This window comes from Dipteris shenzhenensis, chromosome 8, assembly GCF_047967505.1.
Source record: "Dipteris shenzhenensis isolate YYH24624 ecotype China chromosome 8, Dip_SZ_1.0, whole genome shotgun sequence".
Lineage (NCBI taxonomy): Eukaryota > Viridiplantae > Streptophyta > Polypodiopsida > Gleicheniales > Dipteridaceae > Dipteris > Dipteris shenzhenensis.
In genome coordinates, this window is record NC_141603.1 from 5,200,276 (window position 1) to 5,272,364 (window position 72,089).

The following is a 72,089-nucleotide window of genomic DNA, read 5'->3' on the forward strand; positions in this document are numbered from 1 at the left end:
ATTTTCTTGGCCCATCCACAAGGTAAATTGGAATACCCACTCTATTAAACAAGAAGACTTATAATAACTGAGAATGAGTTCAATTATAGTATCATTGAATGAGAAGAACTTGGCATGGTTTATAGTGTGTAGGAATTTTAACACTATCTGCTTGGTAGTAAATTTATCTTTTATGTTGCTTGGTTTGATGGATGCCTCTATTACAAGACTTCAATTAAAATTGCTCACAAACCCAGGAAAACCCATGCAGGAGTAGATTGTTTGTCTCGGTTACCTACTTTGAAAGAAATGCAAGGTGCTTCAATCAGATTACTGGATGCACAATTGTTCACTATTAGCTTTGTAGATACTGAGTATGATGAATTGATGCAATATCTTTCTCAAGGGACCTTTCTTGAATACGTGACCAAGGACAAGCATAGGAACTTGGCTCTAAAATCTTGGCATTATACTATAATTGGTGGTCATTTCTATCACTGAGGAGCTAATGGTGTATTGCATAGATGGGTTTTACCACATGAATGGGAAGTGGTCCTCATTAGGGATCACATCAAGCCTGCTAGTGGTGATTTTGAAGGAGGTTCAATAGCTGGAAAGGTACTCCAATTAGGTTGGAGTATGGTGGGAAAACTTATTTAAATATGCTTATGCTCAATGTGCTAGGTGTGACGTATGCCAATGAATAGGCTAAATGCTTCCTAAGGATCATATGCCTCTTCAACCAAGTTATTTTTATTGGGAATCTTTTCAAAAATGAAGATTGGATTTCATGGGTCCATATGAGGCTGCTCAATACATGTAGAAAAAAAATGTCTATCTTGGCAGCCACAGATTATGCCACCAAGTTGGTTGAGCCCAAAGAAATGAGAGATAACTCAACCCAAAGGATGGACAAGTTCTTGTTTGAAAATATCATATTTAAATTTGGATGTCCAATTGAATCTATCAATGACCAAGGAAGTCACTTCATGAATGAAGTATTTGAATCCCTGACCAAAGAATTCTTGGTAATGCACGGGTTGTTACAACTTATGACCCACATGGCAACGGCCAAGACAAGTCTTCCAATAAACTTATTAAGCTTATTATCACCAAGAAAGGAAGCACTCAATGGTGAGATTGGGATAATTGGATCTGCTTGCATGCGATTATTTTTGGGGCAAAATAGTTCTCGTTATTTTGAGATTAAATAGCAACTCATGATTTGATAATTGGATAGGCTTGCATGCTGGCAATTATTTTGGGGCAAAACAAGACATATAGTCCCAGTCACCGTAGTGCCTCACCTTTAATGAAAAGGCCAAATTTCACTATTTTGAAAGGCCTTCTAATCTTCGAAGGTTTACATGGCAAAGAATGTCTGCAAAATATAGCACTGCGTGGGTGGCTAGGCATGTGATTAATTTTTGGCCCAAATTTTGATTAATTGAAGTTGGCCTATGATTATTTGGATGGCATAATTTGGCTCAAATTTTGATTAATGTAAAGTGGCTTATTAAGATTTCTCATGATTATTTGGATGGCACCATTAGGCTCTAGTCATCGTAGTGGCTTGAATTTTGATATATTTAAGGTGGATCATTAATATTAGAGTGCCACTGTTACTATCTAACCGTGGTCCCAAACATGGAGAATGTTATTTGGCTACTTTTCTCTCATTTGCACTTGCTTTGCTACTTTGTTCCATGCTCCTTCCTCCAGCTCTCAGTTGGCGAGTCTCACTTGAAATGCCTGCTCTTGTGGAATGTCTTTGTAATCTCCACCAATACTCGCCACATCTCCATGTTGCCACCTTGGATGGCGCATGCATGTAGTTGGCCTCTTTATGCTTGTGCTCTATGGATTCCCTAGAGATGTTAATGAAGGGATAAGGATTCTTGGGGAATTTTTTTCTCATGTTGTTGTTAGGGGGTCAGATTTTGAGTCCTGTATTTGTGCACGATCTTAAGCCTCTCCATCGTTTCCTCCATTGGCTCCCTAAAAATTCAAATGTAGCAAGATGGGTTGGCCTCTATGAATATGATAATGTATAGTGGTCTATCAGCAATTGACAATAATGAGTTGTACAAATATTATCTTTGCACAATGAGCCTCATAACCATTCAATAATGGCTATGTGTTATCCTCACCAAGCTTAATCTCTTGGGCTCTAAGGCTCTTAGCAATTTCTAAGTTATTATAAATGGAATCTCTTTTGTTTGATTTTTCACCCATGAGGATCTTAGCATATATTGAAAGCCCCTTGATGCAAAATATATGAAAATTTGTGGGACTCTAATAATTATCGTTCTTTGGTTTAATGATGATTAGCTACAACCACCTCCAAGAACCAGCGCGATGGTCACACTAAACCAACACCTTCTATAGGCTAAATTGTGTAAACATTAAAAAATAGTGTGAAAGAGAATTGATAATGCTACCAAAAACTATATGGGATAGCACATGGCTATCTAGATAAAGAAGGAAAAATTATAGGAGATATGACACGGATCAAGAGGAGGGATAAATAGATCAAGGTAGATCAAGGAATTATTGTCTACATAAGATAGTAGGTGCAACAATGAATTCAGACCCTCCATGTGTGATGGGCTTGTTGCACTCCATGGATTTTGTTACTTTCCCAGACTACTTACTTTTTTAAAACCAAAACTTTGATCTGATACAAGAAGATTGCCTTGTCAATCATTTTTTATGCAAAGTGTCTCTTTGTTCAAGGAGAGACCTCATCTTTGATGCAAGGAAAAGCAAAGCCCTAGTCGGGAATTTAAGGGTACGTTTGATTTTTTGGAGATTTGATTATAGAGATCGATTAGTGATGGACCTCTTGCCCTTACAGATGAGGCGTATCTCTCCTCATGGAGTATTTTGGAGTCATACCTGATAAATGCTACATTGGATGTGATCAATAGAGATCGCAACAATTCATGTCTTGGAGATGATGTTAGAATCTAAGATTTTTAGAGCAGACCTTTGACATGGCTAAGACCCAGGACATTGCTCAAAGGCTACGTGTGGTGTTTTGGCATACACTTTGTTGTTAGTTTATGGAGATTCATCAAGTGGTAATCAGAGGACCTCCTTATCATGCATGTTCTAGGTCTACACACTAAGGCCCTGTTCCCACCATCCACCTGCCCAAGGTGGAGTGGAAAAACAATGACAATGTCTGTGGAGTGGTTGGCTCACACCACCTGGTGGACAAGATATAGATATAGACTTCCCAATTCTTGCAAGAAATTTCAATTGGCTTGGAGGTTAACATAGATATTTCCACTGCACGGGTTCAATACCCAATAGGAACATTTGTGCTCTTTTTTTGCAGCCTCTTACTCCATGGGCAGCCTTCATATGGTGGACAAGATTTTTTTTAAATCATCATCTGGGCCCCTCCTTCCTATTGGACCATGTAGGACATGTGCCCTTCACTTTTCCTTTTGCCCATGTCTAGGTGGGTGGTGTGAACAGTGTCTAAATTGATTGTTGATAGCCTATCCTTGATGAAAATTAGTATGTAGGTGGCTCTTAAGCCCATTGATATTCAAACATGAACCATTATTTTATCTTTCTTTACATGAAATTTGTCTTTGGCCTATTTTACAGATGCCCTACCCTCTTTTTTTTTTGGCAAAGAATGTTTGATTATATTATAATCATATGATTCCTACAATGATGTCCATGCTAAACAAATTACTCTCCACTGAGGAAGATCTAGACTGAAGACAAAACTTCTACTGTTTAGAGAAAGAAAACAAAATTTTAGATTCTATGATCTGATCAGTAGTGCTTTGATAATATGCTCTACCCCTTTTGTTAGTAGGAAGAGTTTCTTGCATCATCTGGATAGAGAAAAAAACACTCAATATATTGCAGTCATCCTTCTTGTTCTTCTTTGGCTGGAAAGAGAGAAGGGATGATCTGAGTTTCTAGGTCTTGTTGGCTGGAGTTGGTGCAGCTTCCCACAACTCTGATGATCTTCTAATTCCACCTATAACTGAGAATTTTGGTCATTAAAATTATGGATGTCTTGGTCCAACAAGAATTTAGCCTGGTCCATAGAAGATGAGAGTCAGTTAGCAATGCATTCTTTCCATACCAACTTATGAATAACTGTTTAGCACTTAAGTTCTCATCATTAAACTGAAAGGAATTACTGGCAATCCAAATGAGCCAAAGTGTATGTGCTCTGATGATGACCCATGTGGCATAAGGTGCATCTCCCAGTAAAAGTGACTTCCAATTGAGTGGTTCACCTAGAAAAACTAGATCATCTTCCAGACCTTCCTAGCTCTGGGGCAAGTAATGAACAGGTGAACAATATCTTCTTTTATCCCATGACAAGCTTTGCAAGTTCCATCTCCTTTACCAATACTCAGGCTCTTGAAATTGGTCCATACAGCTCTATGGAGGATCAATTGTGGACATTTTTTTTGGAATCTTTTTTTCCCATATAAAGAGAACCTGACATCCAACTTCCTCTCATTATCAGAGAGCTTCCATCTGGAGTTGAGAGTGGACACCACCTCTTCAATGCCTTCAAATGGAGTGGGTATGGGTAAAAAAGAAGAGCTTCCAACCCAACTAAATTCTCTGGTGTAAATTAACACTTTCCCCCCTTTCCAAGTAATATCACCCTCCCACGGTTGAATTCTATTCATAACCAATTCTTGATCAGCATTATTTAACCTGAATTGCCTTTTGATATCCAACCAAGACTTCCATTTAAAGTTGTTCTTGTCCCATAGATCCCAGTAATTGTTCAAGCCTTTCTTTGATAATTGCCATGCTCTTAGGAAATCCTCATCACATAATTGATGCTTTGTGAAAAATACTGACACCTAGATTGAATCCAAAGCCATGAAGCTTCCTTTGCCAAAAAGGACTAAGTGGCTCTTGATCTGCTTAAAAGCACCCCACAATGTTTTCCAAAGTTGACTTCACTTAGTCATACAAGGCTCAGGATTTCCAATAGCATAGAGAAGAGGCAAATTCTTCCACTTAGGGGCCCTATAAGGTCTAACATATTTAAAATTTCTAAGAAGAAGGTTGACCCGATCACTTTTTGGAGAAGTGATAGCTTTTACAATCCAAGTGGCAACAAGCTTGTAGGCAGCAAGTTGAATATTGACCACTCCCAATCCCCCTTAATTTCTTGGTTTGGTACAAAAAAACCATCTGACCTTTGAAATTGTCCTTTTTTTGTCACTTCCCCCCAAAGAAAAGACTTGCAAAACCTGATAAACTTTTCTAATCTTGTTTTAAAAGGGCACCAACATGAGAGGTAGAAAATGGCAATTGGGTAGATACAATGATTTAGGACAACTCTTCTTCCTACTAGGTTAGACTGAAGACCTCCAAATCTATCTATTCTCTTCCTAAACGTGTCAAAAAACCATTCCCATTCATCCTTCATTTTAACTTTGAATCCCATAGGAATAATGGCTAGCAATCTAAAAATTTGTCCATGTTGGATTTTTTTGCATGCCAAATGGTCCAAAAGTATTTGAGAGCCACTAGAGAGAAAGGCATAACCTATTTTGGTATGATTTATCTTAGATCCTGAGGCCAAGAAAAATTTGTCCATACACTTCATTTCACCTTGAATGTCCACATCTATGTTTCTAATGGTTAATGTTGTGTCATCTCCAAATTGTTGATAAACTAATTGCTTTCTTGAGGGGAGCTCAATTTCTCTAACTGAGTTCATAGACACCTGGTCTTTTATTAGCCACCCCAAGGCATTAGCTCTGCAACAACAATAGCAAATAACAAAGGATCCAAAAGGGCACCTTTGTCTTATTGATCTCTTCAAAAAAGAAAATTTGACTCATCTCTCCATTTACACAAACTCTGGCTGAGGCATTGGAGAGAAGCAATGCAACAAAAGAGGCGAGCTTTTCCCCTAGACCCGAATTCCTAAGGGATTAGAGGAGAAAATCCCAGTTCAAAAATCCCAGTTCAACCTATCATAGGCCTTGTCAAAATCAAATGTGATAAAGCATACATCTTGCTGGGTTTCTTCTACATGAGTCCACCCCTCCCAAAGATTTATAATTTCCTCTAAAAGATGTTTGCCTTTGATTAACCCTTTCTGTTTCTAAAGAATCCAATCGTCCATCTTGTTCCTCATCCTTAAAGACAGGGCTTTGGCAAAAATCTTGTAGGAATACTTTAACATAGTTAAAGGTCTCCAATTCTTTAACACTATCCTATCCCAGTCTTGGAATCTTGATTTTTTAAAACTAGATTGTAATTTAATTGCAAAAAATTCCTTTGAGGGTTCTTTATATTATACTTAAGTAAAGTATACAATTACTTTTGTGATAATCAAGATAAAACAACACAACGATAGTAGTAAATTTGGAGTCTTGATTAGCTATAACAAAATTTAAGTGTCCATTCATTACCCATGCGATTTATTCCTCAATAAAATATTCTCCGTCAATTTAGGTAGTAACTCTTTCTTACAAAATACAGCTGTGGGTACTCATTGTCCCATTTTTTCTATTGTTAGTCTATGACATTACTTCTTGAATAGTCCCAACAACTCATTGACCTTATAATAAAATCTCTCATCCTAGTTGCAAACTCTTCCCAACACACTAGAACAATAGACACTATCAAACATGAAGTTGTATACAAGCCCAAGTCTCCCAACTAATATGACACCTGGTTGGTTCTCATCTAAGGAGAACCAATATATCATAGAGCCAACACAAGAAGTATAATGATATTCCACTTTGCATCAACTTTAGACATTGAATGAAAGGGAAGTGTTTCGTGTGCCAAAAGCAAATGATCTTCTAGACCAGTTATGACTATCTAATTTCTTTACACCACTAAATTTAGAATCAAGATAATTTTAGATCGCAATGAAATTGAAAGATTATCAAAAGTCAACAATTTGAAAACCATGTGGCTCTTTGCCTTCACAAACACAACCATTTGGATTATCTCATGTAGCCAACACAGGTCAATAAATAGTGAATAATTTGTTTGCAAATGTAGTTCATTAGAAAAATGCCTATGACAATGTCATCCACAAAATTCTTGGGAGGATCCCATATTGACCTTGTGTGGAGGAGCCCATGCGTTGATTGTGTGGAGTTTTGTCACATTTAAGCCCATGGATTTCTAATGGAGCATGGTCTCAACAAAATACTGAATTCCTAGGATTCATTATACCATAAGCAAGGCTAGAAATTGACCTAAACAAGCCCAAGAAATGTTCATTTTAAAACAATTTCAAAGATTTCTAGGCATGATAAAATTTTCAATCCATAATTTACCTAGTCTAGCTAACATCACTGAACCCTTTTTTTGGGACTTATTACTAACAAGTTCATGCTTTAGTTGGGACAAACATAAAACAACTGGTAATTTTGACAATGATTCTTAAACTTCCCAACTTTTCAAAGCCCAATGTTTCTAACAACCAACTATTAGGAGCCATCTTATTTCAACAAGATGTGCACAAGATGAAAACTTCTATGAGTATGAGACAATGCATTTCATTGATTAAGAATTGAAAGAAGTAAGGAAAGTTGATGAAACACATATATGGAAAATGGATTCTTAGGAGTTCTAATTTTCACCCATACCAACATGGCACATATATTATTTAGGAAATCAAAAAAAAAATTCTTATTATTCTTGAAGAAACTCTTACTAGGCTACTAAATGCATTTGAGTCTAGACCTATGACACTATATCTTCACTATCAAAGTATTGACTTGAAGCGCATAATGAAATCACACACGCATTATCCAAAGATGTCAACATCGATTGCATACAATTACTCCAATACTCTCATCAACCTTGAAATCATCACTGCATGTTGAAGTAAAGATCCACAATTGGGAGTAAAACTATTCATGGCATTTGAAATGATGTGAAATATCTTTAACATCAAATTGTACCTTTATTTTCATGCCCATCCAATGGTATAATTTTTAGGACTGTACATAGTTCTAGCAATGGTTCAACGGTCTTCCTTTTAAAAGCATTACCGGACACTTCACCCAAATTGAAACACTTAATGAAATATCAACAAGCGAAACCTCTAATTGGTAAAACCCTATAATTCTCAACAACATCAAATAATCTTTCCCTTTTCAAGTGGTGCATTGGGATCTAATTGATCCATGCCCAAAATTGAGCAAATACATCGTAGCTATGGTAGAAAACCTTTGAAGATGGTGCAGTTAAAAACCCTCCTAGATGAGCCAACTTATGGACAATAGCTCAAGATTTGACTTCAATTAGTCTTTTTAAAGCATTATATTGTTAGGACACTTTCCTTTTTGCAAGGGGTTCAAATGTTGCGACTAAGAATAAATTTTAAGACTTAAAATATAAGAGAGGCAAAAGAATATGCAATAAACAAATTCATAATCTACTTCTCATTATCAAAGAGGAACTAAGTAGAGCCTCTCATAGGTGTATTTCTTCATTTGGAGTGATAAAAAACAACATGTGTTAGTTTTGATGACTATCAATTCTTGTCTTGCACTTCCTTTGAGTTAAATCCCATCCACAAAGTGGTTTACAAGGATTCACATTTCAAGCTCCTTTTTTTGGGAAATCCCACTACTAATGCACACAAATTCAAGTGAAAGTTATCATGATTGCCCATAGAGTTCAATGACATTCATACTTATAAGGAATCACAACATGTGAAATTGATTTCAACAATATCTCTTACAACAATCAATGCAATATAGCTTACCTCACTATTTTCTTACCCTTCCTTATTTAATCCTAGAATGAGCAAACTCCTTCTACAAGGTTCCATATGTAAATGTAATCCCATATACAACACTTTATATAGATGGTTGGTAAATTATTTGTGGAAGAAGACTCAACAAGATTAGAGCCTTATTGGTTGAATTTTGATTCCACGTACATTGTGATGAAACAATTAGGTTTAATAATTGTGGAATGTTCTCTTGGATGTTCCAATCACCAGAGATCCTTTTTCCCTCCAAGTTTATATGTCCTTTGACAAAAGAATAAAGATAGGTCTTTGTGATGATAATGAGACGGAACAGTATACCTGACATGATCTAAATAAGGTGTATCTTTTTCAATACATGTTCTATGGGGAGTCCCTATATAAGCATGCTAGACAATAGGAGAAGGGATTGTATATTGTTGGATATGTGCTAAACCCCTTGGGTTCCCCTTATGTGGCTTGTATGGTTGATGGTAATGACCCTAAAGGGCTCGTTGAGGCACTTGGTGACACATGGATTTGGTGGAGAATAATCCCATAAGCAAAGGTATACTCTCATATACCTTGGATATGAAACAGGTTGTAGCTCCCTCTCCTACATCCCATCAGCCTTTTTGGGGAGTGGGAGAGGGTTTGACACTACTATGCGACAGGGGCATGGGATCCAAGGTATGCGACAGGGGCATGGGATCCCCTTGTACTCGGTGTCCTCTTAACACATGGCATCTTTTGGCAACTCAATATGGTGGTGGCTGTCTGGCATCTAGTCTACCACGGGATGTGATGACCCGTGCAGACTATTGACAATGGATTGTAGCTGCACATAGAGGTGTCATGATCTATGTGTGGTAGTTGCATTAAGTGCAACTTTTTTGGTGGCGGTGGCTCATATGCACCGATAGCTAGCTGGTTGCATTTGGTGGTGACACACTGTTGTGCACTTTGGAAGGACTTTGGTTTGTCCAACCCGTTGTGGTTCGTCATGCCCCCTTCGTTTATAGGCTAGCCTTTAGTTTGGCCATGTCCACATTTCAAGGTGCTTAGCCCATAGGGGGTGTTGGATATGGGCTAGCCCCCTTAGGTGCACCCTTGTGTGGCTTGTGTGGTTCATGGTGGTAATGAAGGGATAAAGGACTCATTGAGGCACTTGGGGACATGTGGATTTGACGGAAAGTAATCCCATAAGCAAAGGGATACTCTCATATATTGTAGATGTAAAACAGGTTGTAGCCCCCTCTCCTACTTCCTATTGGCCTTCTTTGAGAGAGCAGGCTTGACACAGCTATGGGGAAAGGGATGGGATCTCCTCGTACCCGGTGTCCTCTTGACATGTGGCATCTTTTGGTAGCTCAATATATGTCAACTACTTAGCCTATTTTGTGCTAGAAATCTATTATGTGAATTTTAGGACTTGCATGGAGTATGAAGGAGAAGAAGTACAATGAAGAAGAATGTTATACCTATTAAACACTCACTATGATAGCTATGATCAAGCATAATTTTTTTTCCCAAAGGAAAGATGGACTCCATTTACCCTCCTTGAAGCTCAAAATCATGCTAAAAGTACTTGAAACCTACTCATAAGGATAATTTTTGTAAGGTTTTAGGTTATCAAAAGCATAATAGGTTCAAAAACTTATGCACCACCATGCGATATCATGGCATATCCATCTTAAATCTACAACTAAAAACATATAAGGGAGTCTTTTGGTAGGGATTTTCAACAAAAACAATGCTAGAAATTTTTATGGGAATGCCAATTTCCAGTATGATTACCATCAAATGGATAACCTTAGTATGACCATTGAAATATGAGTACATAAATAACTATATCAAGGTCAAATTTCAATAATTAAAAAAACTACAAGCATTGGTATATTAAGCATCAAGAACTTTATAGAATTTTTTCAGAAGCATATACCAATGCTATGGTTTTGGGGAAAATTTGAGGAGGGAAGGGTGGATAGTGATGTAAATTACTTCAAGCCATATGGGTATAGGGTCAAACCCTAACCCTAACCTATCCATGGATGTATCCCACTTCATGTTCAATACAACATAGTGTACATAGCTATCTATCTTATGCACTCCACTTGTCACCTTAAGTGCTCCAACATATGGTGTCAAAGCCACTCATGTTGTATGCATTGTGAGGGAGTGCAAGCCTTTTCCTTTGTTAAGGCATAAGGCCTTGCTCTCTTGAGGCACTCACCCCCTCTCTTTGAGGACTCTTTTTCATACGATATGTACATCTTGTAGAGCTCTTTTTTCTCTCTAATTTGGTTTAGGAATCTTGTCAGAGTTGTGGAGAGTGAGTTAGGTTCATTTTAGGCTTGAGGTGTTTTCAACGTCGCTTCTTGAGTCTTGATGTGGTTTATTAGAGTAAGCTGCATTTTCTAACATGTAGGTTTCTTGTGACAAAGACTTTTCTTTTCTTCCCTCTCAAGGAGATTTGATGCAGTTTAAATCTCTCTAGTTTTAGTCAATAGTGGAGGATTTCTGCTCGCAAGTTAGCAACTAAGGAGGCATGTGCAACTATTAGTGACCATAAGAAACAATGTCAACCACTATCTACAATTACAATTCAGAAAAGGAGACTCAAAAAAACTACTCAACGACAAAGTTTAACAAAGAAATTTAAATAAGTAACAAAAGACATCCTCTATGGGGCAACTAACAAGCAAGCAGATGACTACAATAAGCAGCAAACTTAGCAATAACCACATACAATGGCCATGCAATGTAACTCCAACCAAAGCATAACTACAAGCAACACTTCAAATACAAGCAAAAGTACAAGAAAGATAAAGCACAAGAAGAGAAAAATTACAAGTAGCACTACAACAAATACAAGACCAAAGGTAGCATCATTGCAATAGACTATGAGCAACCTTGTACCCATGCAAACATTCAAATGACATGACAAAGTGTAACACAAGAATTACATGGTTTTCTATAGCAAAACGGGTCGCATAACAACTACAAATGATAGGAATTATTCAAATAACAAGCATCAAGCAAGCAATCTATAGCAAGGTGGAGCACATGTATGATAGTGTGTCTCTACATATGGCAGCATGAACTCAAATAACAAGTTGCAAAAAGCTTGACAAATCCCCAAAACAATGCATAGAATGACTTCATGCCAATTTCCACCCACACCACGAATATAGGACTACAATGATGAGCAACAAACCAAGCAAGTATGACATAAGCAAAGAGCATCTACTAAACAAGCACTTAGGCAAGAACTGTGACTCCTACAGCTAAAGCAAGCAATAGACAAAGTTTACGATAAGTTGAACTACATTCAAGTGGCCTTCCTTTGCAAGTCATAGTAGTTAGTTGATGTTGTTTATTAATGTATTGTTGTTGTTTTCTTGTTGTGCAAGTAAAGTGTACACACAGGAGTACTCATACCAATATATGTAGTTTGTTCCTTGTTTATTTTCTTTATTGAATGTATTTCTTACCCAAATATGGTCAAGCGTGGATCCGTGAATTGTTATGGGTTCTTTAATTATGATTCCATATTTTGATATGGGATGAAGTAATGTAGTTTTGCCATGCTTTATTGTAGTCAATGTTAAAGTGACCCTACATATAAGTTGTAATATTTGATGTAATGGTAGTCGTTAAGCTTTTTGTGCATGAAGTAAAATGTTTGTATTTTCCCTTGGTGATATAAATATATTGATTACTACAACCCTTTGCATGAATAGGGAGTGAAATGTTGCTAGAGCAAGCACTCAACACCTTCATTTTAGATGAAATTGTGATGTTCCAATGTCAGATTGTTTTTATGATATGTTGCTATTACAAATAGAAAATGAGATGAAAGAAAAAAATCAATTATAATTTACATAGTGAATTGAAAGAAATTGGTCTTCTATTGATTGCCTTGTTATCTACTCCAAGGTGTATGAATGGTTCAATGGCTATACTCAACACAACCTTCTTTCTATTGGTTGACTATCACTTTTCTTGGCTCCACTCCCTAATCACAATGATTAGTAATGACCCTCTCTTCATCATGCACTATCTCTTTTATATTATTCCTTCTGACAATGCTTGGCAGGTACTACACACCAAGCTTGCTAGCTATACCTAGTTATCAATGGGGTACGTGCCCTTCTAATTGTTGATAGAATTCTTGTTGGCATGACTCTTCAAGATTTTCTACTACCTTGCATTCACTACTTTACTTTGGGCCTATCTAGGTAACTTATGGAGTCACAAATGATCGCTTTGCCCCATGCTTTGCTTGGACCGTAGCTTCAATTTTGCCATTCATTTGTCCCTTGCCACTTGTTAAAGCCCTTCATTTTGCGGGTTCAAAATGTCCACCCAAAATTAGATTCTGTAATGCACTAATTGGTTAATCCAAACAATCACTGTCTCTATTGGAATTTGAATTTTTTCACTTGATTGTAATTTAATTACAAAAACTTCCTTTGAGGGTTCTTTATATTATACTTAAGTAAAGTATACAATTACTTCTGTGACCGTCAAGATAAAACAACACAGCCATAGTAGTAAATTTGGAGTCTTGGTTTGCTATAAAAAAATTAAAGTGTCCATCACCCATTTGATTTATTCCTTAATAAAATATTAGGAATCACTTTGGTTAGTATGAAATAGTTTAGTGTTGGAGGGAAGCCAAGCTTGCAAGATATGCCTCATGTTTTCCTGTGCTTATGGCTTGGAAGTTTATTACCCCGATTTTGCTATTGTTAGACTATGACATTACTTCTTAAACAATCCCAAAAGCTTAGTGACCTTGAAATAAAATCTCTCATCCTAGTTGCAAACTCTTCCCAACACACTATAAAAATAGATGCTATGGAACATGAAATCTTATACAACCCCAAATCTCCCAACTAATATGACACCTAGTAGGTTCTCACCTAACAAGAGTCGAGATATTTTAGAACCAATAGAAGGAGAATAATGATCTTCCACTTTGCATCAACTTAGGCATTGAATGAAATGGAAATGTTTCATTTGCCAAAAGTAAATGATGTTCTAGACCAATTAGGACCGTCTAATTTCTTTACACCACTAAATTTGGAATCAAGATTTTGTTAGATCCCAATGAAATTGGAAGATTCTCAAAAATCAACATTTTGAAAACCATGTGGGCTCTTCACCTTCACAAACACAACCATTGGGATTATCTCATGTAGCCAACACATGTTGAAAAATAGTTAATAATTTGTTTGCAAATGTAGCTCATTAGAAAAATGCCGATGACAATGTCATCCACAAAATTCTTGGGAGGGTCCCATATTGACCTTGTGTGGAGGAGCTCACATTGACCTTGTATGCAGTTTGTCACATTTAAACCCATAGATTAGAAAATGTAGCATGGTCTTAGTAAACGACTAAATTCCTAGGATTCAGTATACCATAAGCAAGGCTAAATTTGACCTAAACAAACCTAAGAAATTTCCTATTTCCTCCTCTTGAAAATGATTAAAGATTTCTAGGAATGGTAAAATTATCAATGCAAAATTTACCTAATTTAGCTAACATCAGTGAACCTTTTTTTGGAACTTATTACCAACAATTTCATGCTTTATTTGGGACACACAAAAGTAAAAATGGAAAAATAAGTTCATGCTTTGCTAATAAGCATCTTCTAAATAAGCACCGAGGCAAGAAATGGACAACCCATGAGTCCTACAACTTTTGCTAATTCTATTTTGGTGCGATGATTGCAAAAAATAAACATTTTCCTTTGTTTAAAGTTAATCTAAACAAAGAAAATATATTTTCCTTCATTTTAAAGTTAGTCCTAAACGAAGGAAAATGTATTTCTTTGTGCAACCACTGAACAAATATGGAGAGAGGAGAGGAGAAGAGTGGACATAAGGAGAGAGGGCACAACTAGAGAGCACACAAAAAATGACTAACTGTGAACTAGATTTAGTTGAAAATGATGAATATATACAAACCCCTTTAGGGTTAGGGATAGGGTTTCTAACCCTTTCCTTTATAGCACTCTTTTATGTTAGTGCTATGCACACATTAGACACAGTGATGTTGAGATGGTTCTTCAACATGTTCTCTCAAGATCAACATCATGAAGTAGGCCTTCCCTCAAGATGATGATTCTAGAAAATCGAAGAAGGACTGAGCATTACATTCCATCACACCTCTTTAATGGGAATTTCCTTCCTCTGCATCAAACCAAGAGCTTGTTGGTGCTTCTTGAAAATCTCTTTGTCAAGTGGTTTGGTAAAGATGTCTACAACATTCTCTTTGATATCACAATGCTACAATGTGATGTCACCGAGTAACACTCTTTCTCTGATGAAGTGATCTCTGACATCAATGTGCCTCGTCTTGGGCTAGTATATTGGATTCTTGTCCAATGCTTGAGCCAATTGATTATCATAGTATATTGTTGTTGGCTTTTATTCATCAAAGTAATATATTTTTTACAGTAGTTTTTTGAGCCATATAGCCTCACATGCATCTGTAGTGAATGCTCTATATTCTTCTTCTATTGAAGACAAAGAAACAATTGGTTGGTTGTTTGACAACCATGATATAGCACCTTTACCACAAGGAAAAATGCATATCCTTGTGTTGATCTCTTGGTCTCATGATCTCTTGCATAGTCTCATTGTCACAGTATCCATGCAATTTTGGATGATTTCCTCTGTATTCTATTCCAAATTGTCGTATACGTTTGATATATCTCAAGACTCTTTTGACTGCATTCCAATGAGACTATTTTGGATTTGCCATAAACTATGCTAGCGAGCTTACTGCATAACAAATATTTGGCTGTGTGATAGTCAAATATATAAGAGATCGATGAGCTGTCAATAGTATCTATCATTGTCTATAGGCTTGTCTAAATCTTTTATAAGATTCAAACTCTACTCCGTGGGAGTGGCTGCAATCTTGCAATCTGCCTTATGAAGGAGATTGTCAACATAATTTAGCTGACTCATGAATGTGCTATCTGAGTATCTTCAGTTGTCAATTCCAAGACAATAGTGCATATAAGTCCAAGATCTTTCATGTCAAACTCTACAAATAAGTCTTGTTTCATCTTCTTGATGAACCTATCATTGCTTTTGGTCATAATCAAATTATCTACATACAAAAGTGCAATAGTAATGTCTTTCCCTTAAACTTTGTAGTAGAGAGTATGATCTGCAGTGGACTTCATGTATCCCAATTATCAAAATTCTTGTCGATTCTATTGTATCAACTTCTATATTCTTGCTTTAAGCCATAGAGATTTTTCTTGAGATGGCAAACCTGATGCTCTTTCCTCGTTTAGGTAACCATTGAGAAAGGCATTCTTGACATCTAGTTGGTACATGTTCCATCTACTGAGTATCGCTAGTGATATCAAGAACCGTATGGAATCCATCTTTGCTACTATTGGAGTATAATTCTCATCATAATCTTGACCATATTGATGTGCAAATCTTTTTGCACAACTAGTCTGGCTTTGTATCTTTCAATGCTTTCATATGGATTGTACTTTATTTTGTAAACCCATTTGTTTGCTATGGCCTTTTTTCCTAGAGGAAGGTCACATAATTCCCAAGTATTGTTATTGTACAAAGCTTCCATTTCTTTATTCATAGTGGTCTACCATTTTGGCTTGTTGACTGCATCTTTAAAGTACACTGGATCTTTTGTAGCCATGATGGTAGTCATAAGAGCATAATTGGTAGTGTCAACCTAAATTGCTTTGCCTTTCTAAGCATATGTCAATCTTACTGGTGGTCTGCTTTCCCTAGTAGATTGTCTGAGTTGCTGCTCTTCTTTGGGTGCCTCTAACAATTCTTACTCTTCCTCATCAACCTTTTCTGTAGGTGACTGAGTAATTGATGTGCCTATCTCTTGTGTATTGGATGTTTTCCATTCTGATTCTTCATTAAAAATTAAATCTCTAGAGATAATGACCTTTTGGTTGATGGGATCACACACCTTGTATGTCTTCACTATAGCCAACCGTGATGCATTTGCATGACTTTGCATCCAATTTTCTATGATGATGGTCATGTATGTGGGATATGCTATGCAACCAAATATGTGGAGATGCCTAATGCATGGCTTGTGTCTAGTGAATGCTTCATAAGGTGTCATAATCTGAATTGGTTCGGTCAAAAGCTGATTAAACAAGTAGTTTGTAGTGGCAATTGCTTCTATCCAATATTGATCTGAAAGATGCTTCTCACTGAGCATTGCTCTAGCACTATCTACTAAAGTTTCATTCTTCCTTTCAGCTCTTACATTCTATTGAGGAGTATCTGCACAAGTGAATTGTCTTTGAATGCTGTTACTTTTGCAAAAGTTTATGAATGCTAAAGACATGTATTCACCTCCTCTGACTGATCTCATGACTTTGATATTTCTACTTGTTTGGTTCTCTACCATGGCTTTGAATTCTTGAAATATGAAAAGACTTTAGTTTTCTCTTTCAAAAAGTAGACCCAACAATATCTGATGTAGTCATTGATGAAAATCAAGTAGTAAAGTGAACCATTGATGTTACATACATCTGTGTATATCAAATCAAGAATACCTCTTTCTTGAGATGTGCTTCTGCCAAAATTGGTTTGCTTTTGTTTGCCAAAGTAACATGCTTCGCAAACTTTTCCAAGAAACTATAGCTTAGGTATTCCAATTGCCATATTTTGATTTTAGAGCTGTAATGAGCTTTTGAAATTGACATGTCCATATCTCTTGTGCCATACTGCAAAAAGTGGCATTGCCTGTTGTTACAGATCTTACATAGCATGAAAATTTGGTACTGAAGCTAGCATTCTGAACAAGCATCCTTTCTTGACTCCTTTTCCTACTAGCTAATATCCTCTAAATATGCCTCTGATCGTGCATTTATCTCCATCAAAGATTACTCAGTAGTTGTGTTCCTTCATTTGTCCAACTAGCAAGAGGTCCTTGCTGAACTTCGAAACATCGAGCACATCTTTCACAATCCTTTTGTACCAATGAAATTGTTCATAGGGACAATGTCTTTTCCTTGAAATGGATTCAATGCATTATCTATCATGTAGATAACATGCTTCTGTCCTTCTAATGGTTTCTTCTCTATGAACCATTCTTGTTGCTTTGTCATGCGAGATGATGTGCCGATGTTGATGTACTAAGGATCTTGATCTGCTTGATCAACTTGATAACTACATTTCGCTTTTGAGTTATAATCAATGTCAAGATACATTGTATCAAACTTTTGCATGCACTTGCAAGAAACATGTTCTAAGGTTCATTGGCATAATGACTATGAATTGAATTTCCACTGCAATGATTTCCTCTTCCTTAAAAATTACCTTGATTGCTGCTAGAATGACCTCCTTGGTCGTACTGCTTCTTAGGGCCATCTCTTTTATAGTGTCCAAACACAAACTTGTGACAATAGTTTCACTGAATGTTTGACACATTGGTGGATGCATTTGCTCTTTGTTGGGATCTTCCTCTGTTGGAATGATTTCCTCTTGGTTGCTGATACTGATGCTACTGAGAATGATGTTGATGCCGCTGACTTTGATGATTACTTTGTTGCTGATGATAACCACTTCACTTAAATGTTTTGTCTCTGCCTCTGCCTTTGCTTCTATTTGAAGCTGTGAATGCTTGATCATTGGAATGACCTTTGCGTGCATGAATGGATTGAGTCTTGAGTTCTTCACCAAGTAACACTGACTGTAGCTCTTCTAGTGTTGGTATTTGACCCTTGAATGGTAATACTCTGGAGTAGATTATTGTATCCCTCTCCTAGATTATTGTATTCAGGATGACTTGAACAATTTCTGTGAGATTCATGGTCTCTAGTGTTGTTGCGAGTTGATTGTTGTAATCCTTGATTCTAAGTACATAAGCATGACTAGTTTCATTGCTATTTTAGAAACTCTGGTTGATTTGGTTTCTCAATGTGAGAATCCTGGAAGTGTTCTTAGACTCATAAAGAGATGCAAACATCTCCCATGCTTCTTTTGATGTCTTCACTGTGTTGAGTTGTCGTAGCACGATATCTTGACATTTTGCTTGATCAAATGATATGCATATTTGTATTTCTTGTTCCATTATGCTTGTGCTCAAGCAATAGAAAAATCTACTATAGGTGTCGACACTGGTGGTGCAGCTGTAGATTTTGATGCTTGTGTTGCGATGGTGGGAGTGGAGCTACTACTAGCTAGATCATCCAATGATCTAGGTCCAAGAATGGTCTCCATTTGGTATTTCCATGTGCCATAATTGGAATTGTCTAGCTTAGTAGATGCCTAGTGGTAGACATGGTGTAAGAAAATGTACTCAAAGTGTCTGCGAAAATCACTATCTAAATCAACTCCCAGGGGGGCGACTAAGAAATATGTAAGCTAGCATGTGTGATCACACTGGAAGGGATTTTATTATTTTATGGAGTTACAGAAAGTATACCTACATAAGGGGTTTTCTAATTCAAAAAGGAAAAAAATTCCATACATAAGGGATACTTTAATCATCTCAAAATTTATAGAAGGGGTGTATATAGGTTATAAAGATCCATAGGTAGGAGGTTTTTTTAATACCCCTTGATCTCATGTGCTATATGGGGTTTTTACATAGTGGCCCCCACAGGAATAACTACAATTTGAACTGTCGGTGAAGATAGAGCTGCAATATATAATCCAATCTATTATAAGGATTGTGGCAAATGATGCCGCAAATAGCCAAGAGGCTTTATAAGGCTTAAATGATGTGCACAATGCCAGAAAATAGCCCATAAGGCTTTATAATGGTGGCATGTGAGATGAACAAATGTGCAATTTGCCCATTGATCAATGCCTCTGAAAACTTGAAGTCTTCTCATTGAATTATGGTGGTTGGGTTTCAGGAAATGTTATGATGTGAAACCGCATGTGATCGAAGGGACAAACTCTGAGTAGGAACTATTTGGGACTTTTTGGGCATGGCTTCGATTGGCTACTTTGGAGTTCTCTCCGCTATGGATGATCTAATGTACTCTAATCTAGATCTAAACAATCTATCGAGTGATGGAAAAATAGTAAATAATTCCTTTTATTTGTTCGTTTTAGGTATCGGGTCAAATACATCAATGTAGAGGTTGATGTGCATGCAAGAAGTGGATTTGACTCTAAGGATAAAAAGTGTGTGATACTTGTGCCAAAATGTATGCATGATGTAATGACCATGTAGAGCACAAAAAATCAAGCATTTTTCCTTTTTGGAGCATTGTTAAATTCTTCATGGATCAAGAGATACGGCTTGATCTAGGTCGAGGGGCAAAAAGGGTGTATACAAATGATGACATGGCACTCAGAGTCATGTGTAGAATTGTGCTAGCTAAGGGGTGTGCCTGTGGGGCACTGATGAGGTGGCACTTATGTGCATATGCAATGATTGTGTGTACTTGGCAAGAGATATGTGTACCATGTGGCAGATGATGATGTGTCATCCAATGTGGCTCTGTGAACCCTTATGCTAACATGGTAGGTGAGTCAGCAATGATGACATGGACAGATGATGTCTCTTGATGATGTGGCTTGTTGAGGTGGCATACTGATGTGGCATGGTGACATGGTAGTCGTGATGTTTACTAGTGAGATAGCATGCTAACATAGCAAGTGTCAGATAAAGAATGCATAGTTTGGGAGTTATTGTCAGATGCCTATCTTTCTGCACATAGCAAGATCTGCTCGCAAGCATGGCCTCAATCATTGACACTAAGCGAAAAGTAGGGGAAGAGCACAAGAGAGTGATGAGAAGCATTCGGGATGCCTTTTTTGTTAGGGTGTGCAACATGGAGGAGAGTGAGACGGAATCAACCATGTCTGGTCTAGAGGGAGTCAACACAATGAAGAAGAGGATTCTTAATGATGCTAAGAGTAGTTTGCAATCTGAAGATCATGATGACCTAGAGACAAATGCCATGCTTTGGGTTGAGAACTTTATTGGGAATGGAAAGAGTCGCTTCAATGAAGCATGCACTGTAGGCCCTACTCTTGCATAAGAGTTTGATGTCTTCAATTTAACAGAATGGATGGGTGTATGGTCCAAGCACAAGAGTAGGGTTCTTGCATCAGATTGCCATGTCATGTGGCTAAGAGTTGGGACAAGAAGGCTGTAGTAGCTTATGGGCAAGCTGCATCCTTGGCCGCAGGTGAAGAGCAACCAACCTCTAAACTCTCTCAACCATTGAGAGGTGATGAGGTTCAATGGGCACAACACATGGCTAGTAACATAGATAGGGTGTCACACTTGGCATATGTCATGGAGAGGGAGATAAGTTGGTGAGAAAATTGGCTCGAGCACCTGTGGCACTATATTTAAAGTGCGGTTAGTCAGAGCTACAAGGTTGCTATATCACATGGAATATGCCAGATAAAAGTACAAGGGCAATATTGGGATGCATACACGAGAAGTAAGGAGAGAACAACTCATGCAAATTTTACACCTAGTATTTGTACATGTGATTGCAGCAACCCAATAAGAGCCACTGTGGACCATCAAACCATACTTTACTAGGGCAGTAGCCTATTGTAGTTCCTTCACATTCTACCAATGGACTAGGGTAGGTTCACACACTACTTCCACCATGTTATAAGGGGAGGAGCAGATTTGATGGCCACTACAACCAGGGGATTCCTACATTGGAGAAGGAAGATATTGCCTGAATCAATGTCTTTTGTGAGAATCTCCTCCATATCATCCATGCACTTGTGGATGGTTTAGCAAGGCTGCACATTGGAAGGTGGATGCACATAGACCTACACCCAAGCAATATCTCATTGGATTTTGTTGGAAAGACTAGATGTTGAGTAGGCATCATAGACTGGGGGATGGCCATGGACTTCTTGGAGAGTTGAAAGGCATTCAAGCATCTAAAGAAGTAGTCTTTGGAGACAGAGGCCGACTTTGTTGAGCGAGCTCACAAGAAAGAGGAAGAAAATGGATGGAAAAATGGCTTGCAACTGAGCAACAAGAAGTAGTGTTTTGCTTAAATGTTTTGCCTCTATGAGACTCCAATAGATAATGTTGAGATTTTGATTGGAAGAAAGAGCAAGCGCATGCCAAAGGTATGCATTAAGTATTTGAAATTTTTTAATGTTAATGCTTTTGCGTTGAATTTGTTCTTTTCTTTCTCACAAAGGTATCTCACTATTATTTACTATTCGTTAAGTGGAATGAGAAGATGAAAATAAATATGCAAAGTAAGAAGGCTACTGAAAATGTGAAAAAGCAAAAAAAGTTGAAGGTATTAGTTATTGTTTCTATTTAACTTTATGTACTTGAATTATGAAAACTTGCAAGTGGGTTTACTAGTTGTTTTCTATTTTAGTTTAATGTAAAAATTTATTCTTTGCTACTTGATTTTTATTTCACATAGGAGTTGAATGCTATCAACATTGAGAATGATATTCATTCCATCGATCATCATTATATGCCTACTCAAGTAAGTTCATATCATTTTAGAATGATGCATTCTTTCTTTTATAGATTAGTATAGATACATTATTGATATAGAATTTAGATATGGGATGCATATGGATTGAATATAGGAGATAGGCTGCATATGGGATGCATACGGGCTGAATATAGGTAGTGGATTGCATATGAGATTGCATATGAGCTGTATATGGGAAGAATAGAGGTTAAATATAGAGGGTGGGCTGCATATAGGATGCATACGAGCTGAATATAGGTGGTGGATTGCATATGAGCTATATATGGGATGAATAGAGGTTGAATATAGGAGGTGGGTTGCATATAGGCATGTGTATGGGCTGAATACAGGGGTTGGGCAAGGTGTGGGCTGCATATGGGATGCATATGGGCTAAATATAGGGAATGGGTTGCAAAAGGGATGCATATGGGATACAAATGGGATGCATATTAGATAAGGGATGCATATGGCCTGAATATGGGATGCATATGCACTGAATATAGGAGGTAGGCTACATATGCAGTGTATACAGGCTGAATATATGGGGTGGGTTGCATATGGGCTATGTATGGGATGTGTATGGGCTGAATATAGGGGTTAGGCAAGGTCTGGGCTGCATATGGGATGCATATGAGCTGAATATAGGGGAATGGTTTGCAAAAGGGATGTATCTGGACTGCATATGGGCTGAATATTACATATAGGTTGCATATGGGATGCATATGCACACTAGAATATAGGAGGTGGCATATGGGCTATGTATGGGATGCACATGGGCTAAACATAGGGATTAGGTTGAATATTACATATTGACTGAACATGGGATGCATATGGGCAAAATATAGGAGATGGGTTGCATATGGGCTATGTATGAGATGCACATGGGCTAAACATAGGGAGTGGGCTACACATGCAATGCATATGGGAGGGAGAAATGTTAATTTATAGATTGCAATTTAAAAGATATCAAGTAAGTTGATATGTGTAAATAATGATGCATTTCTCCTTTTATAGATTAGCATAGAAAGATTATTGATTCATATGCTGCATGTTATACTTCAAGTTAATGCATTCTTTCTTTTATTAATTAGTATAGAGGATTATTAATTTATATACTATGGGTTGATGCTTTTCAGGTTGATGAATTTTGTGAAGAGGATCAAGAGACAATTCTCTTGAAATTTTTTGGCTTAACAACAGTGGATGATCCAACTTTTTCTGGAGATAGAAATGAACATAGTTTGCTTGCAATAAGGAAAGCTATCGTAGATTGGTTAGTTGTAGAGGAAAACGTTAGGGTAAATAGAGATGAAAAGAAAATGTTATGTCTTGACGATGTACATGTATCAGAATGATACATGTTATTTTGAACGATATCTAAAGACACATGGATGGACTCTTTTATTCATTTTCAATGCGATGTCTTTTCTCTCAACATTCTTTTGATTAATGTCTCTTTGAGTATAAAACATTGTATTGATGGTATATCGGTAACAAGCTCTTACTTTCTTTGAAAATGAATTTGTGAATTTTGGCATGCAAGTTCCATAATTACATCCTTCCTTTGAAAATGAGTTTATGTTATTTGTGACGCTTTAGGTGATTACGTCATAAGCTTTCTTTAAAAGATTAGTTTATGCTGTTTATATAAATTGAGTATATGTTGAAGTTTAAGTTTAATTTTATTCTTTTCCATTACATAATCAAAACAACTCTATAAAACCTTTAGAAAGTCTGTACTTATTATTTAGTAAATTAATTCTTAATTTTTCCTATACAAATAAATTCTATTGCAAATTTATCTATATAGAAAAACTTAGCATTGTCTATATGGATTATAATTTACTATATAGCAAATGTTCTATAGACTTTTACTATATAGGACATTTGCTATGTAGTAAATTGTTAACTATATGGACAATTCTAAGGGTTTCTAATCTTGTAAAATCATATTGTAGGTTTGCTATATAGTGAATTTATTTGCTATATAGTCGATCTAGGAAATGTTCAAATTTTACTAGTCCGGACTTTTACTAGATACATTCAATTGTATCTAGTAAAGTCCCTTTTTTTTCCTATATAGACAAAGGTTTAGTGTTCCTTGTGTTAAAATACCAATAGGCATAAGACATCTTTCATGGTGTAACGTTCGGTCGACAATATTTATCAACATGCACTCGCAAGAAAATCATAAGCACCACCACTTGATCGTACCTGGCCATCTTTCACATGTCTGCCTCTACCCTTGTTTTCACGATGCTAAGCAATCTAGGCTACAGTGTCCATGACCGAGTGCATCCAAAAGATTGTGTCATTGAGGCTTGGATCTACCGCTCCGACCAGATAACGGTTGTGGAAATCTTTGTAGCCTAGGTCCTCTCTCCTCCAATGCTCTCTCCTATTTTTGTGGGCACTATCTACTCTCGTGTCTCTTTTTTCTCTCTATTCATGAGTTATACGCAATTCAAATCTTAAAAATTTATCCCGGGAATCCCATCTTCGCGCACCTTGTTTTGAACGGGCTCTTGGCTGGCTTGCAGGGTGGGCAAACCCACATTGGGGAGCAGGTGCATTAAGAACTGGGGAACTAATACCAAGCTGCTTGGCGATGGCTTCCTAGGTTCGACTATACTCATCTAACATCATCCTTCGCTTGCACAGAAGGCGAATCCACAAAAGACTGACGGAAAATCCCCTCGTGGCTCTTGGAAGTTTCATTTGGGTTGAGAGCTTCGGTAGCAGTTTCAGTTATGGTTGTCCTTGTCGTCACCGTACTCACTCCAACCCGATAAAGGTAGGCACCACCTAAACCCGATTCAACGAAAATCCAAACAAACACATCTAGGCTGATAACATACGCTGAGTGGGGAGGAGTCATTTTACCTGGGCACAACAGCAGGAAGAACGAAGACTGGATGAAACACCAGCAGGAACGAAGAGAAGTTCGGTGGAGAATTGTTGGTCCTGGAGGTTACGCAGCAGGGGGAAAGCCCAACGCACGGCTCACGAGGTTACACAATAGGAGAAAATCCCAACGCACGACTCACGATCGCGTAGGAGATGCATCAGGTGCATGCAACGTACGGCTCACGATTCAATTGAAAGTGGCTCATGCAAAGATTTCAATTGCAAACTTCAAAATGTCATCAATCGTTTAAACGTCGCAAACATCAAAACGCTATCAATTCTTTGTTTCCTGAATTGCAAGTCTCAAACGTCAAAACCTGAATTGTTGACACGTGGCACCTCCTCTCTCCTCCATCCTCCCCTCTTTTTTTTTGGTCCTTGGTTGATAGGTTAAAGATCGTTAACTATTCTCTTTCACTCTTTCTTCATAAAAGCTTCCATGGACAAAAACAATGCTTTGTTGTTCATTCACCTTGTTCAATTTGTGGTTGATATGTAAGGAGATGTTCCTTTTGTACATAACTATTCACGGTTGGACATAAGAAACGTGATACATGCGAGTGTGATGTGAAGGACATGGATGGCATGATCAATTCTATGTTTAGGCTTACTGTTTGCTTTAGAAGCCTTCACATGGAATTGCATGTAGACAAAGGGAGAGCACATTGCCAACCGAAATTGAAATGTGGGTTTTTACATAGGCATCGTGACAACCTAGTACCTCATATATGCCTTGGCTAGCTGCTCCATAAAGACCTCCAGTCCTCTAGCTAGGTTGGCTATCCCTGTGTCCGTTGCTACCACTAAATGACCACATAAGGATGGGAGAGTGTCGATCAAGCAAAAAGTAAGAAAGACTTTGAAATGCTCTCTAAGGAAGGCATTCTAGGCTATGACAACTCAAGCATGCATCGATGGTGAGCTTATTCTTCATCGACATCTTTCCTTTTATGGTCGCTTAGGTATCTTTTTTTGAAGAATCTTAGGAATAATCTTTGACAATTTATTTTGAATGTGTGGCCCACAAATTTTTAGAAGAGAAGGGGCTAGAGGGTAAGGTTGTAACCAATATACATACTTATGTGAAACCAACTCTGGAAAAAAGTTCGAGACAGTTAAGGGACACACAAAAATTTGTGGAATGCATATTGGCAATAGTTTGGATAGCGCTACATCTTTTTTATGTTGCGGGTTTTGATGATTGGTTCATGTAGAGTAGATCATTAGTGAATATTCAAACTTTTATGTTTTAATTAGATGTAGACAACGGAGGATTCGTGTGTGCCAAACATTGTCAAGAAGATATCAGGTGTGGTGCATCATATATGAGGTCTCCCCTATCTACTAACAATAGCTATAGAGCAATGGGCAAAGCCTCCAAATAATTGGGTTTGTCAATTGATTGTTAATCATGAGAAATTGATAAACATGTTTTTGTTGATGCTCGTGTGATGGCTAGCTGCGAGAAATTGGGTGTCACAATCTACTTAAACCTTCTAATTCATGCTAAGGATTTTTGACATGTGTTTGGGTTGGGTTGATTACGCAAGTCAAGCAATCTATATTCCAAGCATCGGCTTGTGTTGTTTCATACTTAATTGCAAAAGATTGCAATGTGTGTTTGGGATTTATAAATGTGTATACTGTGGGCACAAATAACTTAGAATCGTCAAGCAATTGTGTATATTCCAATGAAGTCCTACACCTCATTTCTCAAACTCATGCCTCAAAAAAATAACTTAGAATGGTCAAGCAATCATATATGTTCCATCGTAGTCCTTGTAGCTCATTTCTTAGACTCATGCCCTGAAAGATATTGTTGGACTAGATGTTTTGCATGCTCTTGGATACTGCTCACAATGTGTAGTCATTGTCCTTATGCAAAGTTCTATTAAGAGATTGAATTATTGAATCATTCATCAAACAATATCCATTTGCATCACCATGGGCTGTCCAATAAGCTCAAACTCTGTGTCCTATAGTGATGTGAGATTTGGATGAGCAAGAGAGAGTAGTAGTGTGTGGAGGGAAAAATCCAATAGAGGGAAATGTCTACGATAGAGGGAATTGGATGAGGGAAATGGTTATGACAAAGGGGGTTAGAGAGAAAATGTTTACAATAGAGGGGGATTATGCATAACAACCCTTTGGACCAAATGACCTTCCCATGTTACAGATGCCAATTTTGATGTTCTAGTTTTCCATTGCACATTAGACTAAAGTATGCGCTAACCTGAATGCAAATATTTAATGTTATTCCTCATAATTAATCAAAACAATTCATAACACATTGTGTGAATAAATATTAAAAGAGAAATATTTCCAACTCATTGAAATGCGAATGTTTTTCTCTAGTGAGCATAAGCTAAACAACCAACAAAGAACAAAGTATGCAAACCAAAAATGGCCAAACCGATAGTTACATTCTGGATTTGAGAGCACTAGCTCCAACAAACTATAGAGTAACAAACCCAAATGCTCTTCCTGTGTTACGAATCGGAGATCTTTCATAATGCATTGGGTATTGCTTTGTGTTTGAGGGCAAGGTGGTAGCCAAATATGGAGCTTTTAAGGCAAAAAATGCATCACATGTTGTTTTTATGAGGATGGACTTATGATGATCAGCACTACAAAACAGTGACATTACATGTCCCCCCTGGTGTGTCCCACAATTGAAGGATGTTCTACAAGTCGACAATTTCTATAGGATAGAGGGTCCAACTATGGCAAAGAAAACTCCTGGAAAGGGTGGCACATGCTACGTATCCTTATGGATTGATGACATTACAAGTATATTAAAGAGAGAGCTCTTTAATGGTGATGTGTGCTTTCATCCTAACAAGCCTGTTAGTGTTTACGCACCATGACAGCTAGGCAGACCGAGGGAGGTTTGTTCACATCAGTCATGGATACCATTGAGTTCATTATTGTGAAGGTGGATATTGATGGCCCTACATCTAATAAGATCATTGTTAGAATGGGCCCAAACAAAAGGATCGTGCAAAGATGAGAAGCCAACACCCTTGACTTGGTTCGCTTTAGTGCCTTCTTTGTTCATGCCTAGCTAAAACCATGTGTTGTAGCTATCATCTGTATAGTAGAGAGGAGAAACACACTATCTTGTCTAGTTCAGGAGTTCATCGACGAGGGCATTGCCATGTATATTGCAAATAATATCTCCTTCATGGTGTGAGCGAGGCATTTGTTGGAAGTTTTTGACTTTACCGTATCAATTGTTGTTCCTGAGGGCAACATTCAACATTGCATGACAAGTCTCAAAACTAGGAAATAGGCAAAAGGCATTTTATCAGCTTTTTGGATATCAACTCTACTATCACTAAATTGTGCTCACATCTTAATTACTTTATGTATTGTAGGTTACTAGCATGCTATAGTTTATGAGACTGAATGCCCCCCTCATTGACTTCCAGTCAGTGACTTGTGGAGGATCTCGAGTTTCACATGATTCTATCAAGCCATTGTGCTTCACTTGCAGCCTTGTGTGGGAGATTGTTTGTGTTCATAGAGGGCTGTGTTCTACTCTGATATGGATCACATGTTGCTATTCAGGCTATTCAGGTCAGGGGTAGCCATGTGAATAACTTGCTACACCTCCATTGCCAATTTGTTGACTACCATGCATGTAGTGTTGTTGCTACATGGAACATATTGATGGAGACTAGACCATTGGGCCACTTCAGTATAAATAGCTCTGGTCACATCATTGGCTTTAAGGAGATTGGATAGCTTGCTTAAGTATTTTATGTCCTTTGTTAGTTGCTCCGAGTAGAGTGGATAACTTTATTATCCATTTCTTGTTCATTTGGAATAATGTGATTTCAGTGTGCATTCATTTAAAACCTCTATGTGATACCTTTATTGCAATTGACTCGCTTCTTTTGGTTTGACATGGATTTTGTATTCAAGGTTTTCTTTCCCAAGCATTTGAGAGAGTGACTATGTAAAGCAGCACACTGTGTGCAAAACTCAATTTCATTTGCCAAGGGTGGACATGGAGACAAAATTCAATATTCAACCATATAATGTCCAATGGAGCCATGATTTTAGTCTATGATACCCTTGTAACATTAATGTCCTAACCTACTTAAATGAATTTCACCCAAAATATGAACATGAACAACAACTTGATATGTTGTATCACCATGTTGTAACATTGATGAGGGAAGAACGAACACATTGGAAAATGATTCTTACATCTTCCAGACACACTGAAATGCATCCTTGAGAAAGGAGGACATTGTGACACTTCTTCATAACTCATCCAACTCAAGAGCATTAATTTTTTATTGTCTAACATGCCTCCGTAGCACATTCACAGACTCATTCATTTGTTGACCTCTCTTTAAGAACAAGTAACAAAAAGAGGTTTAGGTCCATCAGGTGCTAATGCAGCAAGAGAAATTGTTGCACAAAGCATTTCCCACATACAAGGAGAAGATCCTGCTAAACACAATCACCCCACAACATCAAGGAAGAGGAAAAGGGCAACAAGGATGCCTCAATCCTTGTATTCTAAGAAAATAGAAGACTCCGTGAAGCATGCATGCATTTGTTTTGCACTTCCTTGACTTTTCAATCTAGGTTAAGAAGATTAAATACTATAACTAAAATGTTCTTACATGCACATAGCCTCGTACCTGATGCAATGATAATGTTGCAAAAATGAACCATTTGTTGCTACCTCTGCTATAATCAAGTTTGTAAGAACAAGCTTCTTGCATTCTTAAAGAAAAACATGACCATGGCAAAGTGAAGAAACTACACATCCCTTCTCAACAAAATAGAAGAATGATTACTTTCAATATGAATCCCCTTCAAGCAAATATGAGATTTGTCTTATGAAGGGCAATTCGGGCTACATGCAAGTGTTATTAATGTATTTGTAGACATTGATAAAACACAGTATGTGCTGCCACATCTCCTAACTGACAATGCAATAGTGATGTTGCAATAAAGAGAGAAAGCTCCAATACAAACACAACTATGCTAGTGGGTTGGTCCGTCCCACATTGACAATGTGGGCTTTGAATGAGCTACTTGAAAGCCCTCTTTACAAGGAAAAAAAAGTAGAACTAAACTCTACATTGATGGAACATATCACTAGTTTACAACAAGAGGAACAATAAGAAGCTTCCACCCACCCTATAGACATTGATAACACATTATAAGATGATCCACAAACCGATACATTAGTGCACGGTATATATGCAAGCCAACAAGTGGTGGACTTCAATGACGAGCCAATAGTTGTTGTACAATCTAAGGGATTTTCACCCTTGAGCAATTTCAAGGATAAGCATTTAGAGGAGTTTGCATTTCCGACATTGTTCTATGGATATGCACATGCATATGACATAGTGTTGCAAACAAACTACCAAGACATAGTAAAGAGGGATTTAAGAAACAAAGATAGGAGATTCACATTAAACATAGAAAACATCTTCTTCAAAATGATGAAAATATTAGTTAGGCATGTTCTGTCATCAACATGGGTACAAGTACAAAAAGGACAACTAAAAGGCAAGTCTTTGAAAGCACAAGATGCATTGCATGACACTAATATCGAGAAGTTGCTAGAGTCTAGAATTTGCTATCGAGATTTCACTTGCATGCACACATTAGTGGACTACAAATAGTGTCTTAAGAAGAAGTTTATTCGCCATGGTCAGGCAATTAGGTCCACCAACCCACTTTGTGACTTTCTCGTGCTGCTGAAATAATTTGGGCTCTATTGATTAAATGTTTGCAAGAGTTGCAAATTGTTGGATTGAAAATTGTTGCTGGCAAAGTGTGTTCAAATGGTTTTTCCCCACTTGGAGCTCTCGTTTAATCTCTAGGATCGGTGTCCATGTCGATAGTATGGTTGAATTGAAAAGGGATTGGTTATGAGATTGTGTGTTTGCTCCCATTTTCTTGTCAGAGAACTTGATCCACACAACGAATGGTTTGTTATGAGTGTTGGATCCTCTACATATTCCATTGTGCAATCTACCAAAGCTCTTTTGATATTCTGGGATGGTTAATCTTTTGCTACAAGTCTTGTGCATGATGTCTTACACCTCTATTATGCATGAACTGGACTCAAAGACATAGCCGTTGTGCTTGTCCTTTGATGTGTTTGTGTAGAAGACTGTGGGATTGTGTGCTTCTATGGTGGCTGTCTAAGGTACAAATTGTTGAGCATATTGAGGTCACTGGTTGTTTAGGAACGGTTTGGATCTTGTTGAGCAGATTTATGACTACTATGTTTTCTTGCCACATCAGCCTTTCTAGCTCAAAGTACCGCACATGGGCCTTCCAAAAGGAAGCAAGCATTGTGAGGATGTCGAATGCTGGAGGAAAATCCGAGAGACCTTTGTGGGGCTTGCTTGGCATAAGTCACCGTAGAGTAGTACATTGACCCTCCCAAATGGTTCGTGGTGGTTGCGTTTTATTTCTTGCATCCGCATGTTTGCTGTGATGGATGTGTTCAACACAATCAATGTACTTTGTTGAGGACTATCAGGTCGACCTTCTAGAAAGGTAGCTTCTCTATTGAGAGGGATGTGTAAGTGGATGGCAACAGGGGCAAGTGTAACACGAATTGTATTGTCGTGTCGCCAATGTTATGCAATTTTGCTTGTATATGCTAGTAGCAACGCTCTAGGTACCTAATAGTCTTTGTGAGAGTGAAATCAGAGGAGGGATTGGAATATATGCATTAGAGCAAAAGTCTTACTTGTTCTTGTGTTCCCTAATAGGAACAAGTAAAGGCAACAATTTGGATGAAATCAGAGGAGGGATTGGAATATATGCATTAGAGCAAAAGTCTTACTTGTTCTTGTGTTCCCTAATAGGAACAAGTAAAGGCAACAATTTGGATGTATTCTTTTTTAAAGCATGATTTCCTCAAGGATTAGGCATTGTTCTATGTTCAACCCTTGTAGCCTTGTGTAATACAATTCGGTTGGCATTAGGCAGTGAATGCAATTTGTTGTGCCTAGGTTCTTGTTTTATTAGGTTGTGTCTTGGCATTAGGCTGTGACGGCAATTGCTATGTCTAGGTTCTTGGTTGTTTATTATGTAAATTCATCTCAATGGCAAGGTTGTACTTATTTGTTGCCTTTGTCGAGCTTGCATTGCAAGAGGTCGTTGTTCTACATGACTTGGTGGACGTTGATAATGATGGATAGGAGCTGATCTTGTTGACATATTTTTCATTGGCTATGCGGATGATGTCTTCATGTTAGGTGAACATATCATGCCGGGTGCGAACATCGTTTGTGCGTGTGTTCTGAAGTATGGAAGGGAAAAAATAGCAAGCAGATCTTATTGAAATATTTTTCATTGTTGTGCGGATGATGTCTTCATGTTGGCTGAACATGTCATGCCAAGTGGGAATGTCGTCTGTGAGCACTTGTTTTGAAGTATGGAAGGGCAAAAACAGCAAGCACATCTCTTTGCAATGATTTTCAAGGTCTTTGATTTGTTGAAATTATTAAAGGAGTTATTTTCTACTTGGTCCTAATGCGTGCTTTTCCCTTGGCGAAGGTGTACTAGCTGGCAAACGTTGCTAAACACAGTGTTTGTAAGTGTGGTTTGCACTTTAATTATTTTGTGATAATGTCTTCTTCATTGCTTGGAATTTGTGGACGTTGTATTGAGCTATTATGATAGGATCCGATCGGATGAGGTCCTTGACTTCACCCCTGCAGTGTAATGTTGAGATAGTATTGCTATAGGAATTTGTTGCAGAAATTGCTTTAGTTATTGAAGTAGGGTTGCTCTCAGTGCATTTGGTGACCTGTAGACACATTAACTATGGTGAGGATATGGCATCTTTTTGTTTGGAATGTGGTTAGTAGGGTTTCTAAACCGTTGTTATATATGAAAATGTGATCAATGAGCTTGAGGTTTTCCTTTTAACATGTGGTAATCTTGAACCTTGCAATTGATGATATTGTTAGAAACCTCGATAAAGCTATGTCATTCGGCATATGGGTGTGCGTTTCTTGGAGACATAACACTAATGCAGCGAGGATGCTAGGGTTGTTAGCAAGTCTGTTGCGTGGGATTGTTCAGGCTTTGTAATGTTTCTTTTTGTAACGTTTCTATTTTGAGGTTGGAGAAGTTGAATTGTGCCTAGTCAAATGTCCAAGGACTCTCTAGAGGACTTGAGGCGCGGCAATTCCCTGTAGCACAAGTGGGATGACCTTATGTGTGTTTCTTCTATTTTTGAAAGGAGGAATAGCTTGGAGGGGTCATGGACATGGGAAAGAGCAGTGTATATTAACATGTGTGCTTTGATGTTAAATGGGTCCAATGCAAGAGGGTCCATGGAGAGGCCTTGGGAGTGATTCATAGTTCTTATTGGAGGAGACTTCAACATCTACAACAACAGCAAATCTCCAAACACCACTATCCTTCTTGAATTCATGACACAACAACGAATGGAACAAAGGCACTCAGAGCAAATTTGCTTAAACAACTGAAACAATTTCTTCTAAAGAAAATTTGCTTAACTAAAACAATTTCTTCTAGAGATTCTTGGGAACCCCATTGCATTCGTTGTAGGAACAACAAATCTCCAAACACAAAATTCTTCTTCAATTCATGACACAACAACTAATGGAACAACTTCTAACTACTCGTACAACAATCCATGGGTCCGCTATTGGCCACATTTGGATGAAGCACAAAACCTGAGCGGAACTAACTTTGTGACCAGTCCTTGATATACACTTGGAGAATTAGAATTTCTCTCAATGAATGTTGTTTAACCTGCTTCCACCCCCTCCCAGTAAGCAATATTCGCGCGGCCGGCTGCGGGCACCGGCACCGGCACTCGCTTCGTCCACAGCCTCTATTCCACCACTGAAATGTCCGACGGATCATCGCCCATCTCCTGCAAGCAGCAGCAGCACCACCACCAGAGTACTCTGTTGAAGCTCCATTATTCATTCGAATATCTCCATGGACTATCATCATGGCTGGCTGCATCTCCTCATCCTGCTCGCAGGATTCTTCACAGCTCGCACAGGTTCGCCCTTTCCACAATTTCCCTCAATTCTCTGTCTTTCTCAACGATATGTACAGTTATGGTTTCTACGCATCCTGTGACGGAACCTTGTGGCAAATTCAGGGGACTCGACGAAGGAGACGCTCCAATTCCTCGCCTTGCCACCCTCCCCTTTCCCTGGAGGACTCCTCATTGCTCCCTCCCCTCTCCAGGAACCACCACCTTCTTCTTCCCCTCAGTCTATACGTTCCGGCTGTGGTATTTGTGGCATTTCCTATCAAGCTGGCATCGGTGATACTTTCCAATCCGTAGCAAAGTACTGCAATGTACCGTTATCCCAGCTGATGGGATCCAATCCCAACGTTCCTGTCTCCAACATAACTGGTTCCGTCCTAACTGTACCCTGTACCGGACAAGATCCTGCCGATTGTGGAGTTTGTGGGTCGTCTTACATAATTCAGGACCAAGATAGTTTGGCGATTGTAGCTTTCAAATGCGGGATCGATCTCCAAACGATTGAAACAGCCAACCTTGGAATCGACTATGATGTCGTGTTTCAAGGCCAATTCATCAGCATTCCCTGTGGTGGACGGAATGCTTCCAGGTCGCTGCAAGGCTGCGGGGTGTGCGGAATCACATACAAGGCTTCCGAGGAAGAGAAGCTCGAGAACATAGTTCAGGTCTGTGGATCGACATACCAAGCTCTTCGAGATTCAAACCCAACAATCCAACCCAACACCAGCGCGATCCTTGCTGGTCAAGAACTGAATATCCCTTGCACGGGAAATAACTCCCAGCACTGTGGATTGTGCGGGACAAACTACACTGTTTCTGCTGAAAGACAGACTCTCCAGGTTATATCTGCCAAGTGCAGAGTCGGTGTGATAAGTTTAGAGCAAGAAAACCCAGGAATTGCAGAGGACAACCTCTCTCCTGGGATAACCTTGAAGATTCCATGCCCGAAAATGGTCCGCCCCGTTTGTAGCCCTTGCAATGGATCGACTCAGGTACTTCCCAATGAGACCACCCTCTCAGATGTCGCACAGCGGTGCAATGTCTCACTTGAGGTCCTTCTCTACGCCAACAGCATTTCCAAGCTTCAACCGGAGGTGATGGTTGGGCAGACTCTCTTTGTCCCGTGTGCCACATTGGGCGAACAAGAAAACAGTTGTTCGATTTGTGGCTCCTCAATAACTTTGCAAGTGTACGTCGGCCTTCCTCGAATCGCCGAGGCATGCCATGTTGCTGCGACAGACATAATATATAGCAATCCTTACAATGTGAACTTGACATTGCTTGGTCCTGGTGATTCGCTCAAACTTCCATGCACCTATCCCTCGACAGGCTGTGGTGTGTGTGGGATTGCCTATGAGACTGCATCGGGCGACACATTACAGTCAGTAGCTGTCAATTGCGCAATCATGGCAAACCAGATTCAGGATCTCAACCCCGGTGTCAACTTTACCATGCCACTCAATGGGACGACATTGACTATGCCCTGTGCTTTTACAGGTACGGTGGAATTGTTGAAGCTTTGTGGATTCAGAATGAACCAAGGCACACATGCATTTTGGTTTTGGTTTTTGAATTTGGCATTGGCCTTGGTACAGACGACTCCTTTTCTCGAGTTATACGAAACGATTGCTGAGTTTGTTTTCTTCTCCTTGCGCAGAATCTACTTCATCAGCAGCGGCTGTTGTGCTATGGAGGACAAGTGGGCGAGTTCTTTTCCCTTATGAACAATCAAAGACACAGTTTCAAAGAATACTATCTTTCCTTCTCACGGTCCAATTTTTACACTTGACCGTTCTATTATTGTGGTACCTTTGATCTAGAAGATAAGGAGAAATTGACAGAACTGGAGGGGCAGCACAAATTTTTTAAATGTAGCTTTCCTTGCTTCTGGTTCACAAATTTGCATGACCAGTCTGTCAAAGCATTAGGCTTGACCTTGTGTATCTAACGGGCTTACTCTTAAATTACGAAAAGGTATTGTAGAAGATAGGAGTGGTCAATGGCATTGTGAGCAAGCTGTATATTCTAATGTGTGTCCTTTACTCGTGTGAAGGCGCACCATATTTCATTGAGATGCATCAATGCTGCATCTCCAGAGGGCAATGTTGTACCAAACAATTCGGTGATCTCTCGCGATTTTCCCACAAAATTTAATCTTTTTTCCCGAGCCAGGCTGTAAATTGTAATGTCGTGTGCATTGAGATGTTGCGTCTCTAGAAGGCAATGTTGTACACCAACAATCCAGGGATCTCTTAGTGAGTTCTTTCCACATGTTTTGTAAATTTGAAGAGCTTACATTTGATGATCTACAGGAGGATGCAGAGTTCAATTTGCATGCCCGTTGATCAATTGCTCTTAAGTCCACCCTAGGGGGATTCACTTTGTACAATAGGGTCATGTGCCTGCTTGGACTCCAACAAAACCTACATGTACGGGTGGACCATTAAAAAACATACCATCTATAAATACACCAAAGTCCAGCCTCGGTCCTCGTACCTCTGATCCAATGTGTATGCCTCCCAAAATAGCATTGCAACTGAGTGGGTGGACAACCTTCACTCCTGGCATTGTCACCTCGTGCATCTTGCTCTTGAAGGTCATCTGTTTCATCAATATCTCCGGTAGGCATATGATCTTCCTGCTCTTGATGATGCCATTCTTGCATTTGATTCCGCAATGCCTCAAGTTGCACCTCTTGTCACTTTCTTCAGTCAGGGAATCAAACCAGGTGTCATCTTTGAACAGCTTCTTGTAAAACCAGAATGCCATCTTGAATAGTCAGGGAACACATATTAGGGAATTGAATCAGAATGTCATCTTGAACAGCTTCTTGCAAATTGTATAAATGTTACCTTCAATCTTGACCAAAGATGATCAGAAACAGGTCCATGAAATAGCTATGTACCATGTTCAAACATCGGCATCTGCACCACATTCTCTTGTTGACTAGCAGGCACCTCATCTTGAGCTGCACATTGCAGCTCCTGACAATCTTCTTCATGACGAGAATAAACAGGTTGCACACCTTCGACCCAAATGGATAGCCAACCATTAAGCAAATTATACGATTCATTTCAAGATTCGACTGCTTTTCATCTGCTACATGCACCATATCTCGATTACTGAATATAAGAAAATGTGACACGTCAGGACTAGAACCAGTCCACTCTCCACTGTCCCTTCTCATACGGCGCCTACAGGACTTGGGTTATGACCAGGAGATCATTTGGGCTGTCATGGCACTTTACGAGAGAGTTTCTGGCAGAGTTCGGGCAGATCCGGGTGGACAGACGAGATCATGAGTACCATCGGGGTCAAACAAGGGTGTCCTTTGTCGCCTACCTTGTTTGGCCTCTACATTGACGAGCTTGAGACAATGATGCAGACACAGGGGGGTGTAGGTTGCTCTCTTGCAGGCACGCTGATCCAGATTTTGCTCTATGCAGATGACGTGCCTCTCTTGTCTTCATCAGCAGAGGGGCTTCAGAGACACCTAGACGCACTATAGTTCTTTTGTGAGTCTCATGATTTGAAGGTCAACCTGGGTAAAACCAAGGTCATGATCTTCAATACATCTCGAGCCATCATGCGTCAGGAGTAGTTCACATTTGCGGGGTTATCTGTTGAGATAGTTTCATCATACACTTATCTTGGGGTTATCTTCTCCGGACCGTGCTTAACTATGAGACCCGCGATGCAGGCACGCTTGAGTAGAGGGTATGCCTCATTGGCCAGGCTAGAGAGACAGTGCTTCCGCTCACACTTTCAGGATCCACGCACCAAGGGGTTGCTTTTTGACTCCTTGGCTCGCCTAGCGGGGATATACGGCAGTCCTTGTTGGGGGCCAGACTTGTCGGATACAGAGTGGGCCCGTGTGGAGCGGCTACAGGTTCTCATGCTATCAAGGATGATTCGTGGTAAGTCATCCGTTTCTCACTAGATCATTCAGGCTGAGTTTGGGTCACCCCCTTTACAGCTAGATGCTGCATTTCAGGTCATTACATATCTGTACCGAGTTAAGGAATATGGGGATTATATCTCGGGGCATAGCAGGCTACCATGGATAGCTCTATCCTCTTCTATGGTACTTGCAGCAGGAGGAGATCAGAGGTGCTGGTATACACGTACAGAGAGATGGTTTGAGCGACTGGGGCTCCACATGGATAGACTACCTCCCTTCCAGTATAGCATGGATGCTCCGTTCTCTCCCCTCTTATCACACGAGGTCAATGAGGTTATCCGTGAGGATCTACTACAGCTACACACTTTTCGGACTTGGTTGGAACCGAGTGAACTCCCAGTGAAACTTAGCTTCTACAGAGATCACTTCTTACATATCACAGCGGAGGGTTTCATTGACCCACCAGGATACACACAGATTCACCTACCCCACTCGATGAGGATCTCTCTTGGGTAGTTCCGGGTCTCTTCACACAGACTTCGCATCGAGAGTGGCAGAGCAGAGCGACTATCCAGGGAGCGGCGCATATGCACACTATGCGACATACAGGAGGTTGAGACAGAGAAGCATTTCATCTTCAGGTGTCATGTGTACTATGAGATTCGAGGACGTTTCCACTCCCTCTTTAGAGATAGTTATGGGATTTTAGCCCATTTCCTCTCCTACCCAGACTAGCGGTGTTTGGCAGGTTTCATTCATGAGGCACTTAGACACTACGAGAGGATACTCCGAGCACGAAGACAGGAGCAGACTTCTTCCTCGGTTGATCCCTCTCAGAGCTCTATCACGGAGTTCTTTCAGCTAGATCACATGAACTCCAACAAGACGAGACCTCGACATGCCCGTGACCCGGAGCCCATGACCCGACAGCTCAGACAGAGTGTCGACACACAGATCACACTTAGAGACATCCCCTCCTTGTTTAGAGTCGGAGCCGGACCGACGGGGGTCATAGTAGCCCTGGTTAGATGTAGAGCTACGACCAGGAGATGTGCCAGGACCGCACCTCTGAGTGGCCGACATCACTCTATTACCGACTTCATGCCTCCACTACCTCATCCATCCTGATATCTTACTGTTGCTGGGGATGATGATGCTGAGATTGATATATAGTCGACCATCGACATGACTATGTTGTACTTAGGACTTAGGACTTAGTACTGCCATTTTGCATTTTGCATTTTGCATTTCGCATTGATATGGACGCTCGTTTAGTAGCTCCACTACCACAGCTCGTTATATCAGGATTTTCACAGTCTCATAGACCCATCGGTCTTTCGAAGACTTTAATAAACTTTCTTTCTTTCTTTCTTTCTCATCGGGAAGCAATTGATTATGACTCCAGTAGTATACCTTGCCTCACTCCAGAATGCAAAACCAAGCTGTGCTTTGTATAACATGCAACACACCATGTTGTAGATCGTTTTGTTGATCCGCTTTGCCACCCATTCTCTCCTGGAGTATGCACATTGGTAATCTGCCTTTTAATCCCCTCACCCTCATTCTATCGATGCCTAATGAAAACTGAAGAACAATACCCCTCACCCACCCTCAGAGCAAATCGCCCCAGACATACGTAACCTATTTCTAATATCTTGAACTTCTTAAAAACTCCACGTTTAAACCCCAAGAGATACTTGTGTGAATAGGGCTATCCACGGAAGTGAGAAAATACCTAGCAGAGTTTGTGTCAGAGATGGTCCAATGCTTGACTTGTGTAATGAGATTCCATGGACGAGGCTGCTACATATTCTTCTATGACGAGTTCATACAGCTTGTCTTGCCTCATGACCTTTGCTAACACTTCTCCATCTGCACTTCAAGCTGTGCCCTTTGTCATCGAGCATTCTATCTGAGATAGGCTACAACTCCCGCCCCGTTACATGCATGTCATCCCTCAGTATCACACACTCACCACGCAAATCTGCACATGTAATCTCAACTAAAACATTTAGTCTCCCATGCTGGGCACATCAAACAATGTGTGACTGGTCATTCAATCATCTTATGGTGACATGTCTTGCCGGTCCCAAGGCCAGAATAATGGGATCTGAAATCTCCTCAAACGTTTTTCGTTTTCTTCACCGTGCTTGAGCTTACAGAATCTTGTTATCTCATGTATGCCTGAGTTTCCCACATTCAAAGCATTGGGTGTTACTCAGTTCGCCCTTCTTGGTCCCATCCTTTTCCTCTTGTTTTCTGTCAGCTCCATCCCACTCGCATGATAGGCTGCTTCTGCTTCCATCTTCATAACTCCTCTTCCAAGATATGTGCCACCACATCAACCAAATTCATATTCTCAAACCTTTTTCAGAGGGTTATTAGCATTGTCTCATAATTAGCATTCTCAGACCTTTTTCCAAGGGTTATTGGCATTGTCTCATAATTTGCAGTCACACAATGCAGTTCCTCCAAACCTCTCATGAGCTTTTGCATGACCTAATTTGCCTGGCTGGACCGTTCTCTAGAGCGCAACTGATTGCAGACATAGCACAGTTGTCCTCTAGTAAGGTTGTTCATCCTTTGATAACTTTTTCATGGCCTCCCCCTCAGGACTGTGGGGGTCAGCAATTTGACCCTCCCAACAGTCAATTTTCATAACAAATACTCTGAGAGATGTGTCCTGCATTCTTCATTTCGACATCTAAAAATCAGTGCTATCAAACAGCTTTACATACTTATGCTCAAGAACCGGAACTTTAGTCACAGCAGCTGTCACAAAAATGACGAATGCAGGGTTGAGAGAGGGAGCAGCATCCGATGAACCCTCGTTTGTGCTCGCCGGGACAGATTGACAGGTTATCCAGAGTAACTAATTGGGATTCTCAGATCGCTCTTATACCATGAAGTGAAAACAAACGAGTCAAATGCAGAGTGTTGAAATCTGCATGTCTTCTACAATTCATAAACTCCTACATGTGTACAAGTTGCAGTGAAGCCAAACCCCACCGTAAGTCCCAAAATTTTCTTACCAGCCTACCTATGACCAGATCTTACATCAATGGAAATCATAACAAACTCCCACCTTACTTGGACACTAATTACCTACCCTGGGCTTGTCTGTTGCCCTCCATCTACTGCTCCAAGGCCTAAATCTTTGGTTGTGAAGGTTATATGGTGTGCATGTTTGCAATTGTAAGCGTCATTGATTGTCTCATTCCAGCTCATTCTTATCAGACCTCATACTGGTTGTCAAGAATATAGTACACAAACATGTTCATAACATTAGAGGCATTGATGCTGCCATAAAACAGAATGGTTTTTGAGAACGCTCTATTGACACACAGGACAGTTTTTCCAGCTAAATTCCTACAGTTGAGGACAGCAAGACCCTAGGGTTAGGCAATAACTGAGGAGGAGCCTATGCCTTATGGTCAGGCAGCTGATGAGCAAGAGCCTGGACAGCATGATCTTGAGCTGGCAGCAGGGAAGTTCAATGATCTGTCAATAGTTACGTACCGAACTACTGATACATATGCAAGCAATAGACATCATTGACAATGAACCCTTGTATTGCCCAATCCAAGGTCACCTACCTGACATTACAAATATTCTACACATTGATCTTGTTGCCTGTTACAGATGCACATAATCATGCAGTTCAGACTTACAATTCACTAGAGGTGTGCCAGATGGAATGTTTGAAGATCTGAGGCGGATCCTAGAAGAATTGTTGATGACAAGCCATAATTCACAAAGACATTGAGAAGAATAGGCCAGTGGAAGTTTACTTGAATTTCTAAAGTTCTCTGCAGAATTGCAGACATCCAACATGGAGAACGTCCAAATAGACTGATGTCTTGCTCCAATTATGAGGACTAACAAGCTTGACAGCAGCTCAGGAACCACTATCTTTATCAAAGTAGGCAACAAGTTTGGCCAGTAGGTGGCACAGATTGGACAACAGTTGACCTGAGAGGAGATGGATTGTTTTACTACAAATGGAGAGAGCCTGTTTAATAGCTGAAATTTTGAAGAATCGGCCATTCAATAAACTGAGATGCATTCATGCACATACACTGGATAGCTAAACTGAACCTAATCAATGACAGTTTATGCAGAGCATTTTTTGCTGATAAACAAAGCAGCCAAGTCAAAACAAGGTGCCCTAAAAGTAAGTCCTAACGCACACCGGATAAACACAGAGTCCAAACATTCAGCATTATTAAGCAAATGGGGACCTAGCCTGTTGGTTAAGGCAGGTGGGTGTGTGTGAGTTCCACCCCTGGCTAGGCCCTGGCGGCACCGCAATACAAAAGAAAAAAAAACATTCAGCTTTATGACATTGTGTGGATGGAAAAAATACAAGAGATAAAAGCAAAGAAGATAAAGGGCTCTGAACTTCCAGTAAGCAGGAGATCGAAAGCTTGTGGAGACTCAACATGACAGAAGAGAGAGGAGGAGGAGATTCAATTGTTTTGAAGCATAAAGACTGACTAGAGGCTTCAAAACATTAAGCTTAAACATTTCCAAAGTGTTGGATTGAAACAAACTTGAGCTAAAACAATAAATCTACTTGACATGAAAAGCATTGTTCCAGACAACTGCTTTGAAAATACTCAAGGGTCCATTAAGGATTAAGAACCAGCACAGCCCAAGAAGCAAGGAATATTCCCGGGAACAATGCATCTTCAACTGTTGCAGCCACATGGTTGGCTCGGTGCTTTATGCATGCAAAGATTTCAGGTAGCCAAGCCCACAGAAAAGCTTTCATACAGATCCATGATGCAGTTTCTAAAACTCGTGCAATTACCTATGCTAAATGAACAAATAAGATGGAAGATTTGTACTAAAATGGTTAGGCTCTTCAGTGAGAGGAAAGCAGGCATGGGAAGGGATTCCAAGAAAACCATTTTTAATAAATTCATTCAACATTCACTAATTTTGGGGCTCCAAGAGAAAGCAGCATGAGAGGAGGTAGAAGTTCAAGTGGCTCTCATGGTGGCAAGTGTTTGCAACACGTTGACCTCTTTCCAGCAACCAAAATCTAAGGAGAAATTGTTTCTATGGAGGAGCACATTGTCCATATTGATAAAATTAGGCCCATCTTCATCTTGTGATGTCAGTGTTGCATTCAAAGTTTGAAGGTGCACCTTGTACGTGGCAAGATCCAAAATATATGTCGGGCTTGATGATGTCAATGGCATTTTACTAGCCCAATTACTTGGGAAGACAAGGATATTTTGTACTCCTTTTGGGAAATTGAGACACACGCGTCCCCCAACAAGAAGAAAATTTGTCAAAAGAGGATTGGAATAAATAGTTTCATCAAGCACTCTGTGCATCTACATGATGATTGCCTTGAAGGCAGTTTCATTGTTGATAGTATGGAGGGAGATAAGGATCTTCCAACTCCCACTGTCATTCTATTAGTAGTAGTTGTGACTCCACTATGAGTGCTAGCTAGCAATAATACCATGAGTATTGACTAGCACTTATAGTTCTCTTTTCATATTTTTAGAGCGCTAAATAGTTTTTACAACTATGTTGTGGGAGCTAAATAGTACTTACTATTCTATTGTGAGTGCTAAGTTGTAGTTGAGATTTTATAATTGGTGATACTAGCACTAGCAACACTACTATTATTGCTTACTACTAGTTACTTCCTTCGCTATTGTAAGTACTAAATAGCACTTGAAACTCAATTGTGAGTTCCTACTGTGAGTTTTGGGTAGCACTTGTGATTTCAAAATGGTGATAATTAGCACTAGAAATAATATTCTTGACTACCAATTGCTTTTGATGTTGAGAGGCTACGTAGCACTTATAAGATAGTTCTTAATGTGGTTAAGTAGCACTGAAAGCTCCAATGTGAGTGATAAATACACTTCCAACACCACTGTGAGCTCAAACAAGCACTTTGATTCAATAGTGAGTGCGAAGTAATGGTTTCAATTCTACTTTGAGTGCTAGTAGGTAGTAGTTGCAATTCCATCTAGCAATTAGGATTATATTGTGAGTATGGGTAGAACTTACAGCTCTATATTCAAAGTGTTAAAATCATGCTTATAACCCTATTGTGGGTTCAAAATAGTTCTTCACAATCTATTGTCAGTGTTAACTTGCACTTAGGACTTCATAGTGGGTGCTAGTAAGACTAATATTATTGTTGACTACTAGTAGCCGCTTTCTTGATTGAGAGTGCTAACTACCAATTACAAGTCTATTTTTACTACTATATAGCCTTTGAAGGACCACTCTGAGTACTAAATAGCACTTAAAACTTTATTGTGAGTGCCAACTAGCACTTGCATTCCTATTGGGTAGGTATTAGGTAGCACTAATGCGCTCCAATACAAGTCCAAACTAGCACTTTCAAATCTGTAGTGAGTGCTAAGTACCAAATTTGATTATATCTTGAGTGCTAAGTAGCAATTTTATAACTCCACTATTAGTACTAACTAGCACTTATATTTATATTATGCACATTGACAAGAACTTACAACTCTATTCAAAGTGACAAATAGTGCTTACATTTCTCTTGTGCGTGCTAAGTAGTACTTCACACTTTATTGTGATTCCTAACTTACACTTCAAACTTGAAACTTCATAGTGGGTGATAACTGGCACTTGCAAAACTAATTGTTAGCCCTTTGAAGAGAAATAGCTATTGTCCTCGAAATAGACATTGCATCACGTGGTATCAGCAAGATTTCCAAGGTTGCAGCGTGGCTTGAGCTTGAAGGTCTTCTTTAGCAATTCTGAGCTGATCCAAACATGAGTGTCATCGATGATGAGGCTGTGGTCCTCCTCATTCTTTTTTTTAAAAGCAAAAAATGCTTTTTGAATTATGTCTCAAAGACAAGATATAACCAAGTCAAGTTCCCTTTACACCATGGCTAACAATCTCATCCATAGGCGAAACATGTTTGCTTTTCTATTTCTTAAGCCCCCTTCCTTCAGCCCGTTTCTTATCCTTTTCTCCTACTCTTGGTTCGGCTGAGCTCCATGGCCCAGCCTAGGGGATTAGGAATCATCTGAGAGCTTTTCTCAAGCTGATATCACTCAAAAGGGACCGTAGGAACTCCCTCTGTGATCGTCATTCTGCCTTAGCTAGCTGCTGCTCTAGACTGGTTTTTCCACAGACAAATAATCAACCATAACTTTTTGAGGTTTGCTCAGATCATTTTGAAGTAAAAAGAAATTTTATTGTTCAGAAGATAAGGTACATTTTTCTTCCATACACTAAAGGCAAAATTTGCACCGTTGTCTGTTGTGAGCATTGCAAGAAAGGGGGGTCCCTAGCTGAATGCCATTTTTTAAACAATGAGTGATAAAAAAGTGGAGAAGCAGCCTTCATATGCTGCAAAACTAGCATCACCTTTGCCTAACACTAGGAAAAATGAGGTCATAATTTTTCTCCAAGGTCCTCCTCATTCTAGGAGACTAGGATTTCTTCTACCATCTCTTTCCATGGTAGACTTGCAAATTTTAATAGATGGTTGGCCTATGAGATCCCTATGAGGATGTCTTTGTCAAAGTTCTCAATAGGATGTGGAGGTGACACACGAGAAGTTCTTCTTTGTTGCCTCTAATGATCAACACATTCTCTCCTCTCCTCCATGATCACAAATATGATGTAGGAATAGAGTGAAGAAGAAGGTGGCAGAAGGAAAGGCTAGGTAGCACAGAGAATAAGCTAGCGCAATGGAAACAGAGAGAATAGGGAGGACGATGAAAAGTTTGAAGTTGTTATAGATAATGATGAAGATGTGAGAGCAGTAGAGAACTAAGAATATAAATGAAGATGATAATTGGAGTTGCTAAACCAATGTAGCCAAATGGAATTTTCAACTAGACATCATGTCAGATCAATTGTTGCCCCTTTCTTTAGCATGATGATTCTACATTAAGGTGCCCACAACATTAAGACTTTCATGTGGTGACATATGATGCATCTCTTCTACTATCACTAAACAACTAACTGGCACTCTTTTATCTATGAAATTTACCAAGGCATTATCAATAGAGTGGTCTACATCCGGTTTGAGGAATTCGTTGCTTGATACGATTTCGCTTTACTCCCATTGTACAACTTGGAAAACATGCAAGTTCTACTTGCAACTTCTACTTGCAACTCCTACATGCAATTCCTACATGTATGTTCTACATGCAAGTTCTACATGCAACTCCTACATGTAGAGAGAGAATATCTTACAATTCCTACATGCAGAGAGAGAAGCTCTCCAACTTGTATAAATATCCCATAATGGAATGAAGCCCACACTCTTTGGGTCATTATGTTGAGTTCTACTTTGGTATTCTAAGCAATTGTCTCAAGTGTCCATGCTTCCTTGCACTCCACATCCAAAAGCATGTCCTAACTTTGCAACTCCTCCTCCCCTCTCCTCCAACCTTGCAACCCATCCTCTCCCTCTCCTCCTCCCTTCTCCTCCTCCTCCTCCTCCTCCTCCTCCCTCCTCCGCCTCCTCCTCCCTCCTCCTCCCATCAAGAGACTTTAGAAAAAGAAATTCACCAAGAGCCTAACAAATTGGTTAATGATACTAAGACACCCAATACACATAGCACATGTTAGGCTAGTTGAACACCATCAAAGGCTGATCTTCGAGAAGTGCTGAAATACTTCAAGAATTACACAAGTGGCATTGTCCCCATAGCAATGCTAAGACTACTAAGAGAATTTGAAGTTCAAGAAACCGATAGCGTTGGAGGAAACTCCAATCTATGAGGGACTAGAAAAACCACACACATTAAACCTCGCCCTTGAAGGGGAGGAAGAAAAACTAGTTTTAATTGGGAAACAGCTTCAACAAGAAGATGAAACCAAACTCAAAGCACTCCTAATAGTGGAATACCGTGACTGCCTAGCATGGTCATACAAAGAGATGAAAGAAATTTCACCAGACATGGCTGTACACATGATACTTATAAGGAAAGGTGAACACCCTAAGGTATATGGACCTAAGTCGAACAAATCCTAAGTATGGCACCGTGGTTTATGATGAGCTAGATTTTAAAACTCTTAGATGCTAGATTCATCTATGAGATAGAGCATACTAATTGGGTTTCACCCATCTTCATGTAGAGTCATGGCATTCGGCCATTGTAATGCCCCCCGGTCACATTTCAATGAGTCATGTTCATAGCTTTCAAGTCATTTCTGAATAAGTTTTTATAGGAGTTCTTGGATGATTTGTGCATCCACTCAAACAAAAAAGACCACTTTAAATGTCTTGAAGTAGTACTTATCAAATGCAGGGAGTATGGCATCTCCCTAAATCCAACAAAATGCCAGTTCATGGTCACCCAGGGAGTTGTTTTGGGACACATCATTTCTCAACATTGGATTGCAAGTGACATGGACAAAATCAAAATCATCATGGAATTGTCTCCTGTTACAAATTCCAAAGGGGTATAGGTCTTTATGGGACATGTCGGCTATTATAGAAGATTTATATTACGGTATGCCATGATAGCGAGACCACTTTACAAATTATTAGTGGAATTCTTATGGACATAAGAGTGCGACAAGCCTTTGAGCTTTTGAAGTGGTGCCTAATCACAGCACCCATCCTTATATCTCCCAATTGGGATATTGATTTTCATGTTCATACTGATGGATCCAAGTATGCAATTGGGAGTGTGCTTTGTCAACCTAGTGAACATAAGAAAGACTACCCATTCTACTTCACCAGTCGACAACCCAATGATGCAAAGATCAACTACACCACCACAGAAAGAGAAGCCCTAATAATGGTGTATAGTGTTAAGAAATTTTGACACTATCTATTGGCAAATGATTTTTTCTTCTACACTAACCATCAAGCATTGCTTTATTTTGTGAATTTGTGTACAACAGGAAGAATAACCAGATGGCTCGTCTTGCTTTAAGAATTCAACTTCAAAATAGTGGTCCGCAAAGGTGCCCAACACTACATTGCTGAAGATCACATGTCTCGTGTCAAGTCAGGAGAAGAAGCCACAGAAGTAGAAGATGACTTGTCAAATGCCATACTATTTCAAATAGATGTTGTTCCATATTGGTGTGGGGATATCATTGGGTACTTAATGGTAGGATGACCACCCCTTGAAATGAAAGCAGTGGATGCCAGAAAACTAATTTTAAAAGTTGCACCCTATCAACTCATTGCAAGACATCTATACAAGATAGGCAAGGACTAGGTTTTAAGAAGATGTGTAATGCCTCATGAGATCATGACAATTCTGAGTGAAGTCCAGGAAGGCATTGCAGGAAGAAACTTCAATAGCACTTCAACTCCTTCATGAGTGGAAATGATCTCTTCACTTATATTGTGAGTGCTAAGTGGCACTTTTAATTCTATTGTGAGCGCTAAGTATCAATTGTGACTCTAATGACTATATCATGCAAATTGACTAGTGCTTATAGTTCTCTATTCAAAATGCTAAATAGTGCTTATAAATTTGTTGTGGGTGCTAAATAGTATTTCAAAATCTATTGAGAGTTCTTACACTGGAGACTTCATAGTGCATAACAACTAGCACTATCAACACCACTATTATTACTGACTACTAGTTGATTCCTAAATTGAGAGTGATATCTACCAATTAGAAGTTTGCTTTTATTGCTAAATAGCACTTAAATCACCATTATGAATACTAAATAGCACTTAAAACTCTGTTGTGAGTAATTAGCACCTTCATTCTTATTGTGATTGTTATATGGCACTAGAAGCTCCAATTTGAGTACTAACTAGCTTTAGCAACACCACTATTGTTGTTGACTATCAGTTGCTTTTGTGAGTGCTAAATAGCACTTGAAACTCTATTGTGAGTCTAACTAGCATTTTTATTCCTTTAGTGAGTGCTAGGTAGCACTAGAATCCCCAAAGCTAGTGATAAATAGCACTTGTAGCTCCTTTGTGAGTGCAAACTATTTCTTTCACTTCTATTGTGAGTGTTAAGCGAAACTTTCAATTCTAGTATGAGTGCTAAGTGGCAATTGCAACTCTACTATGGGTGCTAATGAGCACTAATGGCTATAAGAGTGAGTATTGGATAGCACTTATAGTGTGAGCGCTAGTGCCAATTGCAACTCTACTATGAGTGCTAATGAGACTAATGGCTATAAGAGTGAGTATTGAATAGCACTTATAGGTCTCTTCTATTCACAGTGCTAAACAATGCTTATAGTGGGTGCTAAATCATAGTTCACACTCTATTGTGAGTTCTAACTTATAGTGGAGAGACTTGATAGTGTGTGATAACTAGCACTAACAACACCACTTGATTGCTGGATGACTTGTTCTTAGAATACTAAATAGCACTTTAAGCACCACTATAATTGTTTCATGCTATTGTATCTATGAAGTTTTAACATATCTAAAATTGAGATTGGAGGCTCAATAAAAGCAACATTTAGACCTGTGTTTTTCTAGTTATGGGTTGATGTGTAAGATTTCCTAATGCTTGTTTTTAAATAACATGTAGTAAGGGAAAAATTAAATATGTGTGAGAAAAAAAGAAAAGGATTTTATAGCAAAAAAAAAACAGATAGCAAGGGGAATATTATTATAGGAAAATAGAAGTATTTAATATTATATTTTTTATTCTCTCATTGTGATTGATTCCTAAATATTGAAGTTTTGAATCTTAGATGGAGGCTCAATCATAGCAATACAACATACCTTTATTTTCCTAGTTTCTAGTTGGTGTGTAACATATTCTTTGACGAGTGCCTCATGCTTTTATTTAAAAAATAGGTAGCAAGGAAAAAAGTATCTATGTTTGAGCAAAATAGTAAGTACTTTATAGATGGGAAAAAGTTGGTAGTAAGAAAAATATTAAGTATGTTTGAGAAAACAAGTATTTTATAGCAAGTATTTTATACTTCATACATTTGATTGTCTCATTTTGATGTGTTTCTGAAGTTTAAGATTCTAATATGAGATTGGAGGCTCAATAAGAGTAGTCTATAAACTTAAGTGTGTTTTTCTAGTTACTAGTTGATGTGTAACATGTTCTTTGAAGAGTGCCTAATGTTTGTATTCAAAATAACACAGAGTAAGGGAAAAGATACATATGTATAAGAAAAGAATCAAGCATTTTATAGTATGAAAATAGAAAGTAATAATGAAAATATTATACATGTCCAAAAAAATATCAAGTATTTTATAGCAAGAAAATAATAGATATTTTATAGGTACATATGTTTGCTTGCAACTGTGATACTATGTTTTGACTGTGAAAAACACCATATTGGGAAATTTGGGAATCTCCCAAGTCCTACTTTAGATTTCCTAAAGTCCCCAATACAATTTTTTATCATACAGAAGATACAAAACATAAACTAAAGTAGTATGTGATATTTTTCGAAGATGTGCTTAGAAATTTTGCACATCTTATGATTTTAATGGAGAAATGTAGTGGATTTATAGCACTAGATGGACAAAGCAGATCTTACATGGTCAAACTTCATGCACTAATTGTTAGTGGCTAATTCTTTTTATGTTAAGGATTGTGCTAGTAATACAAATACTTTACTTGATCTCAAAACACTTTTAAAAATGGATGAAGTGACTCATTAAAATTGGTGCTTAGAAACAATTCAACTCTCACAATTCATGCCTAATTGATGTCACATCTTTACGATAAAGAAGAGCTAAAGGAATGATTATTCTATCATAGTTAGTGACAACAAAAAAGCTTATCGATTAGAACTCATAGGTTGCAAATAACTTAAGGAATGATTCCTCTCATCAAAGTCTGTGAATATATTAAAAATATCAATTAGAAATCATAGTTTGCAAATTGTTCTTCCCCTGTATTGATATCACAAGTTGTTTGTATAGTGATGTTTCCATATGTAGCACCAATATCAAACTCACAAGAATAATGTGGCTTTAGTGCAAGCGAGAACATATAGCATACATTTTCATACTCCATGTAGTCTCTACAATTGTTTATCTACCCTCCCATCATGTACAACAATGTACACTTGATTCTCTTTACCATCAGCTCCTAGATCCTCAATGATACTGTACTTTAGTGCTATATGGTTTAACAAGCACAAATTCTTCTAATCACAGTACTTGTACTTTGGTCCTCCATATCTAGAATAGTTTTTCCACTTGTTATGGTTTGGAGTGAAAATTAGCCAAGTCCAACTCCATTAATCATTGAGTCATCAATCATGAAGGGAATCCCTCTCACATAGAATTGCTTGTGAGCTTGGAGTGGTAAGATCAAGGGTTTGAACTCATTGTGATCAATATTTGCATAGCACATATACTCTTCTTTTCTATGTTCCAATCTAGCAATCACAAATAAAAAAATAAAATAGAAATTATGGATACTAAACACACGATAATATATTATCGTATTAAAACAATGCAATATAGAAGTTCCATAATACAATGCACTAGAATATATTACATTGATCATTTTGTTTTTCAATATATCACTTTGCAGCACCGTTAATGAATGGTTTCTCATATTACAAATGTTGAGCCATGTGCATGGCCTCCATGTCTTTTAACATAGACACATGGCGGATCCTTCTCAAACTTGACACTTGTAGTGTCCTTAAGTAAATAGGTGGATAATGAGAAATACCTATGGATGGGGATTGTGTGTTGGATGGGGTTTTGGATCTATGCATCACACCCTTTTCATGCTCATCACCTTTGATGTTGGATTTGGTTTATGTTGTCCCTCACAGTTGATTGTATTCTATTCAAGAATTACATTCATGCAATGGGGATACAATGGGTGCGCCTGGATTCCATTGGTTGTTGAAGGAGTATCCTACATTTTTTATTGTATTCCATTCAAGAATTACATTCATGTAATGGGGATACAATGGGTGCCAAAATTCCACTGGTTTTTTGACCATATCTATCAAGGTTTATACCTCATGCACGTCCTTAGCTACATCTAAACGAAGCAAGAAGAGTAGTAGCTCTTCAATCAAAACCGAATCTTCATGATCACAATTGCAGGTTGTCAAAAAAATGCAATGTTTTGCAGGGGTAAGACACCCTTTATATGGGCGATCATCTATGAGAATAGTTCTATCATGTTTGCAAATATCAACTCGTCAATTCCAAACATGTGCTAAGGGCTTGAACATTGCTTCTACTCCCATCTATATACATCATTGTTCTTGGTCCACACCGTGACAAAAGGTATTTCTTCTTTATAGGATTCTGTAGACACTCAATGATTGCCATAACATTCTTGTGCATAGCTATTGACCAAATGGCAATTTCAAAGTTCTCAAAAAAACCATAAAAAGCCTACATGTGCACCTTAGCCAAAGTACTGACCATTGTTTGCCCATGCGTAAGTTTTCATAGTTCGTTGACTTTGAGAAGCAATGTTGCAAAAGAATACCATTGAGATCCAACACAATACACAATCTGGCCAAGTTTTTGAACAGGTGATATATTGGGTATATGGACTTCATCCATTTCCATATCTAGACCCCCTTAAGTACAAATGCATGTAAATCAATACCCAATTCACACATGGTGTTCAAAGAATTAGGCAATAACACGATCCATAGAAAAGCATTTCACCAAAATCTTCTTGAACTAGTTTAATATGCACGTAGAGATATAGACAACATCCACATGTTGAAAGAAAAGGGTGGATTAACTAGTTGGTCATATGGTTAAATAGGTTTTTTTAAATCCTATATGATCATTTGCATATTATCAAATCTATCATTCCTTACACTCCCATCAAGCTTTGTTTCGGAAAAATATTATTTATGCTTTATGATTGTGTGGGCACCATCTTGCCATCATAAAGATATGGCCATGAGGATTTGAGATTTTGTCGACAACATTTTGCAGGGGGGAGTGAGAGAGGTAGAGCCTTATTAATTGTCATGCCAAATGCCAATCGAATGGGGAATTGCTTCCTTCTCATATCAAATGATAATTGCATATTGTTTGGAATGAAGGTTATCCTTAGAATGAACACCCTGTCACTAATATGCTTACTAGTTGCTTACTAGTGATGATCTCAACCTCCAACACCTTGGTGTGGAACTCTTTGCATATCAATCTAGTGTTGTCGCATAGTCCCTTTCGTGGATCCAGGTTATGCAGCAAAATGATTGGAGCATTTTATGTTCAAAACCAATCGATGAGGTGGATCACCACCGCCATGGTCGAGGCTATTGAGGTACTCTATTGCATATAGAAATGAATCTGCATCTGTACTTTTTACTAAATCTGCACTTAAATACTCCTTTCTCTCCCTTGCTACATTGCATTTAGTACTGCATTATTGATTGCATTATTGATGCAAAGTTCACAACTCAACAAAAGTCCATATACACCCACCCTATTAGGCCCTCCATGGAGTTGTTTTGCAAAAGAATTTTCTCCGAACTTACAACAATACATTCTTTTGCGCCCATGCTTTTCCCATTTCCAATGTCTAGAACCCACTGCATGAACTCACGTTCTGACATTCCATCACCACGTTATAGCACCTGCAGGTCGGTGAAAAGTTGCCGCAAAAATTGCATCTTATGCCTATGCGCAGAGATATTGGGAGTGATAGAATCATTCTTATTGCCTGTTGATGCAAAATCTTCGCTAGGAAGTGATTGTGTGGTCAAATACCACTTTTGTCATTTTTGTAGATTTGCCCTTGTGAGGCAGAAGTTGTGTTTTTTGTAGTGATAGAATATTTTTGCAGTGTTCTATAATGGCATCTGATGCTCTTTCACAGATTGTCACTGAAAAGCTTAACAAGAACAACTTCCAAGCATGGAAGTTTAGAATGACAAATTTCCTTAACAGAAAAGGCTATTGGGAGTTCATTACTGGAGTTGAACAAGAACTAGTTATTCCTAATGTTCCTAATCAACAGAAGTTGCAGGCATTTAAAGGATGGCATGAGAGAGTCAGAAAAGTTATGTAATGGCTGTCTATCAGTATTTTAAATTCTATGATTGTGCATATTTAGGATGCAAGCACGCCGAAGGTGTGGGATACTTTGACAAAAATGTATAGCACAAATACACAAGCCAAGAAAATGCAGCAAGTAGGAAATGCATAATGTGTAGAGAGAAAATATGAGCATCAATGACTACCACATGAAGGTGAAGAAGATTGCAGATGCACTTGCTTCCATTGGGTCGCCAATGGAAGATGATGATTTAGTTTCTGTGACCTTGAATGGTCTAGGAAAGGATAACGCACAGTTTTGGACATCCATTGCCATCCGTGAGAATGTTCCTGATTTTGGGAAGTTGATTGCTCTTCTAATTTCTGAAGAGCAGAGAAATGGTGGTGCATCTTCTTCAGGAGGAACTTCAAAAGAAACAGGCAGAGGTAGAGCAGGCCGATCTGGAGGCCGTGGCAGAAATCAGAATATGCAGCAAATTCAAGAAAAGCAGTCCTATGGAGGACGTGGTAACTTTAGAGGCAGGCGGAGCCAAAGAGGTCATGGTGGATGGCAAAGAAGCCAAAATGAAAACAGCAATGTTGAATGCTACTACTATGGTAAAATGGGTCATATGGTTAAAGACTGCTATAAAAAGTAGAATGACATCATGACTAAAAAATTGTAGCAAGGCAATTATGCATCCTCTAGTAGACAGGGTGACGACAGAAATGAGCATTTGTTTATGGTGTAGCACATGACCAATTCTATGACAAGTGTCAAAGAAAGCAATGATGTGTGGTATGTTGATTCAGGTGCATCAAACCACTTGACAGGTCATGCAAAATGGATGCAAGATGCAAGGAAAATGGAAAGACCGAGATTTGTCGAGATTGGTGATGATACTACACATCCTATTGTACAAATTGGTAAAATTCCTTTGTCTATGTAGGATGGGAAAAAGAAATACCTGTCTGATGTATTTCATGTCCCGAATATCTCCAAGAACCTGGTTTCTGTTGGTCAAATGGTTAAGTAGAGCTTGCAGGTCAGATTAAATCCTCATGGATGCTTTGTTAAGGATATGAAAAATAAAGGTCGCTTGATAGTAAAAGGGAAGAAAAAGGGCAGGATGTTTACATTGGATGCGGACATGCCTGAATTGAGTGTAGCAATGTTTGCACATGGGACCGATGTAGTTGCAGATATTGATATCTGACATAAACGCATTGGCCATGTTAATGTACAATGACTTAAATTAATGCAGGCCCAAAATATTGTTGCAGGATTGCCTAAGTTCAAGGTTGCAAAAATGCATAAGTTATGTGAAGCCTATCAGTTTAGAAAACAGTCAAGGAAACTATTTCCTAGATATGTTCAAAAGAGTAAGAGACCATTGGAATTAATCCACTCTGATGTGTGGACTACTAAAGCTGTATCTATTGGAGGCTATCATTATTTTGTCACTTTTATTGATGACTACAGCAGAAAAGTTTAGGTGTATTTTATGAAAAAGAAAAGTGAAGTTTTTGGGCATTTTAAAGCTTTTAGAGCTATGGTTGAAAAAGAAATAGGCTTGCAAATAAAATGCCTAAGGTCAGATGGAGGGGGAGAGTATCTCTCAAATGAGTTTGCAAGGTTCCTACAGGAGCATGGCATAAAGCAGCAATATTCATGTAGTCATACCCCACAGTAAAATGGACTTGTAGAAAGAAAAAGCAGGCATATTGGAGAGGTATCTTGTGCCATGCTCAACGAAAAAGACCTACCAGATTATTATTGGGCTAAAGCAGTTACTGCAGTAGTCTACATAATGAACAGGACTCCCACTGTAACAATACATGGCATGACGCTAGTAAAGAGATATACTGGTGATCGTTGTGCATTTATGTCACCGACTTGTTAGCTACAGATGCAATTGGTACACTGCCCATGAATAATAACTAGATGATAGCTATCTTTATGTACTCTAGTTAGTAGCTCAGTTAGTATGCCACCTTAGTTAGCTGTGTTTGGTTTGAGACGACCCACATATAGGGTTCACCTATTCCTTTTGTACTTAGAGTTATTTTGGTTTTCACAACTAAGAAGAGGAAAATTGTTTTCAACCTCCACCTTTGTGTATATTCCCTCGTTGTGTATGTGAGAAAGTTGCAAGTGAGACTCCTTACTTCTCTCCCACTCTCTTCACATGTATTGTGTTGGTGATCACATGTTGCTTCTTCTTTACCTTCTTCTTCCACACCTTCATCATCCTCACCACCCTCAATCTCCTCACACCTCCATCTTTGCGTATATTCCCCCCTTGTGTATGTGAGAAAGTTGCAAGTGAGACTCCTTACTTCTCTTCCACTCTCTTCACATGTATTTTGTTGGTGATCACATGTCGCTTCTTCTTTACCTTCTTCTTCCACACCTTCATCATCCTCACCACCCTCAATCTCCTCACAGCATATAAAACACTAGCAGTATATGAATCAATGGCACTAGTAGCAAAAGTATTAGAGGCTAGAATGAAGTCGACACTCCCTCTCAACTCTTGTGCTTGCCAAAGACATTCCACACCATCTTCTTTAGTGAGTAGTCTTTGTGATCATTAATTTATGTGAAGTCAAATGATGTTAGATCAAGCTTATATAGTGCACCCTTCCCCTTCATTTCACCACATTGCAAGCGACTCCTTCCTTACCCGCAATCCCTTCAATGACTTCATCCACAATGTCAACATCCTCAAAACTCATGGAAGGATCCTTGAGTACAAACAAGTTAACATTATGTGAGCTCTTCCCACCAATATCATATATATCAATGTACCATTGATGCACAGTGTCACCAATGACACCATCAATTACTTGGCTCTCCTTTGGTGTCATAGATAGGATATATACCTACAAGATACACCCAACTTCCCATTATCAAAAAAATATTAGAAACAAAATATCCCTTCTCTGTCTCTCTCTCTCTCACACACACATACACACCACACACACACACTTTGAGGACACCCTTCAAGAATAGATTTGGACATCTCATAAGGAGTTGGCCACAAGGTGCAATTTTTTTCATGTTTTGTTACCCTCAAAAGATTTGGCCACCACAATCTTTTTACAAAAATTTGGCCTTATGGTCAAATATTTTTGGAGAATATTTGAGCTTGTGGCCAAATCTTTATAAGAGTATTCCCCTTAAAACTTTTGGCCACAAGGCCAAAACTTTTCCGCATCCTGTTCATGAGGTCATTCCTCAAGAATAAATTTGGATACCCCTTATAAAGTTTCGACATTGTGGCTAAATCTTGATGAGAGTGTTTCCCTTGAAAGATTTGGCCAAAAGGTCAAAAAATTTCCACATCATATTAATGAAGAAAATATTTGACCTTGTAGCCAAACCTTTTGAGACCACAAGATTCGGCCTTGTAGCCAAACCTTTATGGAGAAGGTTTGGTCTTGTGGCATACTCTTAATGAGAGTGTTCCCCTCAAAAGATTTGGACACAAGATCAAAACTTTTGCACACCACGTTCATGAGGTCATCCCTCAAGGACAAGTTTGCAAACCTCTATGGGAGATTCCATCATGAGATAAGATGAGGAAAATATTTGACCTTGTGATTGAATCTTTACAGAGAAGGTTTGGTATTATGACCTACTCTATCTAATGATGTCTTCCTCAAGAGGTTTGGACACAAGGTCAACAATTTTGCACATCTTGTTCATGAGTTCATCCCTAAATGATAGGTTTGGCCACCCCCATGAGGTATTCCATCATGGGACACTACTATGAGGAAAAGATTTGACCTTGTGGCCAAATATTTTGAGACCACAAGGTTAAAATTTTGGCACATCCTATTTATGAGGTCATTTGGCGAAGGATAGTTTTGGACAACCCAATAAGGAATGTCATCATGGAACAGGTTAATGGAAAGATTTGACATTGTGGCCCAATATTTTGTGGCAAAAAAAGATTTGGCTTTGTGGTCAATCTTTATGGAGAATATTTGGTCTTGTGGCATACTCTATGAGATTGTTTCTCCCAAGAGATTTGGCTGCAAGGTCAAAAGTCATACACATTGTATTCATGAGGCCATCCTTGAAAGACAAGTTTGGACACCCCATGCCACGAATTCCATCATGGGACATGATGAGGAAAAGACTAGACCTTGTGGCCAAATCTTTATGGAGAAGGTTTGGTCTTTTGAACTACTCTTCTTGATGGTGTTCTCCCTAAGAGATTTGGCCACAAGGTCAAAGCTTTTGCACATCATGTTCATGAGGTCCTTCCTGAAGGACATGTTTGGACACCCCCATGAGGGATTCCATCATGGGACAAGATGAGGAATAGATCAGAACATGTGGCCAGATATTTATGGAGAAATCTTAGTCTTGTGAACTACTCTTCTTGACAGTGCTCACTCCAAGAGATTTGTACATAAGGTCAAAAATTTTGCACATTATGTTCATGAGGTCCTTTCTGAAGGTCAGGTTTGGACACCCATATGAGGGATTCCATCATAGGACAAGATGAGGAAAAGATTATATCTTCTAGACAAGAATTTTGGGGCTAGAAGATTTAGCCTTGTGGCCAAATCTTTGTGGACAAGGTTTGGTCTTGTGAACTACTCTTCTTGATAGTGTTTCTCTAAGAGATTTGGCCACAAGATCAAAACTTTTGCATATCCTATTCATGAGTTCATCCTTGAAGGACATGCTTAGACATCCCCATGGGGGATTCCATCATGGGACAAGTTGAGGAAAAGATTTAACGTCATGGCCAAAAGATTTGGACATATGGTCAAATCTCTTTAGAAAGAAGCTTTGGTCTTGTGGCCTACTCTTTATGAGAGTGTTTCTCCCAAGAGATTTGGCCACAAGGTGAAGACTTCTACACATCATGAGGCCAAACATCCCTGAAGACAAGTTTGGACACCACCACAAGTGATTCCATCATCGACCAAGAGGACAAAAAGATAAGACCTTGTGGACAAATCTTTTAAGGCCAAAAGATTTGGCGTTATGGCAAAATCTTTTTGGTCTTGTAAACTACTCTTGTTTTGATAGTGTTTTTCCCAAGAGGTTTGGCCACAAAATCCAAATATTCACACATCCTATTCATGAGGGCATCCCTGAAGGATAGGTTTGGACACCCCTATGATGGATTTCATCATGGGACAAGTTGAGCAAAATATTTGACCTTGTGGCCGAATCTTTTGAGGCCAAAAGATTTGGCCTTGTGGTCATATCTTTATGGAGAATGTTTTGTCTTTTGGTCTACTCTTTATGAGAGTGTTTCTCCCAAGAAACTTGGCAATAAAGGCCAAATGGTCATATCTTTATAGAGAAGATTTTATCGTTTGGTCTACTCTTTATGAGAGTGTTTCTCCCAAGAGATTTGGCAACAAGGTCAAAGACTTTTCGTGTTCATGAGGCGATCCTTGAAGGACAAGTTTGGACACCCCCATGAGGGATTCCATCATGGGACAAGGTGAGAAAAAGACTAGACCTTGTGGCCAAATCTCTATGGAGAATGTTTGGTCTTGTGAACTAACGTTTGCATATCCTATTCATGAGACCATCCCTGAAGGATAGGTTTCGATGCCCTCATGAGGGGTTCCATCATGGGATGAGTTGAGGAATAGATTGGACATAAACCTTAGGACACATGGCAGCCCCATGGAAAGACACGTGGGAGATAAGCCTTTGTCAACATAACCTTGCATTAAACTGTGGTTAGATTAAGTCTTACCATAGTTGAACTATGGTTAGATAAAAGAAAACCATGGTTCGGTTTGCTAGTTTGGTTGTGTTAAAATATTACCACATGGCATAGTGCCACATAAGCACAGAAGCCCTTACTAAGCATAGTTTGGAATGTGACATATGATCCCCTGTGCCACATCATTATCAAGGGCCATTTCTTGATCAAAACTTCGACAAGCTGTAACTTCCAATCCAGGAAGAATTTGGACATGCTCCAAAAAGGAAAAGTGATCGTCTTTTGAGCTCGATGTGCCTGTCAAATTAGAAGCATTGTTAGCAATTAAACACTACCAATGTTGAAAGAAATCAATTGGTAAGTCCTTTGTGACAAATGAAAAATCAAAGCATGAATGCACAAATCGCTGTCATAAGCATGCCAAAAGCACAAGTGCATGAGATGACCATAGCACAGAACATGGAATCCACACATAAAGCATTAAGGCACATGGAAGAAAATAGCATTGTCATCAAGCCATGAGCCAAAAGGCGGCATCAATGGAATTTATTGAGAAACAAAACCCCTGCCAACCTTGCCTATATTTTGTAAATCAAACCTGACCACCTGAGAGTAGTTATGAAAGCACCCAGGGGAGGTATTAACATGTAAAAGCCACACTTGACCACCTTAAGTAGCAATGCATGCACTAAGGGAAGGTGATGGAATGTAACTCACATCTGACCAGCTTGCAATAGCCAATGGATCATGGCATCAAGGGGAGGTGTCGAGATATGGTGCCATGAGCACATAGATTAAAGGCCTTAGTATGTGCTAAGGAATGTATTAAAGTAGCCACCCTAGGATGTGGACTACATGATGTGGAGATGTGGATTGAGGATATCCACAAGGAGAGATGTGGATCAGAGGATCCCACAAGTGTTGACTATTCTAAAGGCACTCTCTATATAAGAAGCCTATCATGTATTGTTGAACACACATTGCAAGAGATATAGATTCGCTATCTCCCTCTCATGTCTTATTTAGTGTGCTTTGAGCCTCATTAGTTCTTCCAGTGATCTTGTGTACACTAGGCTTAATGGCAATCACATGTTGGCTCTTTCACAAAGACTTGATGTTGTGGCCAAAAAATTTGGCCTTATGGACAAATCTTTATGGAGTGTTAGAACCTTCTATTAATGAGAGTGTCCCCCCTGAACACAAGGTCAAAACTTTTCCACATCCTTTTTGGTTGTGGAAAAGTTTTGACTTTATGGCAGAAGGAAGCACTTAAAACTTTGAAATTCAAGCAAAAATTTTACATTTGAACTTAAATAAAGCAAGAAATTTGAAATTTAAAATTCAAATTCCAAATTTGATTGTATTTGATTTTATTAAAGTCCATTTAAAAACTCAAATTCAAACTTGCTCATACTACTATATTTAGAAATCTAGAATGATAGAGAAAGAGAGAGAGCGCGCTGTGAATCCTACTCACATGTAGAGAGAGAGAGAGAGAGAGAGAGAGAGAGAGAGAGAGAGAGCACCTTGAATCCTACACACACACACACACACACACACAAAAAAAAAGAGATACAGAGAGAGAGAGAGAGAGAGAGAGAGAGAGAGAGAGAGAGAGAGAGAGAGAAACATGAGTTTGCTCAGATCATTTTGAAGTAAAAAGAAATTTTATTGTTCAGAAGATAAGGTACATTTTTCTTCCATACACTAAAGGCAAAATTTGCACCGTTTGTCTGTTGTGAGCATTGCAAGAAAGGGGGGTCCCTAGCTAAATGCCATTTTTTAAACAATGAGTGATAAAAAAGTGGAGAAGCAGCCTTCATATGCTGCAAAACTAGCATCACCTTTGCCTAACATTAGGAAAAATGAGGTCATACTTTTTCTCCAAGTCCTCCTCATTCTAGGAGACTAGGATTTCTTCTACCATCTCTTTCCATGGCAGACTTGCAAATTTTAATAGATGGTTGGCCTATGAGATCCCTATGAGGATGTCTTTGTCAAAGTTCTCAATAGGATGTGGAGGTGACACACGAGAAGTTCTTCTTTGTTGCCTCTAATGATCAACACATTCTCTACTCTCCTCCATGATCACAAATATGATGTAGGAATAGAGTGAAGAAGAAGGTGGCAAAAGGAAAGGCTAGGTAGCACAGAGAATAAGCTAGCGCAATGGAAACAGAGAGAGTAGGGAGGACGATGAAAAGTTTGAAGTTGTTATAGATGATGATGAAGATATGAGAGCAGTAGAGAACTAAGAATATAAATGAAGATGATAATTGGAGTTGCTAAACCAATGTAGCCAAATGGAATTTTCAACTAGACGTCATGTCAGATCAATTGTTGCCCCTTTCTTTATAAAGCATGATGATTCTACATTAAGCTGCCCACAACATTAAGACTTTCATGTGGTGACATACGATGCATCTCTTCTACTATCACTAAACAACTAACTGGCACTCTTTTATCTATGAAATTTACCAAGGCATTATCAACAAAGTGGTCTACATCCGGTTTGAGGAATTTGTTGCTTGATACGATTTCGCTTTTCTCCCATTGTACAACTTGGAAAACATGCAAGTTCTACTTGCAACTCCTACATGTAATTCCTACATGTATGTTCTACATGCAAGTTCTACATGCAACTCCTACATGCAACTTCTATATGAAAGTCCTACATGTAGAGAGAGAATGTCTTACAATTCCTACATGCAGAGAGAGAAGCTCTCCAACTTGTATAAATATCCCATAATGGAATGAAGCCCACACTCTTTGGGTCATTATGTTGAGTTCTACTTTGGTATTCTAAGCAATTGTCTCAAGTGTCCATGCTTCCTTGCACTCCACATCCAAAAGCATGTCCTAACTTTGCAACTCCTCCTCCCCTCTCCTCCAACCTTGCAACCCATCCTCTCCCTCTCCTCCTCCCTTCTCCTTCTCCTCCTCCTCCTCCTCCTCCTCCTCCTCCCTCCTTCTCCTCCCTCCTCCTCCCTTCTTCTCTCTCTCCCCATGCTCTTACATCTTCTTTCTCTCCCACTTCTATGCTCCCCCTAAACCCTTAGTTCCTCAATGCTTTACCTCCATGATCTACGAGGGAGACGAGTTCTCCACCATGTACTCTACCCTGAACCTTGGATCCTCCTTCTAACCCTTGAACCTATTCTAAACTCTGAAACTTTTCTCTGAACCTTGGAACCTCCTTCTAAACCCTGAACCTCCCCCTAACCCTTAAACTCCTCCTAAACCCTTCAACCCTCAATGAAGGCGAAATCCTTCATTTGCCCAACCATGATGATGCACGTTCATTTCACACATGCATGCACTATGTTTGCTTACCACACTTAAGCCTTTGTCTCTCACCGGAATACGACTCCAGGTCCTAAGCTACACTTATACTACAAACGACAACACCGATATATATGTAGGTGACAAAAAGCCTCGAAACCTTGCATACTGAGAACATGAGTAAAACATACGTAAGTATGTGAACTACTATGAATTTTCACGAACGTAACACTCAAGGGCAAGGAGAGTAATTTTTTTTTCCAACTCTAGCCAAACATATCAACCCCAAGCATCAATCAACCTTGGGTTACTACCTTAAGAAATTTTCTTTATTTCTTAAAAACAAGCCACTTGAAAACAAATCAGGCTAGGTAATGGACACGAATGTGTAGAGCTTGCAATTTTGATAATTTTACCTTTTTACAAAAAAGCAATCCGAGCTAATCATGAAAAGTTATGGCTTGGGAAAAGTTCAGGGTTTCACCCTAACCCTACACCCATTCTTATAAAAACCCACTCTAGCTCCTCATTCTTCTTCTTTCACATCTAGCCTCCATCTTGTTCCCCATTCTCGATTCTTATGCAAGACACTCCTCCCTCTCCATCAACCACCACCCTACTCCCTGTGAAGAGAGTGGGAGAGAAGTAAGGAGTCTCACTTGCAGCTCTCTCACATACACAATAATAGCGGAATACACACAAAGGTGGAGGCTGAAAACAGTTTTCCTCTTCTTAGTTGTGAAAGCCAAAAGAACTCTCTCTAAGTACAAAACGAATAGGTGAACCCTATATGTGGGTCTCAAACCAAACTCAGCTGACCTAGGTGGCATACTAACTGAGCCACTAACCAGAGTACATAAAAATAGCTGTCATCCAGCTATTATTCATGGGCGGTGTACCAACCGCATCTGCAGCTAACAAGTCGGTGACATAAATGCACAACGATCACCTTGGCATATCACGAGTGGAGCTCAATATCTCAACACTCCCCCTCGAGCTCAATCCCAATTCCTGCACACTAAGCAGGTCTCTGAACTTGCACAGCTTCTCTGCACCCAATGCCTTCGTGAATATGTTAGCTACCTGATCCTCTGTGCTAACATAAAGTAGATCAATAAAACCTACTAGAACCTTCTCCTACACATAGTGATAATGCACCTCAATGTGCTTTGTTCTAGCATGATAGACTGGGTTATTTGCCAAGTGTATACTACTCATGTTGTCACAATAAATGACAATTGGCCCATCTGTAGACTGATGCATATCATAAAGTAGCTTACGCAACCAAGCTACCTCACATACAACCATTGCTACACCCTTGTACTCAGCGTCTGCCTTTCTTTGTTTTTCTCACATAAAGTGAGAAATCTGTCGTGGAAATTTAAAAGCCAATAGTGACAAGATATTGTCCTATCTTGTCAGACCATGCTTTGGGTGCTTGCTTCAAGCCATACAAGGCTTTCTTCAACCTGCAAACAAACTCAGGATAAACAGCATGACCATAACCTAGTGGCTGCTCCATATAGACCTCCTCTTGCAAATCACCATGTAAGAAGGCATTCTTTACATCCATCTGATGTAAAGACCATCCCTTTGATGTAGCCATAGCAATGACTACTCTTACGATTGCCATCCTTGCAACTGGACTGAGTGTTTCTTCATAATCAATGCCATATGTCTATGCACACCCCTTTACAACTAATCTTGCCTTGTATCTGTTCACAAAACCATCTGCGTTGTGCTTCACCTTATAAACCCACTTGCAGCCAATTGCATTCTTGTCTTTAGGAAAAGGCACCAATTCCCATGTAGCATTTGCTTCCAAGGCATCCATTTCTTCATCCATGGTGTTCTCCCATTTTTCTTTTCCCATGGCTTGCTCAAAAGAAGTGGATTTTGGTTCATGTATCACTTTGACCATATAGGCATAATGAATGGTTGTAAATCCATCATATTTCAGCCTATTCACAAGATACTTAACTTTGGTAGACCTGCGCAAAATAGGCTCACTACTAGGTGCTTTCAAAACATCCCTTGTCTTCCTTACTCCAGGTGTAACAACAGAAGGAATACCCAACTCATCATCAAGGCTCTGTTCTGAGCCACTGGATTCACCATCCACATAAGAGTGACCTGCATTCACATCAAACATGGGCTAATCTACTTTCTCTTTTCCTTTTTGTGATACTTGCATACCACTATCTACGTTGCTTTGAGGAGATCCTTCTGATCTCAATCTGCCTGTCCATGGCAAAGTATGTGAACCACTACTACAGGACACTACAGGTCCACTAATATTCTGTGATTGCTGCTGTGAATTCTATGCAGCATTACCATTTTGTGTATCTACATCATCAATCACATTTACTGGTTTATACTAGCTACTCATCTCATCAAAAACATCTCTACTTACTGTAAACTTACGAGTAGAAGGGTTATAGCATCTATACCCTTTCTGCTGTAGAGAATAACCAATAAAGATGTACTTCTCAGCTTTTGGATCCAACTTTGATCTCAACTCATCTGGCACATGAACATAGGCAATGCAACCAAAAACTTTCAAATGAGAAATATATGGTTTCCTACCAATATACCTCTCCTCTAGCGTCATGCCATGTATTACTGTAGTGGGAGTCCTGTTCATTATGTAGACTGCTGTAGCAACTCCTTCAGCCCAATAATAATCTGGCAGGCCTTTTTCATTGAGCATGGCACGAGATACCTCTCCAATATGCCTGTTTTTCCTTTCTGCAAGTCCATTTTGCTGTGGGTTATGACTGCATGAATATTGTTGCTTTATGTCATGCTCCTGTAGGAACCTTGTAAATTGATTTGAGAGGTACTCTCCCCCTCCATCTGACCTTAGGCATTTTATTTGTAGGCTTGTTTCTTTCTCAACCATAGCATTAAAATCTTTGAAATGGCCAAACACTTCACTTTTCTTTTTCATAAAATACACCCAAACTTTTCTACTGTAGTCATCAATCAAAGTGACAAAATAATGACATCCTCCAGTAGATGCAGCTTTAGTACTCCATACATCAGAGTGGATTAATTCGAATGGCCTCTTACTCTCTTGAACATGTCTAGGAAATGGTTTTCTTACCTGTTTTCCAAATTGACAGGCTTCATATAACTTATGCATTTCTGCAACCTTGAACTTAGGCAATCCTGCAACAATATTTTGGGCTTCCTCCCATTGTATTTTTGTCAAAGTTGTCTGTCCATCAAGTTTTTCCCTCCCCCTCCCCCTCCACCCCCCTCCACCACCCTCTCCACCACTCCCCCACCCCCCCCTCCACCACTCCTTCTCTACCCCACCTCCCCTCCATCCCTCCCCCTCCCCCTCCACCCCCCTACCCTCACCACCACCCCCCTCCACCACTCCCCCACCCCCTCCATCCTCCTCCCCCCCTCCCTCCCCTCTCCACCCCCTCCCTCCCTCCCTCCTCCCCCCCTCCACCACTCCCTCACCCCCCCCTCCACCCCCTCCACCCCCCCCCTCCACTACTCCCCCCCCCCCCTCTCTCTCTCTCTCTCTCCTCCCCCCCTTCCCTCTTCTCTCTCCCCCCCCCCTCTTCTCCCTCTCTCTCTCTCTCTCTCTCTCTTCTCTCCTTACCCCCCCCCCCCCCCCCACCATCCACTCCTCTCCTACTCTAACCTAAGGGCCTATAGCCCTTACCATTAGGAAAAAAGGGAGCTCATTTTGGGGCCTTTTGGCCAAAATGAAAAATAGCTCTCAACCAATGGCCATAGAGCCCATTAATGTAACATGGAAAAATTATAAAAATGAATTGTATATAGATTGTTAGAGCAAGAAAGAATAATTTATTCATGTATAACTATTTATTAAAAAAAATTGATCGAACTACTAACAAGATTTTACTACCTGACAATGTCTCATTCAAAATACATCATTAACTGAAATGTGCTTTCCCCCCAAACTACTCTCCCCTCCCAAATTACTCTTCTCTCTCTCTCTCTCTCTCTCTCTCTCTCTCTCTCTCTCTCTCTCTGTTTCCTCCTCGTATACATTCCTTCAACCTGTAGATTGGGTCTCTTTCCACGAGTTTTAGGTGGCGACAGCAAATTAGAACTTGAAGTACCTCTAAGACCAAGGTATAAGAGCGAGCTCTTTTCTTTGTCAATCTCTCTCTTTGAATCTAATCTATGCTTGCACAAAATTGTGTGTTTATCAAAATGTTGCATACTAGAATATAACTTTTGTACATTTTTCATGGGTATGGCAAACCATTGACAGGACCTCGCACTTTGAGAAGCTTTGTTAATCAAAATATCAAGGAGCAAGGTACAAGAGCAAGCTCTTTGTTTTTCAATCTCTCTTTTTGAGATTTAAGATGTAAAAGTGTTAAGTTGGATAATATTCTTTCAGTTTTTGGTGAACAAGAGTGTATATATAAAGATGTTGCAAAATGGAATGTAACTTTTGAAAGTTTTTCATGGGGATGACAACACAATGACTGGTCTTAGTTTTTCAAGAAGCTTTGTTGATCATAATATTGAAGTGCAAGGTATGAGAACGATGTCATTACTTTATCAATCTCTATCGTTGATAATATTCTTAAGTTTTGAATAAGAAGATCGTGCTTATGCAAGACTAGAGTATAATGCATGCTCTTTGATATTTCCATTGAGTTTCACATGTTTGAGTAAAAGTTTGGATACTAGTCTCAATTGTATGCATCGAAAATTAGAACCCTTCTTGTGCCAAACGTCGTGTTGATCAGACTGTCGAGGACAAAGCTATAGACGTGACCTCCTTCACTCATCAACCTGTTTCCTCTATATCTTCCATCGATGTTTCCAACAAGGTTACATTGGATGGCCCCTGGCAAAGACTGACTATATCAAAAGGAAGTTGGGTGCTCATGCAACCAAATAGAAGGAAGAAGCCACATTCAAGTAATCTCTTTTTGGCATCTTGGAAGGGTAGGGTGAAAGGTTTTATAAAGGAAATATCGGTTCAACCTGTGTACATGCATAGAGAGCTTGTGTTGCGAGAGAATTATCCAACTTATCTTCCACAACACAGGCCAAATTGTCAGTGACTTCATTGAAATTTTTTATTTCATAATCAGAGAATTTCCTAAACCTCAATGTCTATTTTTATTTTCAAATATATGTCCATCTTATGAGCAGTGCAGCCTACCAAATGCATTTTAGGATTCATGGATGTGTTACATGGGTCCATAGGAGAGTTGCAATAACAAGGTAGATCGACAGCATAGTTAGCTCAGTCAGGAGTCTTTTTCTATTATCATTTTACCAACTATTGGAGATAAAGCCAATACCCATGGTGTGTTGAAGAAACTAGCTCTTCCAACATGGAATACCATTGATTGGCCAATTCCTCATGGTGCTATAACAGAGTCATATAGAGCTAGGTTGTTTTCAAAAGTACAACGATCCTTACAGCTACCGATTGCTAGTAGAATCAACAAAATAACTATTTGCATGCCAATAGCAGTCTTTGTAGATCTATTCAATAAATTTTCTATCAAGATTTACAAGATGATGCTCACTTATAATGCAAATGGTGCTGAAAAAATTCTTGACTTCTTTGATTATGGTTGGGACATGATAACATCCAACCAAGTATACTGTGAGGTTGTGCACAACTCCATTAAACTTAAGTATATGATTGCCACTCAAATTTTCATATTAACATTTTACTATAAACACAGTAGAATGATTGGGAACCAATTGGTTCTAATGGATCAAGATTTGAACTCTTTTGGCCCTGAGAATGAAGCAATGGATATCACCATTAACGAGAATGACAATGTTATTGGGAATTATATCACTCAGACAATGCTACACACTTGCTCAATTATGCCAGGACATTCAGGTGGAGACAGAGGGTAGTGTTGCAGCAAAAAGATTCTCATTCATTATGAATGACAAGAAGGTAAATAAAGAGTTGAATATGACTCAATGTTTTTTATTTATTCTTGAACGAATCATTGATTTACACTACATGTTGACAGAGGGAAAAGAGAATTCTGTGTAGAGATATCCCAAATGGAATTATTAAGATAGTTCAAAATTCATGATTATAGGTATAAAATGATTATTTTCATAGTATACAGTTGTGAGGCAACAAATAAACATTATACATTATATTGTCAAACAAGCTGATGATTCTCAGACAATCAGTTCCGTTGAGGCAATGGTGGATGCTATGACTCATAGACAATCAATGCCGTTCAAGCGATAGTGGATGATCCTATAAAGAAGGTTGACCAAGGAGCTTCTGTTGTGCCTTTTCCTTGTACACCTTCTCTTCCATGTTCTGATCTCGCCTTCGCTCTAGTAGTTGAACCTTTTTAGGCTCATATTATTGGAATCAGAGAATTTCTACTATAGTTTTGGCTCTAAAGTTATAGCCATAATTAGCTTTGTAACTATATTTTTTATTATTTACAAAAAGCAATGGAGAATCAGTTTCTTTCGTATTGTAACAATTTGTCATTCAAAGTTTGTAATAGATACATCTGTATTCATGAGTCAAATCTCTCTCTCTCTCTCTCTCTCTCTCTCTCTCTCTCTCTCTCTCTCTCTCTCTCTGCTCTATGGATTACAAACTAAAGTCTCGTTTATAGATGAATTTCATTAAACGTCATTATGCATTACAAACTTCCAAGAGTATAATTTGCCTCAACTCAACTAGGAGGCTCTGAATTTTGTAAAGGATTCTCAGGTCCAACATCCATAAATGGATGGGGAAGGGGCTCATGATCCTCAAGTCCAAGCTCAGTAGTTTGAGGGACTGGATGAGGGGCCTCATGTCCAAGTTCATGTCCAAGTTCAGTGGATTGTGGAGGCATCTAAGGTTGGGCCTCAGGGTCCTTTGGTCTTGTCAAAGGGTCTTCATCTTGCTCTGGAGTGAGGTCCTCCATTAATTTTGAGATCTGTCCCTCATCTAATTTCTTAGAGCTTTTCTCCTCGGTGCTTTTCTCTTGTGGTAACGAGGATGTGTATTGAAGGAGATCTACAATCATCCTAGCTCTGAAGTTTAACACAAATTGATTATCATAGCTTTGTTCTGTCATTTGCAAAAACACAAACAAAACTTTAATTTTAAGTTCTATGTTATATTTATGTTATGCATAAATTTTAAATGCATCAATAATGGTATTTACAGGACCCATTGTATCTCCTAACCAAATAAGCCTCCAAAATGTACTTGGTGTTTATAAGGACCCTCCATCCACAAGAGTGGGCATCGTACTATTGTGGTGTCTATGAACCATCTAGTCACTTGTAAGCATCAAATTATTCTAATTAATTTTAAAAAAGTAGTGAGAGGGCAAAGGATTTTATGTCTTACGTCCAAGTGCAGTGGTTCAATTGTTCCCAATTTATATGACTTTTTTTCGCAAAAATTGATTGCAAAAGAGAGTCTCTTCAGACCACTGTAAGTTGCATATGTGAGTGTGAATAACTTTCTACAAAATACATAATTTGTTATTTTAAAAAATTGCTATACTTATTTTATGCATTGCAAATTCACTTACAGATTGATCTCTGGATGAGTATGTGTAACTAAATTGAAGTAGAAGCATCCTTTTGATGGCAGATGTATTATAGCTAAAGTCCAATGTCGACTTCATTTGACAAATGCGGTAAAGCATTTTGTGGATTGAAAATAACAATCTAGCTCCTTATGCAATGTACTTACTAATCACTTACTCTAAATGGTAAGGGATGATAATTAGGGTCACAGATTCAAAATTGCAAAATGTGAACCACTTCGCAAGCTGGTCCATCAGCTCCTTGGAATCCCTCATTTTGAAGAAGATAGCTGGGTCCACAATATGAACCATGCCTTGAATCTCCTCATGTAACTTTTTTTTGAGTAAGCTACAAATCAACATAGGAATTCAAAATAGTATTCAAAATAAGTGGTCTAAATTGATATATAAAAAGAAAAACCTACCTGAGTCCTACAAGGATAATTGTATCGTTAGCTTGTCCTACTTTGTCTGTGATTGCTTTGAGACAATCTTCTGTTAGGATAAACTCTTTGATTGACTCTGCATCTGTAAAAATTATCCTTACTATAGGTCCCAGTGTATGTAGATGCTTGAGAACATGTAGCTCTAGCTTTGTAGTATCTAGATTAGTGTGGATGAGGTACGAAGACACTTGGTGTCCTTATATTTCATCCTTTGCACCTCCTCAAAATCTATTTTTACTCTTGTCTTTATTCCTTGAGTCACTTGAGTGACTTCCTCTATAGCCACCTCATCTTGTTTTGGCATTTGAGTAGGTAGTATAAATAAAATGTCTCTCATCTTAATGTCTGTCATATCTGTAGCCTTCAGGAGTTTCTCATATCTCCATCTCACCATCTTTAAAGTGGTTATATCTTTTGCCATGATTGTCACCCTATGGCTGTGGGTTGCAAGAAGAAATGTATCCTAAAAAAACTCTATGCAAAAGTCCTCGGCAGCCACTTGCAATGCCCAAATAGTTGTTCTTTGCCACTAGTATCCAAGGCCCACAAAGTTCATATCATCACAAACTTCCCTAGCAAGCCTTTGAAAAGGAGCCTTGGGAATACACAGTCCCATGGATTTTTGGGCCCTTCTTATCTCCATTAAAGTATTGACCTTCTGTGTAAATCTTCTCTTTTTTTCTTGTTGGAGAAGATGCATTGGATTTCCTTTTCTTGGATGTGAATCCCGTCCTCTAGATGTTGCCAATTTTGCTATCAAGGGACCCCTGTCCATCTTCCTGGCGCCTTCGTCCTTGCCATTGTAATTTATGCTAAACTGCACCCGAGATCATAAAAATAAGTCCTAAGTCCTCTCTCTCTCTCTCTCTCTCTCTCTCTCTCTCTCTCTCTCTCTCTCTCATGAAAGGCATGACAGAACACAGTGCAGGCATGAATAGAGCACAATTCTTTATTAAGTTTTATGTACTTCTATCCCCTCTATCCTTTGATGCAACTATTGATGGATAGCATGGAGTAAACTCTGCAATTCATATAGCATTATTAATCTATCAAGGTCAACACGCTTGGGCCAAATGACAAATACTTCGGCACTTGTGGATGCTAGGCTGAAGCTACAATGCTTCCTTCCTTAGCATCCCCACCCAACAATTCTATCCTGCTACTTGTTTTGGGGTTTCATGGAATAAGATGATTTGCATCTA

The 72,089-nt window shown here is 39.0% G+C and overlaps 1 protein-coding gene across 1 annotated transcript; it reads left to right on the forward strand.

Moving 5' to 3' along the window:
- The first annotated feature begins 33,877 nt into the window (after window positions 1-33,877).
- On the forward strand, window positions 33,878-36,270 carry LOC147899009 (uncharacterized). Its single transcript, XM_087378602.1, has 3 exons — window positions 33,878-34,116; window positions 34,219-35,607; window positions 35,768-36,270. The coding sequence occupies exons 1-3, from the start codon at window positions 34,050-34,052 to the stop codon at window positions 35,923-35,925; spliced, it is 1,614 nt and encodes a 537-aa protein (XP_087234728.1). The 5' UTR covers window positions 33,878-34,049; the 3' UTR covers window positions 35,926-36,270.
- Window positions 36,271-72,089: the final 35,819 nt, after the last annotated feature.

Coding starts and splice junctions, on each gene's coding strand:
- LOC147899009 (XM_087378602.1), top strand. CDS start 34,050: ATGGACTATCATCATGGCTGGCTGCATCTCCTCATCCTGCTCGCAGGA. Junction 34,117..34,218: donor ATTCTTCACAGCTCGCACAG/GTTCGCCCTTTC, acceptor TGGCAAATTCAG/GGGACTCGACGAAGGAGACG. Junction 35,608..35,767: donor TATGCCCTGTGCTTTTACAG/GTACGGTGGAAT, acceptor CTCCTTGCGCAG/AATCTACTTCATCAGCAGCG.